We start from the raw sequence: 62,016 nt of genomic DNA on the forward strand, positions 1-62,016 counted from the left end.
AAATGTATTTGTGATGCACTGTTTCCTCTTGCCAGCACATTGGTGATGGCTTTTTGAAAGGTGAGTCTTTTGGGTCCTCTTGTGGAAGATAATCCTCTGGTGGATCTTCTGGCCTCACAAAACACCTCCATTCCGTATGTCCATTTCCTTCAGCTTCTTTATCCGATCCTTTACTGTGTTTCTACTGGGGCAACAAAGTCATGTCTACCTTGTTTTGAATTGGACATCAATTTTCCCAGTCTATGCAGAGCAACCTCAACAGTAAGATTACCACAAGCCCTGGGTACCTAGATGAACTCATGTCCTGAGAAAGTGCCCTCAGTGAATGCATTTTTCCTTACCCAGCCTGACAGTCTGACCCCTTGATGAAGCATCCTCAAAATCCAAGGCAGAGGTGCTGCTCATGCTCCTACATCTACATGCTGGTTAGTTCTTGCAAAGCTCCTGAGTGGATATCACTTGGATCCTAGGGGTGAGACTCCTGCATTATCTTCCATCACAGGAAGTGTTAACCATTACTAGATAAGGACAAGCCTCCTCTGCTTCTCGAGAGGGTCCTGAAGGGCATCCACTGGGATAACATCTGGGTTTAAGAATCTTAGGTTTTCTTCACCAGGACCTTGAATTTTACATCACAGGTTGCTGTGGCTGAGGGTCTACATGTCTCTGGAGTTCTGTGACTCTCACAATTATGTCTTCAGATGCCATTCAACTCTATCTGCCCTTCCTCTACAGGACATGAATGCCTCCATAAGATACGGCAGAGGGTCTCATGTTAGCCACTAACTGCCTGTTAACTGTCTTCAGATTCTTGTTACCTTTCTGTGAGGCATCAATACAGCTTAGCAATAACCTGCCAACTCCACTGTTTCTATAGGCACCACTCTCCCCATTGTTTTTCAAAGGTTCTATCATCACACCTGCCATAGCCTTCCCCCAACAAGGACATTTTCTCAGGTCACAGCCAGTAAAATCTGTAGTAGTTTAGTTGCCATTTGTGTCCCACCTACCAGCCTAGACAGTGTCTTCTTGGCTTGTCAGACAGTGGGTGAGCTAGTCCCAAATCCCCATCCTTTTGCCTGCATTGTCAGGCCATTCCTGACACGACTTGTGTAGTGTCCTGTGAGGAGCAGACACCAATACGGTATTACAATGTGAGTAATTTGTTAGGAGAAACCCTTGTAAGGAAAATGGAGAAGTAGCCAGAAAGGCTGGGAGTACACCAAATCCTGATGCAAGTCTGAATTCAAGGGAAGGAGAAAGAGAAGGAAGTTTGGCTGGAAGCATCCTAGACCCAGTGCAGAGTAAAGCGAGTTCATCAGAGTGTCAGGGAACCCTGGAGCCTAGGTCAGCTTCCAGAAGAGGAAGAGTCCTGCCTTCGTTTCCTTGCTGTTCACAAGCCTTGGCTGGGGGAATTCCACAGGAAGTATCATCTCAGAGCAAACATGGCATCAGATCTGAGTGCACAGAGCCAGGACCCTGGATCAGTTACTGCCCCTCAAGCTGAGGGTCAGGGATGTGTGTTCTCATGGCCACCACAATAGTCTGGTTGGGAACAAAGATTGATGATAAAAATGATAAAAGGAGAAGAACACTGGAGCAATACCTGTAAGTAGACAAGAAGGGGCGAGGTTGAGGGCCGCAGCAGGGGACTGGCTCTGACTGGCACAACCATGGATGGGCAACCTGTGCTACAGGACTGGACAGTCCATCATGTGGGTGCAGATGCCGACACATGAGTAGGTGGTGTAGAAATCAGCAAATACTGTCCTCTGATGTATTCAGTTTGCTCAGGGAATTAGGAAACAGGGTCATTAGGAGAAATAAGAATGAGAATGGGGGTTGGGTACAATGAATGAAGGCCCACCTTCCTCCTGGTCCAGAGGTGCAAGGACCATGGGAAGGAATCACCCCTTGGAAGAGGACTGCACAGGCAGCTGTGTCCTCAGGGAGACCCCGTTTCTGTCAGAGCTGTGACTTGAGGGAACATCCAGAAAGGACTCTGGACACTTGCTGATCATGGGCTGAGAATTCCAGGGGGTGCAGTGGAAGGTTCAGCAGCTGGGGAGGGGGCGTGGGAGGAGGCACAATAGGGGTGTGCAAAGCCTTGTCGAAAGAGAGTATAGAATGTCTGGGGGAGCATGTGTGATCGACACAAGTGAGGAAAAGGACTTAATGACATTAGTCCTGGTGGATTCCAGGCAGATGGTGGTGGTGATTGTGAGAGATGACTAGGGGAGGCACAAGGGTTTGGGGCTCTCACTTGGGCTCCATCAATGGGACAAGGAGGTTTGGAGTGACTGGGTTTCAGTTCTACTGTGTGGACCTTTTATCAACCCCCGGATAAATGGGAGCAATCCCATTTAGACTGGGTGTTAAATGAAGTGTGTGCGTTCACTCTTGACCCATGTAGGGCAGGGATGCACTCACACCAGGTGTCACTTGGGCCTCACATGCCTTGGGAGAGGGAGTTCTGGGCACCAGGTTGTTCCTCCACCTCAGGAACCCCTTTTATACTTTCTGGAAGGGGTTTTAGGGAAGCTGTCATCTTAGTCCTACAACCCCAGTGTGCACATCTACACTGTAGAGTATTATATAGACATTGAGATGCTATTTCCAAATAAGAGGGGATTTTTGTTTAACTGAATTTTGAAACATTTAGAACTAGGAGTCCAAGGAAATGGTTCTAGTTTTTGGTTTTCTCTGTTTTACCATCAAGAAGCTGGAGGGAGGAGGTGCACAAGGATACAGAAACTTAAGCAATGGAACTGGCTCCTGAGCGTGCCTCTCCTGCAATCCTGTCTCACCCCTGAGCCTGACCCCTGTGGAGTCCAGGGCTGCTCAGAAACTTCTTCGTCTCCCCACTGATGCCCAGGCTTCTGCTCAGACATCTCTACCTGACTTACAGTCCAGACCCTATTCAGGCTTCAAAGTCAGAATCCACCTGAGAGCAGAGCAGTGGGGGATGTCCCCTTACCATCCATCCTACATGAGGCCACAGGACTAAGGAGAGAAGACCCAGCTGCCTTTCTCCTCTTCAGCCAAGCCCTCCCTAGGGTCTCCTTCAACTCCCAGCACCTGGACACCAGGGGGCGCCCTTGTCCCAGATAATGTTCAGAATGTGAAGTTGTGTGTTTTTTTTTTTTTTTTTCAAAAGCCACACTGATACAACCTGTGTCCACCCATAGACAAATGGATAAGGAAGATGTGTGGCATATTCACACATATACATATACACACGATAGAATATTATGCAGCCACAAAACGATGAGATCTTGACACTTGTGACAACATGGATGGACAAATAGGGTAGTATGTATGCTAAGTGAAGTAAGTCAGACTGAGAAAGACAAATACCATATGATTTCACTCATATGTGGAATCTAAAAAACCCAAAAATGAATAAAGAAACAAACAGTGGAATCAGACCTATAAATACAGAGAATGAACTGATGATTGTCAGAAGGAAGGGAGTGGGAGGTTGGGAAAAATAGGTGAAGGGAGTGGGAGACACAGGCTCCAATTATGGAAGGAACAGGTCATAGGAATAAAAGGCACAGCATGGGGAATATCGCCAGTGAGACTGTAACATCATTGTGTGGTGACAGATGTCAGCTACACGGTGGTGAGCACAGCATGGTGTAGACAGAAGGTTAGTCACTGTGTTGTACACCTGAAACTAATGTAATCTTGTGTCAACTATATTCAAATTTGAAACATTTTTAAAAGAAATTAATTAGAAAAAATAAACTGTAAAAACACCAATTTTATTAATAGGTCATGGATATTCTGTCAATTTTTACATTCTTTGAAAAACTTAATTTCATAACTTAAAAAAACTACACATTTTGTGAAGTAAAATGGTTTAACAATCAAAAGCCAACAATTAATGCAGGGGAAAAGCCACACTGAAATAACAAGTATACATGAAAAAATTAGAAAACCAAGGTGACAAATTTGTAGGAACAGACAACCTATAAAGACTTAATAATGAAGAAACCTAACAAGACCCATAACCAGTAAGAGGATTGAATCAGTAATCAAAAAACAGACAAATTTGTAGGAACAGACAACCTATAAAGACTTAATAATGAAGAAACTTAACAAGACCCATAACCAGTAAGAGGATTGAATCAGTAATCAAAAAACAGACACATCCCAGATCAGATGGCTTCACTGGAGAATTATACCAAACATTCCAGGAAGAATAAACACCAGTATCCTCAAAGTCTTCCAAAATTGAAAAGGAGAGAACACTTCCTGACTCGTCTACATTGCCAGCATTACCAAGATCTCCAAAGCAGACAAAACGCTACAAGAAAAGAAAACCACTTTCTCTGCCCTCAGACCCATTTCCATATCACAGTCCATGCGCTCCAAGCCCTTACAGAAACCAACCCTGAATTGTGCCCTAAAATAATCTCACCCTAAACTCAGTCGCTTGCAGATACCACCGATGTGTGTGTGGTTCATTTTAATATTGTTTGAAAAAATTCTGACAAATCAGGAGTTGGGGGTTTAGAAGAGGTGGTGACACAAAATAGGGAAGCCATAGGGTGGAGGTTGGGGGTTGTCAGGGGTAGGTGGCAGTGGTGTCTCCTTCACCCCCATGCCCGTTGTCATCTCCTGAAGAAGGACAGACTGTCACCTTCCAACATGATGGGTGAGTCCTCAACCATGGCTGCAACTGCAGAGAAAACATGTACACTTACAATAAGGCATGGAAAGGCTATGTGAGACTGGCAGAAACACAGACCCCTATACATGCAGGTGTTTGGTGGGGTCAGAGGAGAGACTGGGGTGCAAAAGAGAAATAATGGATTGAGAGAGGATAGGCACCCTGCATAGAAATAAACAAAATATCCCAACATGGTATCAAGATGGGAGGAATAAACTTGTCAGGCACCCATTAGACATCAGGCACTCACTGCCTGAACTATATAGTTCAAGATAACGTCACTAAGGAACAAGGAAACTCTGAAGACTTGGAGGAGCCAGTTTCTTGAGATCAATACTCACTGGAGGAGTAAATGTCCATCTCATCAGGCAGCTCACTACTACTGACCTCAAAGTGATCCTGCACATCACTGAGGATCTTGGCATCATTTTCATCTGACACAAATGTGATGGCCAAACTCTTGTGGCCAAAGTGGCCTGCTCAGGCTTCCTGGAAGAAGACAGAGGGTGACATTAGAAGACCTCAAAGTAGGAAGACAGACAAAAGGAAGGATGAGGATGTAAGGTATGAAGGCATAGAAAATCAGGGGGTGGGAGGGGACACTGGGGTGCCTGTGTGGGTGTGCAGCTTACCTGATGCAGATAGGTGTGGGAATCTTCAGGCAGGTGGTAGTTGATGGCAGTGTTCACTTGCTTAATGTCCATGCCTCCACCAAATAGGTTGGTGGCCACAAGAATTCATCACTGAAGATCTTTAAACTACTGATACCAAGAAAGCTGTTGTCAAAAAGGAAATTAGAAAAATGTTCACAGTCCTTTCTCACAGTCATTTGCTACCAAAGACACAAGACCTCTTTCCATCTCTGATTCACCTCTCTCCCCAGGCATCCTATGATGGATGGCAATGGCTGGCAAGTTCTGCTCCACCAGGAGCTGGGCCAGGGCAATGCAACATTGCACAGACCTCACAAAAATCTCTGCCTGTGTGTGGAGAATAGGGGGATGCGGGTGCATGGGTGTGTGTGGAGGGGAGAGAAACAATGTGCCAGAGTGGGAGATTTCAGGAAGTATACCCTCTACATGAAGCCCGCTAAGTCCCTCTTACTGTCCACTACATGGTAACCTTTTTGGTCTCACTATAACTTACTCTTTCTCTCTCTCCTCTGGTTCTGATTTTCCTGAGCAAAATTGGCCTCTAAGAAGATACAAAGAACAGTAACAAATCTGGCAGATATGATAGGAGACAGGAATGAGGTACTCCATGAAAAAGGGCTAAATATTGGAAGTAGGGCCTAGAACGACCACGACCAATATTCCTGTTATGAATCATTAAACCTAAGAGGTACCCTAATCCTGGGAGTAGTTTTAGTATGACTATGTTACACAGTCAGTAAATTGAGAGAATTCTTCTCCTCAGGGAGTGATAGAAGAAAAAAATAAACACATTTAAGAACTCTAACAGAGCCAATGTAGATTGGGATTTTTAAGAATTTAAACCCCTTGAGGGCACCTGGGTGGTTCAGTTGTTAAGCATCTGACTTTGGCTTAGATCATGATATCATGGTTCGTGAGTTTGAATCCCACATTGGGTGAGCTCGAGTCTACTTTGGGTGAGCCCCACTTCTCTCTCTCTCTCCCTCTCTCTCTATCTCCCTCTCCCCCTCCTGGGAATCTCTCTCTCGCTCTCTCTGCCCTTCAGTTACTTGCACCCAATCTCCCTCTCTCTCTCTCAAAAATAAATAAATAAAAATGAAATGAAATGAAATGAAATGAAATAAAAATAAAAATAAAAGAATTTAAACCCTTTGAGTTAAAAGATTTTTTTTCAATGTTTATTTACTTTTGAGAGACAGAGCTTGAGTAGGGAAGGGACAGAGAGAGAGGGAGACAGAGAATCCAAAGTAAGCTCCAGGCTCTGAGCTGTCAGCATAGGGACCCAAACCCAAGAAATGTGAGATCATGACCCAAGCTGAAGTTGTATGCTTAACCGACTGAGTCACCCAGGTGCCTGAGGTTTTTAGATTTTGAGGTTTTCTTTACTTATTGGGATTTTAATTTATTGAATATCTGACCATGCCAGCAATGGAACGTCATAGCAACCCCCACCTCTCTCATGCTCAGCCCCTTGGTATCTATCAGAGACATTGCTAATTTGGCCAGAAAGCTCATTTATGGTCAATCCTCATCATTCACAGATTCTATATTTGCAAATCTGCCTAGTTGCTAAAAAATTTTTTAACCCCCAAATCAATACTCATGGCATTTTCACCATCATTCAGGGACACACCCAGAGCAGCAAAATATCTAGTCACCTGACATGCACATTCCCAGCTGAGGTCACACTTTTTTGTGAAACTTGGAAAAGTGCCCTCAAGCTTAAAAAGTTGCAAAGACACTATCAATGTCAGAACATAAAATTTATGGCCTTACTTTATCTAATGAAACACAAATTGTAGAGCTGGGATAATCAGCACAAAATTGCCACACCATGAAGAAAGAGATGAGTATATAAAACAATTCAATTAAAAGTGAATTGACTATTGGCTATTCATGAAGGAAAAAAAATGAATTAGAACATTTCTTCACAACATACACGTGCAAAAACAAATCAATTAAAATCTACCTATATATTTCAGAAAAGATTATAGAAAAATATCTTTATGACTATGACTTATGAAAGAATTTGTTAAACAGAACACAGAAGACATTTGCCATAGAGAAAAAATTCCTATATGTTATTAGCTTAAAAATAATGACACTGTTCATCATTTAAAAAAGTGATAAGACAAACCACATATTAGGAGAAATTATTGGTCACACATGTTATCACCAAGGATTAGTACACAGAATACGTAAACACTGCTCAGGTCAGTGAGCATAACATAGACTACTTAGTGAATAAATGACCTAATGCTTCCCATTTGCCAAACTCAAATGGAAGCCAGAAGGCAAGGGAACATTTGGAGATACAGGAGTCCATTCTATAAGTGGTCAGTAACACTGTGAGCATGGGAAAGTGGATGAATGGGAACGTTAACAAAGAAGAAATCTAATAAACATGGATATGGAAATGTGCTTTATCTTCTTCACTGTGGGAAATGCAAATTATCACCATAATAACAGCATGAATGCACCTGAAAACATGCTGTGTGGAAGAACTCAGTCACAAAAGACCATGTGTTGTATGAATCCAATATTAATAAATGTCCATAATAGGCAATTATACAGAGATAGAAAGTAGATTCATGGTTGCCTGGGGCAGGGGGAAAGGAGATGGGAGAAATGGGGGGTGACAGCTAATGAGTACTAGGTTTATTCTAGAGGTGATGAAAATGTTCTAAAATTGGTTGTTGTGATAGTTGCACAACTCTGTGAATATACTAAAAACGACTCAATTGTACACTTAAATCAGTGATTGGCATATGAATAAGATCTTAGTAAAGCTGTAATAAAAAAACCCGATAATAAGATATATGGTAAATCCACTAGAATCTCTAAGTCACACAGACTGAATGTGAAGAAGTGGTGTCAGGGCAGATGGTGGAGCAGGAGGCCCCAGTAATCCACATCTCCACCGGGATGACAGGTGCACTGGTGGAATCTGTCTGATGAGAACTATTCTGGAAATCTGGAGTTTATTGAAGGTTTGCAACTTGCGGGGGGTGGGGGAGGTGGAAGGCTTGGATGGTAAATTGCAGTTGATTTCAGTCATTTTCAGCCTGGCACCATAGATGAGGATACCATCCCCTGACCCTAGGCATGTTGCAGGCACCCAGAGTGATTCCTCAGCAGTTTGAACACAGCTTGTGGAAGCTAAGGTGAGCAATTAGGACAGTATCCTCCAAACATTAGGAATAAGTGTTCTTATTGCTGCTTGCTGCCTTTGGTCAAGGGGACGCAGCAAAGATGTAGGCAAACATGTTTGCAACTCCCACCACCAATATGACAAACCCTTTCTCCTCTGGTTGAAGCAACTTCAAGGGTATTTAATGACCTGGGGGCTATCCCCCGCTTCATTTTCCCTTTTTTCCATTTGGCAAGGGGAAGCATATAAGGACTAAGAACATCGAAAGGCAACTGCAAGTACAGGGACATTCAAGTTACACATGCCCAAGGAATGGTACAGTCTCATAAATGATCTGAGACATTCTTTTTTTTTCCCCCAGCTTCTCTGATTTCTTTTAATGAATTAATTAGTAAATTAATTAATTAATGTATGTTTTTAAAATTTACATCCAAGTTAGTTAGCATATAGTGCAATAATGATTTCAGGAGTAGAATCCAGTGATTCATCCCCTGCATATAACACCCAGTGCTCATCCCAACACGTGTCCTCTTTAATTCCCCTTTCCCATTTAGCCCATCCCTCCAACCACAACCACTCCAGCAACCCTAAGTTTGTTCTCTATATTTAAGAGTCTCTTTTGTTTTGTCTCCCTCCCTGTTTTTATATTATTTTTGCTTTCCTTCCCTTATGTTCATCTGTTTTGTATCTCAAATCCCACATCTGAGTGAGGTTATGTATTTGTCTTTCTCTGACCAACTAATCTCGCTTAGCATACTACACTTTAGTTCCATCCACATTGTTGGAAATGGCAAGATTTCATTCCTTTTGATTGCTGAGTAGTACTCCATTGTATATATCTATACCACATCTTCTTTATCCATTTATCTGCTGATAGACATTTGGGCTTTTTACATACTTTGGTTATTGTGGATAGCACTGCTATAAACATTGGGGTGCATGTGCCCCTTTGAAGCAGCACACCTGTATCCTTTGGATAAATAATTAGTAGTGTGGTTGCTGGGTTGTAGGGTACTTCTGTTTTTATTTTTTTAAGGAACCTCCATACTGTTTTCCAGAGTGGTTGCACCACTTTGCATTCCCACCAGCAATACAAAAGGGTTCCTCTTTCTCCACATCCTTGCCAGCATCTGTCATTGCCTGAGTTGTTAGTTTTAGGCATTCTGGCTGGTGTGAGGTGATATCTCATTGTGATATTGATTTTTATTTCTCTGATGACAAGTGATGTTGAGCAATTTTTCATATGCTGTTAGCTATCTGGATGTCTTCTTTGGAAAAGTGTCTATTCATGTTTTGTGCCCATTTCTTCACTAGATTATTTGTTTTTTGGGTGTTGAGCTTGATAAGTTTTTTATCAATTTTGGATTCTAGCCCTTTATCTGATATGTCATTTGCGAATATCTTCTCCCATTCTTTCAGTTGCTTTTTAGCTTTGCTGATTGTTTCCTTCACCATGCAGAAGCTTTTTATCTTGATGAGGTCCCAATGGTTCATTTTTGCTTTTGTTTCCCTTGCCTCTGGAGACGTGTTGTGTGAGAAGTTGCTGTGGGTGAGGTCAAAGACGTGTGGAGTGAGAATTTGCCTGCTTTCTCCTCTAGGATTTTGGTGGCTTCCTTTCTTACATTTAGGTCTTTCATCCATTTTGAGTTCATTTTTTGTGTATGGTGTAAGAAAGTGGTCCAGGTTTATTATTCTGCATGTCGTTGTCCAGTTTTCCCATTTGCCGAAGAGACTGTCTTTATTCCATTGGATATTCTTTCCTGCTTTGTCAAAGATTAGTTGGCCGTGTATTCGTGGGCCCAATTCTGAGTTCTCTATTCTATTCCATTGGTCTATGTGTCCGGTTTTGTGCCAGTACCATACTGTCTTGATGATTCAGCTTTGTAGTAGAGGCTAAAATCTGGGATTATGATGCCTCCTGTTTGGGTTTCTTTTTCAATATTACTTTGGCTTTTTGGGGTCTTTTGTGGTTCCATACAAATTTTGGAATTGTTGGCTCTAGCTCTGTGAAGAATCCTGGTGTTATTTTGATAGGGAATGCATTGAATATGTAGATTGCGTTGGGTAATATTGACATTTTGACAATATTTGTTCTTCCAATACAGGAGCGTGGGATATTTTTACACTTTTTGGTGCCTTCTTCCATTTCTTTCATAAACTTTTTATAGTTTTCGTGTGTAGGTTTTTCAACTCTTTGGTTAGGCTTATTCCTAGGTATTTTATGGGTTTGGGTGCAATTATAAATGAGATCAATTACTTGATTTCCCTTTCTTCTGTTTCTGTATTGGTGTATAGAAATGCAACCAATTTCTGTGCATTGATTTTATATCCTGTGACTTTGCTGAATTCATGAATCAGTTCTAGCAATTTGTTTGGTGGAATTTTTTGGGTTTTCCATATAGAGTATCATGTCATCTGCAAAGAGTGAAAGTTTGACTTTCTCCTTGCCAGTTTGGATGCCTTTTATTTCTTTGTGTTGTCTGATTGATGAAGCTAGGACTTCCAATACTATGTTGAATAATAGTGCTGAGAGTAGACATCCGTGTTGTGTTCCTCACCTCAGGGGGAAAGCTGTCAGTTTTTCCCCATTGAAGATGATATTAGAGGTGGGTCTTTCATATATGGCTTTTATGATCTTTGGGTATGATCCTTCTGTTCCTACTTTCAAGGGGTGTTTTATCATGAAAGAATGCTGTATTTTGTCAAATGCTTCCTCTGTGTCTATTAAGAGGATCATGTGGTTCTTGTCCTTTCTTTGTTAATGTGATGTATCACATTGATTGATTTGTGGATATTGAACCAGCCCTGCATCCCAGGTAGAAATCCCACTTGATCATGGTGAATAATTCTTTTAATGCATTGTTGGATCTAATTGGCTAGTTTATTTTTGAGAATTTTTGCATCTATGTTCATTAGGGAAATTGGTCTATAGTTCTCCTTTTTAGTGGGGTCTTTGAATGGTTTTGGGGTCAAGGTAATGCTGGCCTTATAAATGTATTTGGAAGTTTGCCTTTCATTTCTATTTTTTGTTTTTTGGAATAGATTCAAAAGAATAGGAACTAACTCTTCCTTAAATGTTTTGTAGAATTTCCCCTGGAAAGCCATCCAGCACTGGACTCTCATTTTTAGGAAGTTTTTGATTACGAATTCATTTTCTTTACTGTTTATGGGTCTGTTCAAATTTTCTATTTCTTCCTGTTTAAGTTTTGGTAGATTATATGTTTCTAGGAATTTGTCCATTTATTCCAGATTGCCCAACTTATTGGCATATAATTGCTCATAATATTCTCTTATAATTGTTTGCATTTCTGCAACGTTGGTTGTGATCTCTTCTCTTTCATTCTTGATTTTATTTATTTGGGTCCTTTCCTTTTTCTTTTTGTTCATTCTGGCTAGGAATTTATCAATTTTGTTAATTCTTTCAACAAACCATCTCCTGGTCTGTTCTACTGGGTTTTTTATTATTATTATTATTTTGATAGCATTGATTTGTGCTCTAATCTTTTTTTTTTAACATTTATTTATTTTTGAGACACAGAGAGGCAGAGGATGAACGGGGGAGGGTCAGAGAGAGAGGGAGACACAGAACTGGAAGCAGGCTCCAGGCTCTGGGTCATCATCAGCCCAGAGCCCGATGCGGGGCTCGAACTCACGGACCGTGAGATCGTGACCTGAGCTGAAGTCGGACGCTTAACCTACTGAGCCACCCAGGCGCCCCTCTAATCTTTATTATTTCCCTTCTTCTGCTGGTTTTTGGTTTATTTACTGTTCTTTTTCCAGCTCTTTAATGTGTAAGGTTAGGTTGTATATCTGAGACCTTTCTTCCTTAAGGAAGGCCTGTATTGCTATATACTTCCCTCTTATGACCACCTTTGCTGCATCCCAGAGGTTTTGGGCTGTGGTGTTATCATTTTCATTTCCTCCATGTACTTCTTAATTTCCTCTTTAATTTCTTGGTTAACCCATTCATTCCTTAGAGGATGTTCTTTAATCTCCAAGTGTTCATTGTCTTTCCAAATCTTATCTTGTGCTTGATTTCGAGTTTCATAGCATTGTGGTCTGAAAATATGCAAGATAATTTCTCGATCCTTTTGAACTTGTTCAGGGCTGATTTGTGACCCAGTATGTGATCTATTCTGGAGAATGTTCCATGTGCACTTGAGAAGAATGTGTATTCTGCTGCTTTAAGATGAAATGTTCTGAATATATCCGTTAAGTCCATCTGGTCCAGCGTGTCATTCAAAGCCATTGTTACCTTGTTGATTTTCTGCCTTGATGATCTATCAATTGTTGTAAGTGGGGTGTCGAAGTCCCCTAATATGATGGTATTATTATCAGTGAGTTTCTGTATGTTTGTGATTAATTGATTTATATATTTGGATGCTTCGTGTTGTGGTATAAATGTTTACAACCATTAGATATTCTTGGTGGATAGACCCCTTAATTTGATATGATGTCCTTCTTCATCTCTTATTACAGTCTTTATTTTAAAATCTAGATTGTCTGATATAAGTATGGCTATTCTGGCTTTCTTTTGGCGACCATCAGCATGATAGATAGTTCTCTATCTCTACTTTCAATTGGAAGGTGTCTTTAGGTCTAAAATGGGTCTCTTGTAGACAGTATATAGATGGATCTTGTTCTTAGCCATTCTGTTCCCTTATGTCTTTTGATTGGAGTGTTTAGTCCATTGACATTTAGAGTAGTCATGTTCTCTGATCCTTTCTAGTCTTTGTTGTTTTTGCTCTTTTTGTTTGTTTGTTTTGTCTTTTCTCCTCGCAGAGAGTCCCCCTAGAATTTCTCGCAGGGCTGGTTTAGTGGTCACAAACTCATTTAGTTTTGTTTGTCTGGGAAACTCTTTATTTTTCCTTTTATGTTGAATGACAGCCTTGCTGGATAAAGAATTCTTGGCTGCATATTTTCCCCATTCAGCACATTGAGTATATCCTGCCACTCCTTTCTTGCCTTCCAAGTTTCTGTGGATAGGTCTGCTGTGAACCTGAACTGGAATTTTTTCCCTTGCTGCTTTCATAATTCTTTCCTTGTCTGTGTATTTTGTGAATTTCACTATGATATGCCTTGTTGATAGTCAGTTTTTTGTTAAATCTAATGGGAACCCTCTGTGATTTTTGGATTTTGATGTCTGTGTCTTTCCCCAGGTTAGAAAAGTTTTCCACTATGATTTGCTCCCATAAACCTTCTACCTGTCTTTTTTTTTTTCATCTTCTGGGCCTCCTATGATTGGGATATTATTCCTTTTTAATGAGTCACTGAGTACTCTAATTCTTATATCATGATCTTTTGCCTTAGTTTCCCAGCTTCCCAGTCTCTAGCATCAGAACTCTGTGCTCTACCACACTGGGAATCAAGCACCCTTCCATTGTCTCTGGCTTCTTTCCACTCCCTGTTTCTACACTGTCGGTGTCTAAACCATCAGCATGCCAGGTGGCACCTCCTTCCTTAATTTTATTTCAGATGAGGCTGTTTCCAAACCCCTCACTTCTGAGGGCCCTGGAGCTTGGAACTGCTCTGACCCACTGGGGGAGGGTCTTGTGGAGCAATGGCCAGATGTCGGTTTGCCCCTTAGGAATGTTCTTGTGATCATGCTGCTATAGGGGCTCAGAGGTTGTGACTAGATGATGGCTTGCTCCAGGATAATTTCATGTGATGTCACAGCGGCAGCATTTCAGGGATTATGGTAGATCACAACACACAACCCATGTCAGGTTTCACCGCCCCTTGGAGTTTTTGTTCTGCTACCAGCAATTGTGTTCTCTGGGCTCTGCTGGGATCTTTGTCTGTAGGTTCTACAGTCTCTACCAAATGCCCTCCTAGCAGGGTATCAAGGAACCGCTTCTCCCTGTGTGGCCCTTGTACCCCTTGGATCTCACTGCCAGCTCCTGAGGATTCATCCTGCCCACCAGAGAACTTTCAGGTATTGGACTATGGAATTTCCGATGCTGTTCTGTCCTATTTATAGAGTCCTAATGATATTGAAACCCTCTCCTTTCTCCTTTCTCCATTTCTTGTTCAGGCAATTGTGGGTGCTTCCACTCTTTCTCTTTATCTCCAGCTACTTTTGGGAGGAGTGCCTTAGCTGTACTCTCCCCCCTTTCCCTGTCCTCTCTCCACAAATACCATTCCCTACACTCTGTGGCTTCTCTTTCCCCCAGTTCATCTCTCTGTGCCATGTACCTACAGAGTTCTGTGTTTCAAGTTATGCAGATTGTTGTGTTAATCCTCAGATCAATTTTCTAGGTGTACAAATTGATTTGATGCTTATTTAGCTGCATTTTAGGGATGAAAGAAGACGAGAACTTCCATGCTGCCCTGCTATCTTGGCCCCTCCCTGATCTGGGACTTTCTTAAGTTTACACCTTATGTTAATACCTGGCACAGAGACACTCTACACAACAGAATGACCAAAACACAAAAGCAAAAAACAGCAACCAAAAAACACTGCATACTCTGGGGAAAGAGAGAGTCTGATTTCCATAGTTATCACATAAGATCAAATGTCCAGTTTTCAGAAAAACCAAAATAACAAGGCATACAAAGAAACAGGAAAGTATGACCCATTGAAAGAAAAAAAATCAATCTTTGAGAAAGAACAGATGGCAAACCTACTAGACAAAGACGTTAAGGCAATGGTCATACAGATGTTTAAGCTGAAGTTGAGAGATGGAGACTTGGAGCTCCCAATGCTTGACTCTCCAGAAAAACAACAAAAACAAAAAATTAATGTAAAAATATGACAGTAAACAAACAAATAAGTAGGGTATACCCTTGCTTCTATAATTTTTTTAATTTTATTTTTGAGAGAGAGAGAGGGATAGACAGACCATGAGTGAGGGAGGAACAGAAACAGAGGGAGACACAGATTCTGAAGCACAGAATCTGTTAGCACAGAGCCTGACTTGGCGCCCAAACTCACGAATTGCGGAGATCATGACATGGGCTGAGTCAGGCGTTTAACCAACTGAGCCACATGGGCATCCCCATCCTTGTTTCTATAAAAGCATCAATGCAAAAATAAATAAATAACCACAAGTTGATGACAATGGCTTTGGGAAAGCTCTGGACTATCGCAAGGAAATAGAAGAACCCTGTGGAGCACAAAAATCAAGGACTGATGCATAGAAATGCACGGGGAGCATTTTTCCTGTGTCACCCCATACTTCAGTCTGGAGCAGCTCAGTACTAAGAAAAATGCTCCCTGGAAGATTTCACCTGCAGGGGGAAGAGAACATGAGGACTCCAGCCAGCCTGCTCACCTGTACATCTGCATCCTTTACTACCAAGGACCCCCACATTTTGACCAATTGCTAAACCCAGCTGATAGAGCTGCCCGGAGTCCCTGCCACTTCATCTCCTTCCCAGTACTGGAGCTCTCACTGTGGTGAGACCTGCCCCCAGGAGCCTAAGTCCTTGCTCTGCTCCAATTTCTGGGATTAGGATACCACAGAACCTCACTATCTACAAGGGCTAGAGATACAGCTGCACTGTGCTCTACTCCTTGCTCTAGAGTTGGAGGTTTGACCTACAAATTAACCAGGGCCATGCAGCTGCTATTCTACACCCCTCCCCCTGAGTCCTGAATGGGAGGATTGACCCATATAGGTGCTCTGTGCACCACTCCATGCACCCTAAATTGGGGATTTGACCCACCATCATTGTGTTGCTACTGCTCTGTGTCCTGCCTACTGGGTCTTGAGTCACAGCTTTGACCCACCATCACCAGGACCATAGTGTTAATGCTTTGTGTCCCACCTACAGGACCTAAGGTGAGGTTTTGACCCCCCCCCCCATCACTGAGGTATGCTCTTCTGGGCCATGTCCCTTGAGTCTCAGGCATTCCCATACCCTGTTAGCCCTGGGCCTTTTCCACTGCTGTGTCCTGCTCCTTCCCTAGAACTTGAGTCACTACTGTAAGCCACAGAGCATCTGGTTATGTGGGTGATCTTCTCATGCCCAGACTTCAGACCCTGGTGCCATTGCCACAGAAATAGCTCCTGGGTCCCAGGCTCCCAGTTCTCTCTTGGTTCTGTACACCTTCAAGACTGAGACCCCAGCTCCACTGCACTCTGAGTGTCAGCATACCAGACCTGGTACTGGAAGGAATCCCCTTGACTACAACTTCTCCCCACAGGCAATAAGAGGGGAAGACTCTAGCAGCCTTCTACTGAGGACCCCAATGGTCCCAGTTTCCACTGCCATCACAGACAGGTGACAGCCATACCAACAAAGGACCCCACTTGGTCTTTGTAGATGTTGATGTCAGCTGATGGAGCTGCACACAGACTAAACCATTGTCCCTTTCCCAGAACTGAAAGGCTGCATCCACTCAGACAGTATTCTTACACCACCTTCTCATGAAAGTCTTTCCCACTGATGCCAGTCTGAAAAGGCTGGAAGACATCACTACTCCTTGAACAGAACATGAACAGAAATCCCCAAAACACTAAAAACCAGGGAAGTAGGACACACCAAAGGAACACAGTCATTTTCCAGCATCTGATCCCAAAGGTATGGAGATCTGTGAGTTACCTTATTTTTTTTTTTCAACGTTTATTTATTTTTGGGACAGCGAGAGACAGAGCATGAACGGGGGAGGGGCAGAGAGAGAGGGAGACACAGAATCGGAAACAGGCTCCAGGCTCTGAGCCATCAGCCCAGAGCCCGACGCAGGGCTCGAACTCACGGAGTGCGAGATCGTGACCTGGCTGAAGTCGGACGCTTAACCGACTGCGCCACCCAGGCACCCCTGTGAGTTACCTTAAAAAGAATTCAAAATACTTATTTTAAGGAAGCTCACAAGATTGAAGATATTAACACAGAAACCTTACAGGCCATGAGAGTGGGTTTGATATATTGAAAGTGCTCAAATAAAAACTGCTAAACAAGAATATTTTACCCAGGAAAACTGTACTTCAGAAATGAAGGAGCGGTGAAATTTCCCAAACAAAATCCAAGGATGTTCATCTCCACTAGACCTGTCTTACAAGAAATGCTAAATGGATTTCTTCAAACACAAAGGAAAAGACACTAATGACATGATAACATATGAAAGTATTAATTCAATGGTAAAGGTAAATAAATACTCAAAGTCACAATACTCTAGTACTGTATGGTGGAGGGTAAATCATTTTAATTCTACTACAAAGGTTAAAAGACAAAAATGTTAAAAATAACTATGGCTATAATACTTGGTTAATGAGTACACCATAGCAAACCATGTAAATTATTCCATCAACAACATAAAATGTGGACGAAGGAATAAATATGTAGAGGTTTTTTATGCAACTGAAGTTAAGTTGATATCGGCTTAAGACAGAATATGAGGACTGAAGGATGGAGTATGAAAGCGTCATGGTAACCACAGAACAGAAACCTATAGTAGATACACAAGAGATAAAGAGAAAATAACCAAAGCATCATACTACAAAACATCAGCAATTCACAATGGAAGGCAGAAGGGAGGAAGAAAGCAACAAAGGAACTACAGAAAAAAATTAATAGTAGGTTCTTACCTATCAACACTGATTCTAAGTGTGAAAAGGCTCAATTCTCCCATGAAAAGATATAGAGTGACTGAGTAGATTAACAAAAGCCTGTTGCCTACAAGGGACTTACTTCAGTTTTAAGGACACTCATAACTCAGAGTGAAGGGACAGATAAAGTATTCCATGCAAGTGGAGAGCAAAAGAGTTCAGGAATAACTAAGATCACACAAAAGGTGTAAACAAAGAAGGGTTCTTATATAATCACAAAAAAGGTCAATTCACCAGGAGAGATAATAGTTGTAAATATGTATGTACCCAAAGTCAAATCACCTACATATATTAAGCAATCATGAACAGACTGCAAAAATAGACAGCAATGCAAAAATAGTGGGGCTTCAATACCTCGCTTTCAACAATGGATGATCATCCAGACATAAAATCATAAGGAAATATTATACTTGAACTAGAGCTCTAACAGACACATACAGAATATTATATTCAACAGAAGCAGAATACACATTCTCCCCAAGGGCAAACAGAACACTATTCTGGGTAGTTCATATTGTAGATCATGAAAGGAGTCTTGACATATTTATGAACATTGAAATCATATTAGTATCTTTTCCAACCACAATGGTATGATACTAGAAATCAGTAACAATAGCAGAACTGGAAAAGTAACAAATATTAAACAACACATACCTGAACAACCATGGGTCAAAGCCTAAATCAAAAAGGAAATTAAAAAGTATCATGAGATAAACAAAAATGGAAACAGAACATATCAAATTCCAAGAGATGTAGCAAAATCAGCCGTTAAGAGGAAAGTTTATAGCAATAAATGCCTATGTTAAGAAATATCACAAATAAACAACCTAACAATACACCTCAAGGAACAAAGAAAGGAAGAATAAACTAAGCCCAAAGTTAGTAGAAGGATGAAAATAATAAATATCTGAATGGAAATAAATGAAATATAAACTAAAATCACATTAGAAAAGGTCAGTGAAATGAAGAGTTGGTTTTTTGAGAAGATAAATAAAATTGACAAACCATTAGATGCACTAAGAAAAAAATGGAGGGGCGCCTGGGTGGCGCAGTCGGTTAAGCGTCCGACTTCAGCCAGGTCACGATCTCGCGGTCCATGAGTTCGAGCCCCGCGTCAGGCTCTGGGCTGATGGCTCAGAGCCTGGAGCCTGTTTCCGATTCTGTGTCTCCCTCTCTCTCTGCCCCCCCCCCCCCCGTTCATGCTCTGTCTCTCTCTGTCCCAAAAATAAATAAACGTTGAAAAAAAAATTAAAAAAAAAATGGAGGTGATTCAAGTGAGTAAAATTATAAACAAAAATACAGAACTGATTCCACAAAAGTACACATGATCATAAGACTATACCAAGACAATATATGGCAACAAATATTTTGGATCACCTAGACATAATAAAACATAAAAGTCAGAAAGACTGAATCATGAAAAAAAAATAGAGAATCTGAATAGACCAATTACTAGTAGGAGATTGAACCAAGAATAAAAAATCTCCCAACACAGGAAAGCCCCCAGGTGACTTCACTGGTGAATTCTATTAAACATAAAGGAGAATTAATACCATTTTTCTCAAAATCTTCTAAAATATTTTTTTAACTTTTTTTAACGTTTATGTTTATTTTTGAGACAGAGAAAGACAGAGCATGAACGGGGGAGGGGCAGAGAGAGAGAGGGAGACACAGAATTGGAAGTGGGCTCCAGGCTCTGAGCCATCAGCCCAGAGCCTGACGCAGGGCTCGAACTCATGGACCGCGAGATCGTGACCTGAGCCGAAGTCGGACGCTCAACCGACTGAGCCACCCAGGCGCCCCAAAATCTTCTAAAATATTAAAGAGGAGAAATACTTCCAAATTCACTCAATAAAGCCAACATGATCCCCGTAGCAAAGCCAGACAAATAGACTACAAGAAAAGAAAATTACAGCCAATACCACAGATGAATAAAGATGCCAAAATTCTCAACAAAATGCCAGCAATACAAATTCAAAAACTTTTTAAAAGGAATATACACCAAGATCAAGTGGGTTTTATGCCTGGGGTGATGAAAACTCTCAATGACTAGGATATAAAAGGAATGTACTTCAACATAATAAAGGCCATAATGCCAAGCCCACAACTAACATCATCTCAGTGAAAAGCAAAGGCCTTTGCTCCAAGATCAGGAACAAGACAAGGATGCTCATTCTCACCACTTCTATTCAACATCGTACCAGAAGTCCTAGCCAGAGCACATAGGCGAGGAAAAGAAATAAAAGGCATCCAAACTGGAAAGGAAGAAGGGAAATTGTCACTGTTTGCAGATGATATATATTTTTTTCTTTCAAGATTTACTCTCTTAGCAATATTCAAATATACAATACAGTATTGTTAACTATAGTCACCATGCTGTACATGACATCCCCACAGTTTCTTTTATAACAGGAAATTTGTACCTTTCGACCCCTTTCACCTGTTTCACTCATCCTTTCACTCCCACCTCTGGCGACCACAGATCTGTTCACTGTAATCATGAGCACAATATTTTGTTTCTTTTTTGAAGGGTGTTGTTTGTTGGTTGTTGTTGCTGTTTTTAGGTTCCATATGTAAGTGAGATCATGTGGCTATTCATCTTTTGCTGTCTGACTTATTTTACTTAGCATGATGTCCTCCGAGTCCCTCCATGTTGCAAATGGCAAGATTTCCTTCTTTTACATGGTTGACTAATATTCCATTTTAGATTGTTTCCATGTGTTGACTATGATATAATCTTATATATAGAAGATCCTAAAGTCTCCCAACAACACCAGCAACAACAAATGTTAGCACTAATAACAAATTCAGTGAAGTTGCAGGATTTGAAATCAATATATAAGTTATGTCTATATTCTAACAACAAAATATGTAAAAGAGAAATTCAAAAAGCAAACCATTTAGAGTAGCATCAAAAAACAATAAAATACTTAGGAATATATTAACCATTGAAAGATATGCACACAAAAAACTAGAAGACTCTGATGAAAAACATTTAAGAAGCGACAAATAAATGAAAACATACCCAATGTTAATGGATTGGAAGAATTAATAACTGTTAAATTATCCATAGTGTCAAAGTGATCTGCAGATTCGATGCAATCCCAAACAAAACCGCAATGGCAGCTTTCAAAGCAATAGAAAACACTATTCCCAATTTCATACGGAAGCACAAAAGACCCTGAATAGCCTAAATAATGTTGAGAAAGAACAACAGATCTAGAGGCATCACATTTCCTGATTTCAAACTACATTACAAAGCTGCAGCAATCAAAACAGTATGGTATTGGCATAAAAACAGGCATATAGAACAATGGAACACAACACAGAGCCCAGAAACAAACCCCACATGTATGGTAAACTCATCTTTGTCAAGGGTACCAACAACATGCAATGGGGAATGAATAGGCTCTTCAGTAAAAGGTGATGGAAAACTGGATATCTGCATGCAGATGAATGACACTGCATTTATATCATACATCACTGACAAAAATTAACCTGAATGGATTAAAGACTTACATATAGGAAGTGAAACTGTAAAACTCCTAGGGAAAAAATAGGGAAAAATGTCCATGTCATTGGTATTATCAATGATTGTGGGGATATGATACCAAAAACACAGGGCACAAAAGCTAAAGTAAACAAGTGGGACTGCATCAACTGAAAATCTTCTACACAGCAAATAAAATCACCAATAAAATGTTAAGGCAACTTACAGAATGGGAGAAAACAATTGCCACCCATTAGCTGATAAGAGGTAAATATACAAAATATATAAGTAACACATGGAAATCAAGGAGAAAAAGCAAGAAACAAAATTTTTTACTATTCAGCAGACCAGAATAGACATTTTTTTCCCTTCTCTATCAAATTTATTTATTTATTTATTTATTTATTCAATATATGACGTTTATTGTCAAATTGGTTTCCATACAACACTCAGTGCTCATCCCAAAAGGTGCCCTCCTCAATAGCCATCACCCACCCTCCACTCCCTCCCACCCCCCATCAACCCTCAGTTTGCTCTCAGTTTTTAAGAGTCTCTTATGCTTTGGCTGTCTTCCACTCTAACCTCTTTTTTTTTTTTCCTTCCCCTTCTCCATGGGTTTCTGTTAAGTTTCTCAGGATCCATATAAGAGTGAAACCATATGGTATCTGCCTTTCTCTGTATGGCTTATTTCACTTAGCATCACACTCTCCAGTTCCATCCATGTTGCTACAAAGGGCCATATTTCATTCTTTCTCATTGCCACGTAGTACTCCATTGTGTATATAAACCACAATTTTTTTAATCCATTCATCAGTTGATAGACATTTAGGTTCTTTCCATAATTTGGCTATTGTTGAGAGTGCTGCTGTAAACATTGGGGTACAGTTCTGGGGTTTCTATTCTATTCCATTGGTCTATGTGTCTGCTTTTGTGCCAATACCATGCTGTCTTGATGATTACAGCTTTGTAGTAGAGGCTAAAGTCTGGGATTGTGGATGCCTCCTGCTTTGGTCTTCTTCGAAATTACTTTGGCTATTCGGGGCCTTTTGTGGTTTCATATGAATTTTAGGATTGCTTGCTCTGGTTTCGAGAAGAATGCTGGTGCAATTTTGATTGGGATTGCATTGAATGTGTAGATAGCTTTGGGTAGTATTGACATTTTGACAATATTTATTCTTCCAATCCATGAGCACGGAGTGTTTTTCCATTTCTTTATATCTTCTTTAATTTCCTTCATAAGCTTTCTATAGTTTTCAGCATACCGATCTTTTACATCTTTGGTTAGATTTATCCCTAGGTATTTTATGCTTCTTGGTGCAATTCTGAATGGGATCAGTTTCTTTACTTGTCTTTCTGTTCCTTCATTATTAGTGTATAAGAATGCAACTGATTTCTGTACATTGATTTTGTATCCTGCAACTTTGCTAAATTCGTGTATCAGTTCTAGCAGACTTTTGGTGGAGTTTATCGGATTTTCCATGTATAATATCATGTCATCTGCAAAAAGTGAAAGCTTGACTTCATCTTTGCCAATTTTGATGCCTTTGATTTCCTTTTGTTGTCTGATTGCTGATGCTAGCACTTCCAACACTATGTTAAACAGCAGCGGTGAGAGTGGACATCCCTGTCATGTTCCTGATCTCAGGGGGAAAGCTCTCAGTGTTTCCCCATTGAGGATGATGTTAGCTGTGGGCTTTTCATAAATGGCTTTTATGATCTTTAAGTATGTTCCTTCTATCCCGACTTTCTTGAGGGTTTTTATTAAAAAACGTTGCTGAATTTTGTCAAATGCCTTTTCTGCATCGATTGACAGGATCATATGGTTCTTATCTTTTCTTTTATTAATGTTCTTATCTTTTCTTTTATTATTATTGATTTATTTGCGAATGTTGAACCAGCCCTGCATCCCAGGAATGAATCCCACTTGATCATGGTGAATAATTCTTTTTATATGCTGTTGAATTCGATTTGCTAGTATTTTATTGAGAATTTTGCATCCATATTCATCAGGGATATTGGCCTGTAGTTCTCTTTTTTTACTGGGTCTCTGTCTGGTTTGGGAATCAAAGTCATACTGGCTTCATAGAATGAGTCTGGAAGTTTTCCTTCCCTTTCTATTTTTTTTGGAATAGCTTGAGAAGGATAGGTATTATCTCTGCTTTAAACGTCTGGTAGAACTCCCCTGGGAAGCCATCTGGTCCTGGACTCTTATTTGTTGGGAGATTTTTGATAACTGATTCAATTTCTTCGCTGGTTATGGGTCTGTTCAAGCTTTCTATTTCCTCCTGATTGAGTTTTGGAAGTATGTGGGTGTTTAGGAATTTGTCCATTTCTTCCAGGTTGTCCAGTTTGTTGGCATACAATTTTTCATAGTATTCCCTGATAATTGCTTGTATCTCTGAGGCATTGGTTGTGATAATTCCCTTTTCATTCATGATTTTATCTATTTGGGTCATCTCCCTTTTCTTTTTGAGAAGCCTGACTAGAGGTTTATCAATTTTGTTTATTTTTTCAAAAAGCTGACTCTTGGTTTCGTTGATCTGCTCTACAGTTTTTTTAGATTCTATATTGTTTATTTCTGCTCTGATCTTTATTATTTCTCTTTTTCTGTCTTCTTCTAGTTCCTTTAGGTGTGCTGTTAGCTTTTGTATTTGGGATTTTTCTTGTTTCTTGAGATAGGCCTGGTTGCAATGTATTTTCCTCTCAGGACTGCCTTTGCTGCATCCCAAAGCATTTGGATTGTTGTATTTTCATTTTCGTTTGTTTCCATATATTTTTAAATTTCTTCTCTAATTGCCTGGTTGATCCACTCATTCTTTAGTAGGGTGTTCTTTAACCTCCATGCTTTTGGAGGTTTTCCAGACTTTTTTCTGTGGTTGATTTCAAGCTTTATAACATTGTGGTCTGAAAGTATGCATGGTATGATCTCAATTCTTGTATACTTATGAAGGGCTGTTTTGTGACCCAGTATGTGATCTATTTTGGAGAATGTTCCATGTGCACTAGAGAAGAAAGTATATTCTCATGTTTTGGGATGCAGAGTTCTAAATATATCTGTCAAGTCCATCTGATCCAATGTAGCATTCAGGGCCCTTGTTTATTGACCATGTGTCTAGATGATCTATCCGCTTCTGTAAGTGGAGTGTTAAAGTCCCCTGCAATTACCACATTCTTATCAATAAGGTTGCTTATGTTTGTGGGTAATTGTATATATTTGGGGGCTCTCGTATTCAGTGCATAGACATATATAATTGTTAGCTCTTCCTGATGGATAGACCCTGTAATTATTATATAATGCCCTTCTTCATCTTTTGTTACAGCCTTTAATTTAATGTCTAGTTTGTCTGATAGAAGTATGGCTACTCCAGCTTTCTTTTGACTTCCAGTAGCATGATAAATAGTTCTCCATCCCCTCACTTTCAATCGGAAGGTGTCCTCAGGTCTAAAATGAGCCTCTTGTAGACAGCAAATAGATGGGTCTTGATTTTTTATCCATTCTGATACCCTGTGTCTTTTGGTTGGCACATTTAGTCCATTTACGTTCAGTGTTATTTTAGAAAGATATGGGTTTAGAGTCATTGTGATGTCTGTAGGGTTCATGCTTGTAGTGATGTCTCTGGTACTTTGTCTCACAGGATCCCCCTTAGGATCTTTTGTAGGGCTGGTTTAGTGGTGACGAATTCCTTCAGTTTTTGTTTGTGTGGGAAGACCTTCATCTCTTCTTCTATTCTAAATGACAGACTTGCTGGATAAAGGATTCTCAGCTGCATATTTTTTCTGTTCATCACATTGAAGATCCCTTGCCATTCCTTTCTGGCCTGCCACGTTTCAGTAGAGAGATCCGTCATGAGTCTTATGGGTCTCCCTTTATAAGTTAGAGTGTGTTTATCCCTAGCTGCTTTCAGAATTTTCTCTTTATCCTTGTATTTTGCCAGTTTCACTATGATATGTCATGCAGAAGATCGATTCAAGTTACGTCTGAAGGGAGTTCTCTGTGCCTCTTGGATTTCAATGCCTTTTTCCTTCCCCAGGTCAGGGAAGTTCTCAGCTATTATTTCTTCAAGTACACATTCAGCACCTTTCCCTCTCTCTTCCTCCTCTGGCATACCAATTATGCATAGATTATTTCTCTTTAGTGCATCACTTAGTTCTCTAATTTTCCCCTCATACTCCTGGTTTTTTTTTTTAATCTCTCTTTTTCTCAGCTTCCTCTTTTTCCATAATTTTATCTTTTAGTTCACCTATTCTCTCCTCTGCCTCTTCAATCTGAGCTGTGGTCGTCTCCATTTTATTTTGCAGTTCATTCATAGCATTTTTTAGCTCCTCCTGACTGTTCCTTAATCCCTTGGTCTCTAGCAATAGATTCTCTGCTGTCCTCTATACTGTTTTCAAGCCCAGGGATTAATTTTATGACTATTATCCTAAATTCACTTTCTGTTATATTGTTTAAATTCTTTTTGATCAGTTCATTAGCTGTTGTATTTCCTGGAGATTCTTTTGAGGGGAATTCTTCCGTTTCGTCATTTTGGGTAGTCCCTGGAGGGGGGTGGAACTGCAGGGCACTTCCCCTGTGCTGTCTTTTTTTTTTTTCTTTCCAATATATGAAATTTATTGTCAAATTGGTTTCCATACAACACCCAGTGCTCATCCCAAAAGGTGCCCTCCTCAATACCCATCACCCACCCTCCACTCCCTCCCACCCCCCATCAACCCTCAGTTTGTTCTTAGTTTTTAAGAGTCTCTTATGCTTGGCTCTCTCCCACTCTAACTTCTTTTTTTTTTTCCTTCCCCTCCCCCATGGGTTTCTGTTAAGTTTCTCAGGATCCACATAAGAGTGAAACCATATGGTATCTGTCTTTCTCGGTATGGCTTATTTCACTTAGCATCACACTCTCCAGTTCCATCCACGTTGCTACAAAGGGCCATATTTCATTCTTTCTCATTGCCACCTAGTACTCCATTGTGTATATAAACCACAATTTCTTTATCCATTCATCAGTTGATGTGTGCTGTCTTGAATAACTTGAGTTGGTGGGCGAGGCCGCAGTCAGACCTGATGTCTGCCCCCAGCCCACCGCTGGGGCCACCGTCAGACTGGTGTGTACCTTCTCTTCCCCTCTCCTAGGGACGAGATTCACTGTGGGGTGGGGTGGCTCCTGTCTAGGTACTGGCACACTGCCAGGCTTGCGGTGCTGGGGATCTGGCATATTATCTGGGGAGAATCGGCAAGGTGCACAGGGATGGGAGGGGCAGGCTCAGCTCACTTATCCTTCAGAGATCCACTTCAGGAGGGGCCCTGTGGCAGGGGAGGGAGTCAGACCCGCCACCAGAGGGATGGATCCGCAGAAGCACAGCGTTGTGTGTTTGCGCGGTGCAAGCAAGTTCCCTGGCAGGAACTGGTTCCCTTTGGGATTTCGTCTGGGAGATGGGCGAGGGAGATGGCGCTGGTGAGCGCCTTTGTTCCCTCGCCAAGCTGCACTCTGTTGTTGGGGGCTCAACAACTCTCCCTCCCGTTGTCCTCCAGCCCTACCGCTCTCCGCTCTCCGAGCAGAGCTGTTAGCTTATAACCTTCCAGATGTTAAGTCCCGCTTGCTGTCAGAACACACTCCGTCCTGCCCCCTCGGCTTTTGCAAGCCAGACTCTGCTTGGCGGGCGGGCCGCCCCTCCGCCCTGGCTCCCTCCCACCAGTCCATGGAGCGCGCACCTCCTCGCCCCCTTCCTACCCTCTTCCATGGGCCTCTCGCCTGTTTTTGGTTCCAGAGACTCTGTTCTGCTAGTCTTCTAGCGGTTTTCTGGGTTATTTAGGTAGGTGTAGGTGGAATCTGAGTGATCTGCAGGACACGGTGAGCCCAGCGTCCCCTACCCCGCTGTCTTCCCAAAAACCTCTTAACGTTTATTTTTGAGAGAGAGAGAGAGAGAGAGAGAGAGAGAGAGAGAGAGAGAATGAGCAGGGAAGGTGCAGAGAGAGAGGGAGACACAGAACTTGCGGTGGGCCCCAGGCTCTAGGCTTTCAGCACAGAGCCCGATGCAGGGATGGAAGTCATGAACTGCGTGATCGTGACTGAGCAGAAGTTGGATGCTTCACTGACTGAGCCACCCAGGGACCCCTCTACATTTTCAATTTTGTGATTTTTTTTAATGTCACACATATATATAATATTTATTCAAATTACATATATTTATATCATATATTGGTCATGTTATATTTTATGTCTTATGATTGCAATATTGAAGTTTTATGAGCTTCTCTTTACTACCTATTCTTTCTAAAGTTAACTCTTTTTTCCATTTGTACTTTACATTTTGTGCTATCAGTTGCTCTTTTTCTTTGTGCAATTCTTTGTGTACATTTTTTGACACATAAGTTAAATGTAGATTCCTCTAGAAAAATTTGTTTCTTTTACTAAATTTTGAGTCATTATCAATCCAGGACAATTATTAACTAAACTGATGACTAGAAGGTATTTTGGCCCAAGATAAGAAAGCAAATTTGGCTTACAAATCATAGAAAGATTAGTCTATAATTGCAAATTCTTTGAAATAGCTCTTTGCTCACTTTGTGTTAGATCAGAACAAATCTCCTTAGAATACTCTTGTACTTGAAGATACAGCTGATTTGATTTGATCCTTTTTTCTGAGGATATGAATGTATGAATCTTAGGTTCCCATATTTTCAGGGAGGGGATGTTTCTAATGCTCCTCACATGAATAAGCTCTGGGCATTATTTCCTGTCTATTAAGTTCGTGAGCTTGAGAAGGTAAGCTAAGATTTTCTAGATTTGAAATATACCCTAAGGTTCAGAACAACTATAATCCCTGGCTTATTGCCAATATTTATATTTTGGCCTAAATGATTATTCTGTTGATTCTTCTTTTGGGTGCTTAATATATGTATTTTACATTTTTAGTTGTTTTTATAGGAAGAGGCAGCCTTAAAACTTAGTGTACTGTGTTAATGGAAAAGGATCCCCATTCACAATGGTTTCATTTCTGCTATTTATCCAGCACCAGAGTAGGTGGTAGAATACAGGTTCACCTAAACCAATGGTGATCTGTGTCTTCTGTGAGCCAGCGCTGGTCTGTGAATGTGCATCAGCCCACAAACAGATAGAGACAGAAATTGAAAGTGAAACCTTATCCTGACTCAGACTGGTAATCACCAAGACAAAAATGAGCCTGTATATCAAGTCATTGGATCTGCTAAAAACAGTTTGATTATTAGCTGTTCGTGGACCAGAGGTAGAGGAGCACAGTGTCTAAACTGGAATGAGATTTTAGACTTTTGTGGGGGGTGTCACATAAAACCTGGTAACATATTGGATGCTCTTCCCAGAAATATGGACATGTACAATGAAATATAAAGTATCAGTGTATACGTAAGGATCATCTGAAGTGTTACAGGTCTGGGTTACTTAATCCTAGGAAGAGACAAAGGCTGGAGAAGACATTTTGAATAATCACTTCATCACCCAACAATGGTACTCTGCTTATTTGTGAGCAGAACAGAAGTAGACAAAAGCTGGACCCCATAACAACTATCAAGGGAAAACATTGAAATATTTCAATCGTCCAATCCAACCCGATACCTACAATGTACCAGATCAAGTTCTAGTCTCAGATCACTGCTCCAAATGTTGAAATTTGTCATTCTGTCCCATTCCTGACCCTCAATTTCCATGCTCAGAACTTGTACCTGTCTTCCCACATAGATTTCCACAATTTAAAAGTCTTGATGGAGGGCAGAGACCAGCTCCATCCACAGTGAAGAGAACCCACTTTACCAAACAGTCTTGCATTGGACATTCAGACTCTGACTCAGGACATGACAGATAGGCTGGGACAGCACTCCATGCATTTGACACAGGTGTTTGAGTGATAGTGGTGTCATGCAGTTGCACGGGCAGCAGCAATTGCAGTCCTAGCCTCAGGGTCCAGTGTCCTACATCAGGGGACTCCGTTGTGTGAACAGTTGTATCTATACCCAGTGGCAGGGCCCTCATTGTATGTGGGTCTCCACCTAGGGTCCATTGTGGATTCTGTTCCTGCCTGTTTTGTGACTTTCCTTGAAATAGAAAAAGGCCCCATATTCTCTCTCTCCCATCCCTAAGTCTCTGTAACTATACATATATATAATGAAAAGTCAGAAATCTATGTAGGGAATAGCTTCAGAGAGCATGATTTCAGACATGTTTTTCCAGCTTCACTGAGGTATAATTGACATACACCATTGTGTAAGCTCAAGGGTACAACCCTTGATTGATACATTTCTATACTGCAAAATGATTACAACCATAATATTAACTAAGAGCTGCATGGTGTTACATTTCCTTTTGTGTGGTACATTTAAGATCTACACTCAGTATCTCAGAGGTTTTATGTTGAACCACTTCCTCAATCTGCCACCTGGCTGTGCCCCTTGGGAGAGAAAATATGTATCTCCCAGCAGATCTTGCATTTTTCTTCCTAGAAAAAACAACAACATTGAAATGTGGATGTAAGACCCCTTCCCACAATGAGGGCTCTCATCAATGACTTTACTGTTTACCTATCTGGTGGAAGCCCAGGATTACTTGTGGGTTTGTTACAAAATACTCAGGCCTCTCCCCAGACCTGCCATCTTAGAGTGTTGGGCTTGGGCTCAGGAATCACTTACTTAATAAGCCCCACAGGAAAGGCTGATGCACAGCCATGTGAGAATCCTGCTTTATGTGCTTGCTGCTCAATGTATGATCTGAAGACCAGCAATAGCAGCAACAACCTTGTTATAAACCCAGAATCTCACGCTTTAGTCCAGACTGTTTAGATGTTTCTAAGACCAGGAAATTCCTATGCACACTAAAGTCTGGGCCTCCTGATCTACATGACGCAGAACCATAACGTGCAGTATGCTCTGGGTGTGCTCTGATCAGCTTGCTTAGCACTGAGGAGTCCAGAATTTGGTCCTGTTCCTTTCTCTTCTATGGCCATCACCCCCTTGGTGCTCTCATCTATGCTGAAGGCTTTAAACATCATTTATGTGGTGTCACCTCCTACATGTATCTCTCCAACCTAGATATTTCTCCCACCCTGTACTCTGTATCCATCTTCTAACTTCAAGTGCATTTCTAATAATCTCAGATTTGACATTCCTAAATTGGATGCCTATGATGCAGCTTCCCTAAATGTCCTACTTCCAAAGTCCTCCCTGTTTCCATATAAGGCACTCCTCATTTCTACCTGCAGTCTGAAGTATTGGATGGCATCCTTGATTCCTCCTTCTCCCAACCTAGAATTAATACATTAGGAAATGCTGCAAAGTCCATCTTTAAGTGTATCCAGAATACACACACACACACACACACACACACACACTAAGTAGAATGCAGTCACTAGCTATTATTTTCCCTCCTCATACCTCAGATGTAAAACTGTCATCCCCCTCCTGGAACACTGCGCTAGCTTCCCACAGTTGTCCTACTGGTCACTTGCCCTTCACCTCTCAATTCTGCACAGCAGCAAACAGATGCTGCTAAAGAGAAGTAGTACCCAGCGGATCATCTGTTCTAAACCATCTGGTGACTCACATCTCACTCAGAAAACCGAACCCTTCTAATCCTCAGGCATAAACATCTGACCACATTTCACATGCTCTCTGCTCCAGCCACAGAGGCCTCTCACTCTTCCTTGAACACAGGACACACTCCTGACCTAGTGCATGTGCACTGGAGGTCCCCCTGCGTGGAAAGAACTCCTTGAGACATGCTCTTCAACAATTCCTTGTGTCCTGCACATCTCTCCTGAGGTCACTTTCCCAGTGAGGCTCCCTCTGATAGGCTTTACCCAGTGAGGATTTACTCTGATAGTAAATTGGCCACCTTCCCCATCCCAGCACAGGTAACTCTCTGGGTCACCTTCCTCAAAGCACCAACCAGCCTCCAATTTGTGTGTGTGTGTGTGTGTGTGTATAGTTTATTTTTAATTAATTAATTAATTTTTAATTTACATCCAGGTTAGGTAGCATGTAGTACAACGGTGATTTCAGAAGTAGATTCCTTAATGTCTTTTACCCATTTAGCCCATCCCCCCTTCACAAACCATCTAGCAACCCTCTGTTCTCTACATTTAAGAGACTTTTATGTTTTGTCCCCCTCCCTGTTTTTATATTATTTTTTGCTTCCTTTCCTTTATGTTCACCTGTTTTCTACCTTAAATTCCTCATATCAGTTAAGTCATGATATTTGTCTTTGACTGACTAATTTCACTTAGCATAATACCCTCCAGTTCCCTCCACATAGTTGCAGATGGCAAGATTTCATTCTTTTTGGTTGCCGAGTAATACTCCATTGTGTGTGTATATATATACATATATATATACACACACATATATATATACCACATCTTCTTTATCCGTTCATCCATCGATGGACATTTGGGCTCTTTCCATACCTTGGCTATTGTTGATAGTGCTGCTATAAACATTGGGGTGCATGTGCCCCTTTGAAACAGCACTCCTGTATCCCTTGGATAAAAATACCTAGTAGTGCAATTGCTGGGTCATAGCATAGTTCCATTTTTAGTTTTTGAGGAACCTCCATACTGTTTTCCAGAGTGACTGCACCAGTTTGCATTCCCACCAGCAGTGCAAAAGAGATCCTCTTTCTCTGCGTCCTCGCCAACATCTGTTGCCTGAGTTGTTAATGTTTCTGACAGGTGTGAGGTGGTATTTCATTGTGGTTTTGATTTGTATTTCCCTGATGATGAGTGATGTTGAGCATTTTTTCATGTGTCGGTTGGCCATCTGGATGTCTTCTTTGGAGAAGTGTTTATTCATGTCTTTTGCTCATTTCTTCACTGGATTATTTGCTTTTGGGTGTTGAGTTTGATAAGTTCTTTATAGATTTTGGATACTAACACTTTATCTGATATGTCATTTGCAAATATCTTCTCCCATTCTGTTGGTTGCCTTTTAGTTTTGCTGATTGTTTCCTTCACTGTGCAGAAGCTTTTTATTTTGATGAAGTCCCAATAGTTCATTTTTGCTTTTGTTTCCCTTTCTTCCAGAGACATGTTAAGAAGTTTCTGTGGCTGAGGTCAAAGGGATTTTTGCTTGTTTTTTCCTCTAGGATTTTGATGGCTTCCTGTCTTACATTTAGGTCTTTCATCCATTTTGAGATTATTTTTGTGTATGGTGTAAGAAAATGGTCCAAGTTCATTTTTCTGCATGTCGCTGTCCAGTTTTCTCAGCACCATTTGCTGAAGAGACTGTATTTATTCCATTGGATATTCTTTCCTGTTTTGTCAAAGATTAGTTGACTGTATGTTTTTGGGTCCATTTCTGGGTTCTCTATTCCGTTCCATTGATCTGAGTGTCTGTTTTTGTGCCAGTACAATACTGTCTTGATGATTACAGTTTTGAAATACATCTTGAAGTCCGGGATTGTGATACCTCCAGTTTTGGTTTTCATTTTCAAGATTACTTTGGCTATTTGGGGTCTTTTCTGGTTCCATATAAATTTTACGATTGTAGGTTCTAGCTCTGTGAAGAATGCTGGTGTTATTTTGATAGGGATTGCATTGAATATGTAGATTGCTTTGGGTAGTATCAACATTTTAACAATATTTCTTCTTTGAATCCAGGAGCATGGAATAGTTTTACATTTTTGTGTCTTCTTCAATTTCTTTGTAAGCTTTTCTATAGTTTTTAATCTATAGATTTTTCACCTTTTTGCTAACCTCCAATGTAAACCCTTCCCTTTTTTACCACATTAATACAGTATACAGTTGGCTCTGAATTACACCAGTTTGAACTGCTCATGTCCTCCGATATGTGGACTTTTTAACACTTACTTTTACACTTACGTGGACTTGCTGCACTTTTTCTTATGTTTTCTTACTATTTTCTCCAGCTTAATTTATTGTAAGAATACAGTACATACTGCATGTAACATACAAACTATACGTTACACAACTGTTTGTGTTTTCAGGAAGACTTCCTATCAATAGCAGTACTTAGGTTTCAGGGGAGTCAAAAGTTATACTTGGATTTCTGACTGCACAATGGGGTCATTGTCCTCAATCCACACATTGTTTCAGGGTCAAGTAGAGTCTGCCCCTCACCCCTAGGACATATTCTCCACAAGACCAGCACGTTTGCCTCTTCTTAGTTACGGAGGTGTCTTAGATGAAAAAATAGCGGGTCCTGCATGTGGCACACGACATTATCAGTGGAACAAGTGGTCAGCGGAGAGGATCTCTGTCTTCTGGATGAGCCTCAGCACAGCCAGTCCGTGGCAGCTCCCACAAAAAGTGCCCCCACCTCACCATCAGTGCCGCCTCTACTTTTCCCCCGGGGCTGCTCCCCCCTTCCTCTCTCTGCTCAGCTCTCCCCTCCCACAGCGTTTCCCCTGCACAGCACAGCACAGAGTTACAGTCCTGTCTTCAGAATCATTGTACTTAGGCTCCATGGGGTCTTTTCTCCAACCAAATAGAAATCTATTTGAGACTGTGCTTTAAAACTCCATGAATTTGGATGGGAGCCAGCACCAGCATCACTAGAACTAAGGGCAGGGAGAGGGGGCAGAGAGGCAGAGAAGGTAGAAACTAACTGAAGTTGAAAAAGGATGAGAAACTCTCAGATTCCTCTCTGTCTACCTCAAGATGTAAAGAATAATCCAGAAGACAGCTCTAGAGGGAGGAGATGGATGAATCTGATAATTCATCTCTCCAAACCACAGAGACTCCTGTGTACAGGGGCTACCTAGGCCTATGGGAACGACAGCCCAACGGACTCCTGGTGCTGTAACCACTGGGATCACCCGGGAAGAAGAGGAACTCGGACACAAGGGCAAGAACAGGCCTGATGCTCCACAGAAACAAAGAAGAAAATACACCCAAAAGATGGGGCTGAGGTCATGACCCAGGATGGAGCCTGGGCTGACCCAGTCACAGGAAGCTCTTGCTGCACAAGGTCCTGGTGACAGGTGTTGTCCAAGTCTCTATGATCACAGGTCCAGGTGAGACAAGGTTCCACAGAAGGGGCAAGGACAAGGAGCAGAGACATGACCCAGCTGAGGAGGGAGCACGACACTCCAAGGATGCACTGAGCACCGACTGGACCCAGGCCCCATCCCCGCTCGGCTCCTCCAGCCCTCTCCTGTCCCCACCTGCAACAGACACGGCACAGGAAATATGCGGGTTCTGTAAGGTTCTCAGTGCTTTCATTTATTTTCTGTTCCAACCATACAAATCCTCTCTTTTATTACCTCATCATGCCCACATACCAAGAATTACAAAACATAAATTCATATCTGGATTCTCATTTTCAATAGGAAAGTAAAGCATCAGTACTCAGTCCAACATGAAAAAAAGACGGGATGGAGATGGCTCACCCCTCCTCGGCTGGAACAGGAAAGCAGGTCAGAAAGGGAACACGAATCAGTACGGGGAGGGGTCATGGAGGGCGGGGGGGGGGAGCAGTCTCCTGTGTCCTCACAATATGCTAATAGGAATGCAGACACATTCTGACACCATCTGCAGAAAGTCAGGGGTTCTCGATGGAACAGATCCTGTATTAGTCCCTGAGGGGCAGCGGGTCTCACACTGTGAAAAAATTAATCATGAACAGATTTAGATCAGTCACGTAAGTGCCACATTCTCAACAGCCCCCCACATGTCAACATGTCCCTAGTTCCCCCACCCCTTCCCACTTCAGGTCCTCTGGAGTCTTACCTTTAGGAGCCATTAGAGATGAATCAGAGCCCTGAATACTGTCATTGCCTGGGGTAGAACAAACAGGATGTGATCAGAGCCACAGGAGTTGAGACTAAAGGAGCAGCTATGGGGGGTGGGGGAGGGTAGGGGGAGTGAGCTCCCCATTGGGGTCCTGTCTACACTATCCCAGGGTTTCAAGGATCACCCTCTCCATACTTACGTGCAGCATGAGAGTAGCTCGGTCCTTTTTCTGCTGTGGGAAGAAAATATCATGTTACAAACCTGGGACAGCTGGGCCATGGGATCCTAGAGCAACCTCTTAGTCCTGGTCCACAATGAAGTTTCCAGAGTTCTGACTAAACACCCAGGACAGGATTGGGACACATGAAGAAAGAGGTGGGGGGGGGGGCACAGGACCGCCTGACTTTCTGGAGGTCTGTCCTGAGCAGGGACCTTTCTCTCTGTCCTGTCACTGGTGGGAATCAGGTCCCCATCACCAGAAATACCAAGTGAAAATCTGTCCTTCATTTTCACAAGTGCTTTGCTACAGAGTGATTGTTAGTAACAGTTCCAGAGTGAGCAGCTACATGTGTGTGGATGGAACTTCCCAGGAACCAGGCAGGACAATGTGTTACCTAGGAAGCCCTCCAGCGGGACAAGTGAACTCAGATCCCCCCACTCTGTTCCTACCTGAGAACTTCTTCCTCCAGATCACAGCTCCAACCACCACAATGACCACAAGGACAACCACAGCAACAATGATGCCCAGGATGGGGATGGAGGGCTGAGAGGATGGCTCTGGAAAGGGAAGGAAGGTGAGAGGCCCAGATATCTGGCTTCAGTCCTGACTTTGTGAAATTCTCCAGAAGGGCCCTGTGTTCCCTGACAGGGGCTCGACCCCAAACCCTCCTTACCCCATCTCAAGGTGATGGGCTCGGGCAGCCCCTCGTGCTGCACATGGCACGTGTATCTCTGCTCCTCTCCAGAAGACACCACCACAGCCGCCCACTTCTGGAAGGTCCCATCTCCTGCAGGTCTCGTCTCCACAAGTTCTGTGTCCTGGGTGTGGTCCTGCCCATCATGCTGCCAGGTCAGGGTGATCTCCGCAGGGTAGAAGCCCAAGGCCCAGCACCTCAGGGTCACCTCATGGTCAGAGATCCGGTGGCGGGTCACGTGTGTTTTGGGAGACTCTGAGGAAGAAGAAACAGAGAAACCACACTGTGGTTTAGCTTTATGGGCCACTGAAACTGCATCCACGTGATCATCCTGAGGTGGACGGGACAACTGGTCTGGATGGAAGAAGCACAAAACCCAGACAGCAGTCTAGCCTTTGGGATCTCCTGATCCTTGTTATGTTCTGGAATCTGGGAGAGAAGCCCGGGTAGGAAGCTGCAGGTCTAAGGGAGGAACACACTTTGGTCCTGACTGTGGTGGAGGGTGAATGACTCAGCAAACGCAGACTCAGATCTCCAAACATGTTCTCAGATGGAGAACAAGATCTTGAGAGGGAAGGTCATGGTTCATAAGGTGGCTGCCAGGGTCAAAGGGAACTGCTGATGGGTTATTTCAGGGATGGTCTCAACCTGAGTCCCTGCTGGGGAGAGTGGATTCCTGTCTGTCCTTGAGAGAAAAGCTCCCTCTAGGTGAGTCACTCTCTAGCAGGAATATGAACAAGGAGGCGGATGTCCCTCTTCCCACCCGGGGAGGAGAGCTGTTCTGAAACGGAGTCCAAAATTTTCCCTTCCTTATGGGAAGCCAGCCCCGGTGAAGAGGAGATCGGGGAGGCCCCGCAGCCCCTGTACCTGCACGCAGCAGCGTCTCCTTCCCCATCTCCAGGTACCTGCGGAGCCCCGCCAAGCACGTGTCCTCCAGGTACTTCGTATAGCGCGCCGCCTCACCGGCCACCTCCCACTTGCGGCGTGTGATCTGCGCAGCGGTGTCCGCCGCGGTCCAGGAGCGCAGGTCCTCGTTCAGGGCGATGTAATCCGCGCCGTCGTAGGCCAACTGACTGTACCCGCGGAGGAGGCGTCCGTCAGGCCCGATGTCACAGCCATGCATTCTCTGGATGCTGTGTGACCCTGTCCTCGCCCCGCCCCCAGAGCAGCAGTGATTAAGGTGAAACCGAAAGCTAAATCCCCTAAAAGCTCCCGCGGGCTCTTCCCCGGTCGGGGGACTTGGGAGTCTCGCGGCTTCGAGGCTGCGCTCAGACACCGAGACTGGGGCGACCCCGGCCCGTCCGTGGGGATGGGGGTCGTGCCCTGGACCCGGACCCGCGTCGCTCACCGGACTCGCTCTGGTTGTAGTAGCGGAGGGCGGTCTGCAGGTTCGGTCGGGCAATCTCTGCGTGCACCTTGGCGATCCGCGTCTCCCGGTCCCAATACTCTGGCCCCACCTGCTCCATCCACGGCGCCCGCGGCTCCATCCTCGGATTTGGGGCGTCGGTGTCGAACCGCACGAACTGCGTGTCGTCCACGTAGCCCACGGCGATGAAGCGGGGTTCCCCGAGGCCGGGCCGGGACATCGCGGTGTGGAAATACCTCAAGGAGTGGGAGCCTGCGGGCGCGGAGGGGCTGAGACCCCGCCCGACCCTCCTCCCCGAGAGGGGCCCGGGTCCCAGGGGGAGCCGGCCGGGAGGGCAGGGGGAGGAGGACCAGAGTAGGGGAGAGCAGGACGGGGTCCGGGAGGGACGGGAGAGGGGAGCCCGGGGGGAGGCCCGGGTGGAGGTCTGGGTCCGGGCGGTGGACAGTCGGCTTCCCCGGGGGTTCCACTTCCCCGCCGGGCGGTTTCTTCGCTCCTGCCCCTCAGAGTCCCTTTCCTCCCGAACCCGTACTCACCTGCCCAGGTCTGGGTCACGGCCAGGGCCCCCGACAGCAGCAGGAGGAGCGTTCGGGGCATAACAACCCGCATCCTCCGGGTCTGGGGAGAATGTGAGTCGCAGCTGGAACCGGAGGCCAGTGCAGAGACTATACCCCGGAACCGCGGAGCACTGGATTGGCTTCTTGGTAAACCCGTCGCCAATAGGAGTACAAATCGAGGCCGCATCATCAGTATCCAGGCAAAAAGACCTGACACAAGTTGTGGCAGGGAGGTGAAACCAGGGCAGATGGGAATTCCCCAACACTGGGCTTCCCAGAACGCGACACCGCCTTGGGGCCTGAGACCCTGGGAGGCAGGCCCAGGGACCTGGGGCTTTGCCCCTAGGCCTCATCTACTGCACAGAGGGCTCCTTGTCACGCTGTCTCTCTGAGTCGTGGCCTAGGAGCTGTGTGAGTCATTGATTCTCCAATAGTTTGTTCTCTGGATATCTATACAATCTTACAAATTAGTGAGGATCCCAGGGATAAGTTTGTGTCTGTGGGTATATCTATCAATATTTACCATAGTAGGAATAAAACAGGTTTAAATATTTTTAAATTCATTTGTAATCATATGAAAACTGAAATACGGTTTTTATTAAAAATAACAATTTTCCCAATAAAAGGGGCAGTGAGAACACTGGTTTTGTTTCATTTTCCAGTTTGCAAGTCTCTTTCTTGTCTGTCTCGTTAGTAGACCACTAGACGTTAAGATTTGCCTCTGCATCTGTTGTGTTGTTTTGGTTGAAGTATATGAAAAAAATTTACATCCTTGACCATAGGAGAATAGTATGTATCATAACCTTTTCAGATAATTATGGATATTCATCTTTGATATTATATTAAAACCACACAAGTTGTACCTCCTCTGAGGTTATTTGCAAACTGGATCTTGAAGCAGCATCATTGACTGTCGCCTGTGTTACATTCAATCCATAGGCCCATCTACATATGGAATGGATGCTGTACTAATGCATGATTGTTGCATTAGTGGCTCATGTCCCACAGGAGAATAATATGGCCCAGTGGTGGCATCAGCCAGCTTCTAACCACACTGAGGCCCAGCTGTCATTGTCAGATCAGTTCCTGATGTGCGGGCTGCTGTTTTTTCTGTCTTCAATTCCATATTTTAAAATAGTTATATTTTAAAAATAATTGGTGTTTTTGGGAGCCTGGGTGGCTCAGTTGGTTAAGTGTCTGACTCTTGATCTCATGGTTTATGAGATGGAGCCCTGTGTCAGGCTCTGCATTGACAGGGTGGAGTCTGCTTGGGATTCTCTCTGTCTCTGCCTCTCCCCTGCTCATACTCACTCTATCCTTCTCTGTCTCATTATAAATAAATAAACTTAAAACAATTTTTTTAATATATATTTTTTAACGTTTATTTATTTTTGAGACAGAGAGAGACAGAGCATGAATGGAGGAGGGTCAGAGAGAGAGGGAGACACAGAATCGGAAACAGGCTCCAGGCTCCAGGCTCTGAGCTGTCAGCACAGAGCCCGATGTGGGGCTCGAACTCACGGACTGCGAGATCATGACCTGAGCTGAAGTCGGACGCTTAACTGACTGAGCCACCCAGGTGCCCCAATAAATAAATAAACTTTTAAAACCATCTGGAAGGACTTTTAAATTCTTAAAATTCCCAATATACATTGGCCCTGTTAGGGTTCTTAAGTGTTTATTTCTTCTTGTATCACTCCCTAAGGAGAAGCATTCTCTCAGCTTATCGATTGTGTAACTTATTCACACTAAAACTAGATTTAGGGTAGGTCTTAGGTTTAATGTTTTATAAGGAGGAATATTGGTCATGGTCTTTCCAGACCCTACTTCCAATATTTATCCTTTTGTCATGGAGTACCTCATTCCTGTCTCCTAACATGTCTGCCAAATTTGGTTACTGTTCTCTGTATCTCCTCAGAGGCCGATCTACTCAGGAAAATCAGAACCAGAGGAGAGAAAGGAAAGGTAAGTTATACTGCGAGCAAAAAAAGAAGGAATCATGTAGTGATTCCATAATCACCAGTAATCATGTAGTAATTCCATAAGAGGGAATTAGTGGGATTCGTGTAGAGGGTGTATTTCCTGATCTCCCACTCTGGCACATTGTCTCTCTCCTCTACACACACACACCCGTGGGCCCACATCCCCCTACTCTCCACACACAGGCAGAGATTTTTGTGAAGTCTGTGCAGTGTTACATGGCCCTGGCCCAGCTCCTGGTGGAGCAGAACTTCCCAGCCATTGCTATCCACTGTGGGACATCCTGGGAGGAGAGGTGAGTCAGAGATGGAAAGATGTTTTGTGTCCTTGGGATGACATGAGACCCCTGAGAGAAAGGACTGTGAACATTTTTCTAATTTTCATTCTGACAAAGCCTTTCTTGGTGTCCATAGTTTAAAGACCTTTCATGATGAATTCTTGTGGCCACCAACTTATTTGGCTGAGGCATGGACATTGAGCAGGTAAACACTGCCATCAACTGCCACCTGCCTGAGGAATCCCACACCTACCTGGATCAGGTAAGCTGCACACCCACACAGGCATCCCAGTTTCCCCTCCCACCCCCTGATTTCCTATGTCTTCGTACATTACATCCTTGTCCCTCCTTTTGGGTGTCTTCCTACTTTGGGGTCTTCCAGTGCTACCCTCTGTCTCCTTGCAGGAGGCCTGAGCAGGCCAGTTCGCCCAAGGGCTTGGCCATTACATTTGTGTCAAATGAAAACAATGCCAAGATCCTCAATGAGGTGCAGGGTCACATTGAGGTCAGTCGTAGTGAGCTGCCTGATGAGATGGATATTTCCTCCTCCTGTGAGTATTGATCTCATGAAACTGGTTCCTCCAAGTCTTCAGAGTCTCCTCATTCCTCAGTGACTTTGTCTTGAAACAAAGTGCAGGCAGTGGTGCCTGATGCCTAATGGGTGCCTGACAAGTTTATGCCCTGATCTTGATGCCATGTTGGGATATTTTGTTTATTTCTATGTGGGATCTCTTTCCTCTTTCGTCCAATTAATTTTCTTTTTTGCACCTCAGTCTTTCCCCTGACCCCACACCCCACATGAACATCTGCATGTATAGGGGTCTGTGTTTCTGCCAGTCTAACTTATCCTTTCCATGCCTTATTGTAACTGTTCTCTGCAGTTGCAGCCATGGGAGAGGACGCACCCATTCGAAGAGCCTGATGGAGGTCTCACACCCACAAACCATGAGATCATGCATGACCTCAGCTGAAATCAAGAGTCGGATGCCCACCCGACTGACCCACCCAGGCACTCCTAGAGTTTCTTCTTCCTAATTAATTTTTAAAGATATTTTAAATTTGAATATAGTTGACACACAAGATTACATTAGTTTTGGGTGTACAACCCAGTGACTCAGCTTCTGTATACATTTTCTTTTTTTGAGAGAGAGGCAGCCAGAGCAGGGAAGAGAGGCAGAGGGAGAGAGAGAGAGAGAGAGAGAGAGAGAGAAAGACAGAAAATCTCAAGCCGGTTCAGTCCCGTGGGGCTTGATTCTATGACCTGGGATCATGACTGGAGAGCCACCCAGAGGCCCTTCACTTTCTGTCTACACCATGCTGTGCTCACCAGAGTGTAGCTGCCATCTGTCACCACACACCATAGTCTCACTGACGATATCCCTGTGCTGTGCCTTTTATTCCTATGACCTGTTCCTTCCATAACTGGAGCCTGTGTCTCCCACTCCCCTCACCCACTGTGCCCATCCTCCCAACCCCTTCCCTCTGGCAGTCATCAGTTTGTTCTCTGTATTTATAGGTCTGATTCTGCTGTTTGTTTCTTTACTCATTTGTTTTGTTTTTTTAGATTACACATATGAGTGAAATCATATGGTACTTGTCTATCTCAGTCTGATTCATTTCACTTAGCAGACCTACTGCCCTGTTTGTCCACCCATGTTGTCACAAGTGGCAGCACATATTTATATGTATGTGTACATACCACACATCTTCCTTATCCATTTGTCTATGGGTGGACACAGGTTCTATCAGTATGGCTTCTGAAAAAAAAAAACAAAAAAACTTCACACTCTTAACATCATCTGGGATGAAGGCGCCCCCTGGTGTCTGGGTCCCTGTCCAGGTGCTGGAGCTGAGGGAGACCCTAGGGAGGGCCTGGCTGAGGAGGAGAAAGGCAGCTGGGTCTTCTCTCCTTAGTCCTGTGGCCGCACGTGGGGTGGAAGGTAAGGGGACACCCCCTCCCTCACCCCACTGCTCTGCTCTCAGGTGGATTCTGACTGAGAAGCCTGAGTGGGGTCTGGACTGTAAGTCAGGTAGACATGTCTGAGCAGAAGCCTGGGCGTCAGTGGGAAGAGGAAGAAGCTTCTGAGCAGCCCTGGACTCCACAGGGGTCAGGCTCAGGGGTGAGGCAGGATTGCAGGAGAAGAGAGCTCAGGAGCCGGTGCCATTGCTGAGGTTTCTGTGTCCCTGTGCACCTCCTCCTCCAGTCCCTTGATGGAAATAACAGGGAAAATCTCTCAGACCTTCCTTTCCTTGTGTACTCTCTGTCTTTCAAATAAATAAACTAAAAAAAAAAAAAAAAAGAATTGGTGTTTTCATCTTCTTTGAGTACATACTCAAGAGTGCAATTATTGGATTATATGACAAGTCACTATGTTGTAAACCTGAAAGGAATGGAAGAGTGTGTGTAAGCTGCACTCAAATAATAAGAAAAGAAAAAAGAAAAAGATAATTATAAATATTAGAGAACAATTTGGAAAGGAAGACACAAAATGTCACACACTATATTGATAATAAGTAAATACAAACAAAAATGAGAATGTGGAATAAAAAATGGGAATAAACCTTGGTATCTTCAACTTGGCAAAGATGAAAGTAGGTTAGTTATGAGAGTGTCCAGCAGAGGGTGGGGAAAATATACCATCATAAAGAGCAATGGGAGTGAATACTGGTTTAAAATTTCTAAAGAGTTCTTCTGAAATGTGTCTCCACAATTTAAATATGCTTATACTATGACATGGACATTCTCTTTGAGGGCTTTATCCTTTTTTAAAAAAATGTTTATTTATTCTGAGAAAAGGTGAGAGAGAGTGGATGCAGAAGTAGGGAGAGGGGCAGAGAAAGAGGAGAGAGAGAATCCCAAGCAGCCCCACACCAGGCTGGACCTCAGGAATCCAGAGATCACGACCTGAGCTGAAATCAAGAGTCTGATGTTTAACAGAGTGAGCTACCCAGGTGCCCCTCCTTTACGAGTTTATCAGAAGGAGATAATCATATATGTTGTCAAAAGTATATTTTCCCGGGAGCGCCTGGATGGCTCAGTTGGTTAAGTGTCCAGTCCTAGCTCAGGTCATGATCTCATGGTTGGTGAGTTCGAGCCCCGCATGAGCTCTGTGCTGAGAGTCAGAGCCTGGAGCATACAACAGATTCTGTGTCTCCCTCTCTCTGTCTCTCTCTACCCCTCTCCTGCTCGTTCTCTATCTCTTTGTCTTTCTCACTCTCTCCCTCCCTCTAAAAAATAAACATTAAAAAATTTTCAAAATATATTTCAAGGATGTTTCTTGAATTGTGGTTTATAAAAACAGAGAAAGAAACTTATCTAAGTCTTATAGCCAATATGATAATGGGAAGTATAAATAGTAGAATATCACCATGTGATGTACACAGAAGATAAAAGATAATCATCAAAGCAAACCCATGGGGCATCCCAGAGGGGATCCCTTTGCACAGAGAGGGAAAGGGAGACTCAGAGAGGATAAGGAGGTACTGGAACCAGAATTCAACCCACAAAGTTTGCAGAGGCCTTGTTGACTGTCTTTCCTTGGTTCCCTGTCCATCAGGAGGTGGGTATGACTGTGCACTCCATGCAAATGGATGGTTGCAATGTTCCAGAATGTTCTGCGATGGGAGGCTGGTAGGCTTAGAGTCTAGGAGGACGTTACAAGGCAGTGTGATTTACCTGCTCAAATCAAACTAAAGCCCATCATCCTGTGTACATCATACATCTCGAGGCTTCCAGTGGCTCAATGTCAGCTGACTCCAGATGTAAGATGAAGAACAAGTGTGAGCCCCTGGTGACACAACACTGGCACTGTCCTGTGGGAGGTGGGCATTAGCAGAAATGACAGAGACAAAAGTAAGTCACTCCTGAGATGAATGCTGCATGGAGAAAGTTCAGGATGTCTTGAGGAGAGATCACAGGAGATCTAGAGACCTAACAGGGCCCTTACTACTATAATCAATCATGTCTACAGACTGTAAGAGGCATATGGCATATGGAACAGAATCTGAACCACACACACTGGTGAACAACCCTAGAACAAGAAAGAGCTCTTGGGAGTTAAAACGATGACTCTAGAAATGAATAATTTATTCAGTAAAGTGGATGATTACAGTTGTACTTCCCTAAAGTAGTACAGTCGGGAGGTAAAGGCAAGAGGAGAGAAGACCTGTTTGGTTCTTAAAATTTGTTTCGAAAAATTTCAAGAATATTTCTCAGAGTTGACAGGGAGCAACGCATATGTTGAAAGTCCTACCCAAGCTCTTAACTAGAGTGGATGACAAGAGAACCACATGAAGACACATCACAATGAAATGTCAGGAGGAGGGTAGAGGAGCAGACACCTTGGAAACTCCAGACACAACACAGAACTGGCAGCGGGTAGACATGACCCACGGTCCCCAAATCCCGAAGACAACTGTGTCCAGGACAGAGTCTCTATCCCATCACCGTGGGAATCAAGGTGAGAGTAGCCCAAAGGCACGTCAGATGTTTAGAGTGTCAGTGTCTACTTTCCGTGTTCCCTCCATGGGATACCACTAGGCAAAGGGGAAAATGATGGAGAAAACCAAAAGGGAGCACATGGGATCCAGGCAACAGGGGGCCAGAAGGAGAGAGGCAGAGGGCACCCAGGCTGAGCTGAGGGGGTCCGGCTGTTGGCCCTGCCCCAGGTGTGCAGGCATCCCGTCCACATGGGGCAGGACTGAGGGCTGCAGGACAGGCATCTGCACAGACATGAGGTAGAATAGTGGATGGGCTCGAATAGATTCATGAAGATTTACCCGGGAGGAGCTTGGGAAGGATTTAAATGAGAAAAACAGAAACTAAGCAAATGGATAAGATATGTATTTATTTCGGGAAAATAATAAGGTGAGTCAGGAAAGGTAAAGTAATCATAGTCTACTAAATGCTCAGTTGTGAGTAGCACTTTACGGTCATACAAATGCAAACAGTGCACATTGAGCTAATCAAAATTATACAATAATTATACGGGGCATAGTGGGATATGTGTGGGATGGGATCACACATGGGATAGTGTGAAAGAGCAAATTCAGTAAAGATGATGCATAAATCTGAAAACCAGAGAATGGGTGCAAGAAGCAGGCTATTTAGAGGCACAGAAGCAATAATCAGAGAATCGGCTGAAAGAACTAGTGCAGGTGATCTTGGAGATTCAGGAAAGGGGGACATAGAAGATTGGGGACACCTGACTTGACCTCAAGCACTGCAGAAGTATTAGACTTTTTAAAACTCCGTGTCTATCCATTTGCTAAAGACAACATGGTGGGTGAGAAATGGAGTCAGGAAAGTTCTGCACGGAGGCCATAGAGATGGGGCAGGAGTTGTGAGAGTCATGGAAACAAGTGTTGGATTTTTATGGGAGGATTTTGTTTGGATTTCTTTAGTTGTGTTTCATGTTTTTGCATAGGAGTCAGGACAGCATGTTTGTATGGGGAACGGCTGAGCCAGCAGAGGGGGGAAATGGATGATGCAGGTGCCCAAATGGAGGCGCAGCCTGAAACAGGAGGGGCACCTCCACCATCACTTAGTAGGTGAGGACACAGGTGCACATGTGGGGGAGGGGAGGGAGGACTGTGCAGTTCTCAGTTGAGTCCTTCTTTCAGAGTGAGAAACAAAGGAGCTCATCGTCTCAGGAAGGGGGGCAGGGAGGGGTGCAGGAGACTGAAGAGGGGGGAGGAAGTGCAAAGCAGCCCTTTCAGGAAGGGGACAGTGAGCTGACTGGGGAAATGGCATCTGGAGAGAGCAGGGCTAGGGCCCCTGAGCTCTGTGCTCATCACCTTAGAGAGAGAGAGTTCCAGCACCAGGAGCATCTATAATAGACTAGGAGACAATGCAACAAAGTAGCTCAGGTGTGAGAATTACCATTCTTTTTACTTTGGCGTCATTAGCCTTTCTCATTTTATAATTTTTCTACCGGGAATATACATTACATCATATATATTGTACACCATACATACACATCATAATCAGTTTATACATGTTTCTTTACACTTTAAAGAGGAAGGAGATGGTAGGAAAGTCAGCACCTCAGGCCACAGAGCTGGAAAGGCCGAGCCTGCCTGTCCATGCCCTGGGTAGGGGACTCACAGAGACTTTGCTCCATTTCTCAGAACCCTGTTGTATAGGGGGTTATGGGAAGTAGGGTGGGGGCAAGCAGGGTCTTTTTCTTCCTTTAGGGGTGTTCTCCTTTATTTTTTTATTACTATCTTGTCAGTTTTAATGCTTACTAGATGATGGTTTTTATATGTTACATGGCATTTTAAGCTATTCTCATAGGAGGACCTGTCCATACAATCAAGCCCACCTGTTTCATAAATGGAAATTCAAAGGCAAAATAGTTCAGTGAAAAGATGATTGGTCCTAAAGTAGAAGATCAGAACCTGAGTCTTAATTAATGGTCTGAGGATAATCTGCCAAGTGTTAAGGATTTAAACTAGTTTATTTTTTGAAAACATCACTCCAGCACATACGAGAGAATCCAGTAGATAATCACAAACATCTAAAAATAAAGAAGTCACATGGTAACCCCTCTTCCGCCATCACCCAAGTTCTCTACCCAAAATCCATCACAGTGAGCCATTTCTCCTTTCTCCTCTCCCCCAAAACACATCTGTGCATATGTGTCCACTGTTAGATCAGTGAAAAAGCTCAGGCCAGAGAGTGGGAGAAGATATTTGCAAATCACATATCTGGTAAAGGACTTGTTTTAGAATACCCATAAAATTCTTAAAAAGCAACAATAAGAAAAAAGTCATTAAAAAAATGAGCAAAAGCCTGAGCAGACAGCTCACCAAGAAGATATACTCATGGTGAATAAGCACTTGGGAAGGTGCTCATAGCAGGTGTCATTAGGGAAATGCAAAGGGAACAACAGTAATCTGCCCTCACACTCCCCTCAGAATGGTGGGAATCCAAACACTGATAATATTGAGTGCTGACCAGGACTTGGAGCACAGAAGGCCTCAATCAGTTGAAAGAGCAGACCTAGGCTGGCCGACTCCATTTTGTTCTGTGTCCTCCATCTTGTTCTGTGTCTCCATCTTGTTCTGTGTCCTCCATCTTGAGTGACTATGTCCTGGACATGGCCCCCTTTCTGGGAAAACCGCAGAAAGAAATTCCCGCTCAAACCTCAGACCACGCCTCCTCCCCTTGAGTAACTTCCCATTCAAACCAGGCCAGGCGACCTGTGCAACAGGCCTCTGACCCTTCCCCAGCCAATTGGCTAAGGCCATGACCATTACCCCACCAACCGCCCCTAGATCCCTATAAAATCTTTGTGCTTTTGAAACTCACTCTCTCTCTCTGATATCTCACCTCTGTGTTGGTGCAGGTAGGGGATTGAGCTCGAGCTAGCTCAAATAAAGGCTCTTTGCTTTTGCATCGGACTAGGCTCCCTGGTGGTCTTTGGGGATCACGAATTCTGGGTATAACACAGTAATGGCAGGAATACAAAATAGCACAGTCACTGTGGGAGTCAGCAGTTTCTTATAAAACCATACATAGACTAAGCATGCAAGGTACTGATCCCTCTCTCAGGTGGTTACCCAACTCATTAGAAAACTCATGTCTGCACAACAACTTTCATGCACATTTGCATAGTGGGATAGCCCTTAACTGTGGGCTGTACATCCTGACTTCCTTCCAGAGACTACTTTATGGAAAGGGACAAAGCATAAAAAGGAACTTCACAGGGAGAATCTGGGTAAGACGACCTTAGCCAGTGGGTGAAGGGTAACTTCATCAGTGATGACCAAGTGATCACTGTATGCTCTTGATATGTTGGGTTGAGAATGGCCTGTCCAGTTGTGGTCTTCCCAACCCCATAGCCTCGGGCAGCCTAATTCACAATGAGGGATAGTCTATAATGTACCAGGAAGTTCTCCTCAAACATCAAAAAAAAAAAAAAAAAAAAAAAGGAAAGTCTGAGAAATGGTGACATCCAGAGGAGCCTGAAGGAGACATGATTGGGACTTAACTCAGTATGGAATCTTGGGTGGGATCTTGGAAGAGAAAACAAACCAATAAAACAAATCCTGTGTGGAGTTCGGTAGTAGGAATGATGAGTATTGCGTCATCATCTGTGGTAAATGCATGAGGTTGAGGGTGGTGTTCACAGAGCAACCGAGTGTGGGGCGAAGAGGGACTTTGCGCTAGCTTTGTAATTCTCTGTAAATCTCAAACTATTCTAAAATAAAACAGTTTCTTTTTTACAGTAGCCCTCAGACAAGTACTAGGTCCAGGAGGAAAAACTGTCTACTTTTCAGGTTTCCTGGGGTTGTTCAAGGGCCTGGAGAGAGGGGTCGTGGGGAGGACAGAGGGAAACTACAGACACAGGACAGGGCTCAAGGATCTCCTCTCCTCTGCTCCCTGCCCCACCCCTGCACCTGCCGCCAGGGCTGCTAAGAAGGCACCTTCCTCCCCCCTTTCCCTCCCTGCTCAGCCTCAGGTCAGCCCAGTCCTCTCTCCTGGCGGTGCAGAACCGGAGAGCGGCAGTGGCCCCGTGTGGCCACAGGAATGATGACAGAAAACCTGAGTGCCCTTTGGTCTTCTCCCCAGGGGCCTAATGGGACCTTGACCCTGGAGTCCCTGTCACTTGTTTCTGCTGCTGCTTCCAGTACTACAGGATCCTCCTCCAGGGAACCAAGTATGGATTGTCCATTCCTAAGATGTGGTCAAAGAAGGGGAGAAGGAGGAGGCGGAGCTCTGCTGAGTAATGACCTGAATCTGGGGAGGCTCCTGGAGAAGTGACCAGAGGTAGGAAATAGTGACATTAGGGGATGGAGGCCAACAAGAGTGCAGAAAGAGGAACCAGGACCAGAGGTCAGGGGAAGGGTCATCGTAGAGGACCCTTGGGGGAGGAGGAGTTCTGTTTTGAAGAGGCACGGGGGCATCCGGGTGGGGCCCTGGTGGATGTCTCTGTTTTGCACCTGATGGTCATTACACAGGAGTTAGCTCTGTAATTGATCAGGAAACTGTACTTAAGTTTAGGCATTTTTCCATACTTACAGTATGAATAGTTCAAACATCCCGGAATGAAGGGGAAAGAAGAGAGACGGAAGGTGGTTAAGGGGCTCCCTTTCTTCCAGAGCAAGACCCCCTTTTTCTGGGAAGGCAAGGAGGGTCAGGGAACTGAGAGGAGGGGCAGCAAGGTCTGTGCACCCTGAAGGGACCAGGTTCTAATTCTGGAGTTTCCAGATCCCACTCCCTGGGCTAAGATTTCACAGCCACCTGCCATTCACACCTGTGTCATAGCCCCTGTCACCTGGAGACATTTTCTATTTGTGAAGATGGGGAACCACTGCTCCAGGAGGACAAGCCCCAGGGCCTCCGACAGGGAGGTGTGGGGCAGCTGGAGCTAGGAGACAGGACGTGTGATGGAGGCTAGACGCTGCAGGGGCTACAAGGAGATGAGCCAAGAGTCAGGCCCAGGCTTCTTCCTAACATTTTCCCCCGGGACCCAAATGTGTCCCATCCCCGCTCCTCAGGCCTGTAGGACCCAGGCATCTCAACACCATGCCCAAGATAGACATGGGGAGGAAGCTCCTGTGTGTGTGTGGGGGGGGGCAGGGGGGTCAGACCCCACACAGTTGGAACCTGGAGGGTGGCCCCCTACTCCCCAGGACCCTGGTGTGCTGCCTCTTCTACCCCTTGGTGCACCCTCAAAACAGGGACCTGCTGTCTGGGTCCCTCAGGCCTGGTTTCTCTCCCTGCAATCTGTGAAGTCACAACCTCTGTTTCTGTTGCGTCTATAGACCTCACATTGTCATTTCTGTACATTGTCACTCAGGTACAGAGAATTCTAACATCCCTGTGATTGCTTCTCTAAGCCATGACAACCCAGGGAGGTTGACATGTGTTCTAATTTCCAATTATTTGTGGATTTCCCAGAGATCCTCATGTTACAGATTTCTAATTTAATGTCACTGCAGTTACAGAGTGTACTCTATAATTTCCCTGCCTTCACATTTATTTAAGGTCAGTCTGTGATCTATTTTGGCTCATGGAATGGTTGAAGTCCTCTAATCGTTACCTGTTCTAATAACGAGAGAAGAGTATTGATCTCTAAATATAATAGTTAATTTCTCCATTTCTTTACATTTCTTCCACTTTATGTCACCTGTTTAAGAGCCCTGTACTGAGGGTCTTCTCCATTCATTACTTTGTCTTGCTGTGAAGCTGACCTATTATTCTTATAGAACATCCTTATCTGTGTCTAGCAATGCTCCCTCCCTGTGTGACAGCCTATTTTGCTTCAGATTAATGCAACAGTCCAGACTTCTTATGCTTTTTGTTCCCATGGGATATTCATTCCTTTGCCCTTTAAGTTTTAACTTATTTTTGGTTTTGTAGTTCAAGTGTTTCTATTCTACATAGTGTATAGTCCATCTTGATATTTATGCAGTCTGATAATGTCAACTTTTTGAGTAGAATTTTAGTTGGTTTATATTTAATGATTCCTGACATGGTGGGATTTGGGTCTATCATTTTGCTCTTTGCTTCTGAAGTATCTCATGTCTTTTCCATTATTGTACCTTCTTTGCTAGCTTCCTTTGTTTCAAGCAAATAGTTTTTGTTTATGATTTGATTCTTCTAGTGGCCCTTTAGCTATACTTATTTCCATTAATTTTAATTGAAGTTGTAGGAATTGAAATCTGCATCTTTAACTTTTCACAATCTACTTAAGGTAACATTGAACTCCATCCAGTAAATACAGGAATAGAGTTTCATTTGGCCCCCTCTGTGCTAGTATTGTTACATGTGTCACCAGCATACATTGTAAGCAAGATAATATTATGTACTACTTAGGGTTTGGAACAGTCATATGTCTTTTAAATAAGTTAAGAAGAAAATGTACATATACAGAATAACACCATTTCTGGTGTTAATTAGTCCATTCTGTTTATGAGTTAACATCTAGTGTCATTTCTTTTTGGCCTGCAGGACTTCCTTTAAAAGTAGTTCGTGGTGGGGAGCTCTCAATGAATTCTCCTAGCTTATATTTCTGTAAAATTTACTCCTCATTTATACTTAACCTATTTCATATTTATCTTCACTTTGCCATTTTGTCCCTACTTTTGGTTTTGTTTCTTAAGGTTTTCATATGAGATAAAATTCTCCAGATGTAAATGCACAGTTAGAGGGATGTCAACAATGGTTTAGACTCATGGAACTGGTAAGATGAGGAGGATAGTAAACAGGTCCCTTATCCTAAAGTTTTCTGTTGCCCCTTGGCATCTGGTCGTCTCCCCCTGGACCCTACCTTGGGCAACCACTGGTCTCCTTTCTGCCTGTCATTGTGACATTTCTCATTCTATTAGGTTTATCACCAGGGAGGCTCTCTTTATCTCCTGCCATGCTTTCTCTTTTCAGATCTCTTTTATTCCTGATATTAATATTGTAGCCTCCTCATGTCACAGTTTGCATGGCACAGCTGTTCCAGCAGCTTATATTCCACCTGTGTCTTCACAGTGAGCATGCACGTCTTGTACACAGCACCCAGTCAGCTTGTGTATTAGCCTCTCTGCACACTGGTGACCTATCTTTCCCAGACATGTGGCTGTATCTGCAGTGGTGTCACGTCTTCAGCCTGCTTCTCCCCAGTAGAATTGTAGGATTCTAGAGGCCTCTTTTCCTTTTCTATGTCTCTGCCTCTTTTCTTAAAAATTTCCAGCATTCCTGCTGATCTCTTTCTCCTAAAATCTCACCTCAAAGTGAGATGAGACCAGAGTCACAGTGATGCGAAGGCGAGACGTGGGCTGGAGGATCGACGTGTGGCTACTGGCAGGTAGCTTCAGTGTCCGCGGGCTTTTAGGGGGAAGCCTCAGCTCCTCACTCATGAGTCTCTCTGCAAATGAGGATCTTTCTCACAGGGAACCTGGCTTCTTCCAAAATCAGAATCCAAGAGAGAGAAAGAAAGAGAAGAGAGAGAGAAAACCATGGTACCTTTGACACCCAATCTCTGAAGTCACACACCATCACGTCCCCCTTATTCTGTCCATGAGAAGTGAGTCACTGAGTCCAGTTTGCACACAAGAGGAGGAGAATTAGTTTTACCTCTTCATGGGGGGAGTATCAGTGAATCTATGAACATTTTAAAACCACCACGTCCTGTGTGGAAGGTGTTGCTAACCTCTGTTGCTTTGAAGATTTGTCTTCTTTTTGTCTCTTCTCATGTGGACATGGATGAGCCTCGGTGTGGTTTTCTTTGGCTTCTCTTGTCTGGTGGGTTACAAGCTTCTTGGATCTATATTCTCAAGGATTTTGCACTAAATCAGAGGAATTGTCAAACATGATTTCTCCAAATCTTTTTCTGCTCTTTTTTCTCCTCATTTTTGAACTGTGATCATCTATTTGTCTTTTTTATATTCTCCTGTGGATTTCTGAGGTTTTGTTTCTCTCCAATCTTTTCTCTGTGTTTTTGGATTAGGTAATTTCTATTGATGTATATTTGACCTCATTGATGCTTTATTCTGCCTTCCCAGGTCTTCTGTGGAGTTTACCTGTTGAACTTTCATTACATTTTTTTTCTTTTCACTTGTTGAATTTCTATTTGGTCTTCTGTGTACATTTGTATTTCATTGTTTAAATGTTCTTTCTGTTCACTCTGTAAGAACAAGATTTTATTAAATTCCTTTAATATTTATTCCATTCTTTGAACACATTTCCTGAAGCTGCATGGGAGCCTTCAGTGCTGATTCTAATATCTGGGCACACGGGGAATACATTTATGTTGACTTTCTCATAGTCACACATTTCCATTTCTTTGCATGTCTGGGAATATGTCCTTTAAAAGTGGACTATGAGTTTTAAGTTTTAGCAAATGGGCAATCTATTCTATTATGATTTTGAAGATTTTTTTTCCTGCAAGGGTTTCAATTGCATGGACTCCACTATGACCTGAACCTTGCAGTGTTGATCAAGATCAAGCGTTGCAAGGTCTACTGACTGAGCCAGCCAGGTGTCCCCAGTATGATTTTTCTTGCTGCTACCTGAGCCTTGTGCTGATTGGAGAATTCATAAGTCAATGGCGCAGATGCACAGATTGGATCAGGACAGTTGTGTCTTTAAAGCTAGACCTCCCTCTGGTTCCTTCTGCATTATCAGCAGTGTCTCCTGAGTGTCCTCCAGCCATGCAGAGTGTGGTGCTCATCCGGGGATTTTGACCGAGATTCGATTCAGATTTCAGATCTCAACCCTCTGCTGCTCCTTCACTTTCAAATTTCCCCTTTAAGTGTCCAGTTCCTTGGCACTGTGACTGCTGTCATCTGTGCCGTGAGCCACTGGGTTACAGTTATGCTAGGGGAGGGGAGCACCCAGAGGGGAGAAGTCTCTGAGCTTGCATCATAGTGATGGTTATTTAAGATTAAAGTTCTCATGTTTCTGCCTGCCTGCATTTACTTTTCAGTAACTTCAAATGTTTATTTTTGATGTTTTTCTTCAGTTTTGATCATTGTCTTCTGGGGAGGAACTAACTCCACCCCCTCCTCCTGTCATTACCAGAGAAGTCTCGCCTGAGAGAGGATTTGGGGTAAAAAGGTCCCAGCCCATGATCTGATCTTGTGAGAACAAGGTGAATTCAGTCACCTGTGGTTCTGTATTTAGGCTTCTCCAGCTGAAATACGGGGAGGCCCGGGATCTGGGCACAAGCTGACTGCATATAGCCCATAGTGACAGAGGAGGACGGCCCTGCACCACCTCTCTTCCACTGCTTCTATAGTATTAGCTAAAAAACGCGGGGGCGCCTGGGTGGCGCAGTCGGTTAAGCGTCCGACTTCAGCCAGGTCACGATTTCGCGGTCCGTGAGTTTGAGCCCCGCCTCAGGCTCTGGGCTGATGGCTCAGAGCCTGGAGCCTGCTTCCGATTCTGTGTCTCCCTCTCTCTCTGCCCCTCCCCCGTCCATGCTGTGTCTCTCTCTGTCTCAAAAATAAACGTTAAAAAAAATTAAAAAAAAAACGCTCTGTACATGAGAATTTTCTTACATTATCTGCACTGAGTCACCAAAAGGCAGCAAAGTTTGAATGGAGGCCTTGGAAGTGGTTGAGTTAAATCTGAAACAAGCTCCGCCTTGTCCTCCTTCGTCCTCAGAAGCTGCAATGACCATAACTCTTCCCATATAATGGCTGCTTGTAGCCTTCATCAGGGAGATGCCCATATTCTTCCCTGTGCTCTGGGCATTTGTGCTGGAGGCTTCTCTCCAGTTCTGAGGAACACCAGCCCTCGGAGATGTAAGTGCATTGGCGTCATCAGATCCTCCTGAGTAATAATTGTTATCCCCCCAAAGAACAACGGAGGATTTCTCATCTCACACGGGTTCTTCTCACATCACAAAGGTATAAAAGTGTACCAAATCCTCCTTGGGAAGTGGACATGGCACAATTTTTTGAGGGCCAAGCTTGTACTCGGAGGCCTCAGCAAACTACACCAATCATTGTTTGGCAGAAGATGTGTTCATTAGCAGCTCTACCCAAACCTCTGGGCTCTGAGGGACTTGACTGCAGATCTGCCACCTGCTAGTGAAGCATACTTCACTGATGGGACAGCTCAGTGTTCCTGTGTGGCAAATGCAAAAAAGCACTGTGGCCACCCACCAATGATGGGAAGCTGCTACCAGCACCCAGCAATGGAGACTCGGTGCAGTTACGGTGACATGATTGCCCAAAGGTCACACAGGTGACATTAACTGAAACACTGACTGAAGCACATAGATTCATGTGCTTTCATGAATGGAAATGGCCATTTGGTTTTTGAACACTGGATTTTGAAGGGCACATCACATGGTGAAACTCCTTACAAAGAAGGGGAAGGAATCTAACACTGAATCTTTATGTTCCACATTTCATGCCCAGGACAATGGATTTCAGGAACAGCACCAGATTTACAGGAGCAGGATCTGCATTTTTAACAAGATCTTCACAGAATTTGCTTATGTGCTGGAACGTCAGAAGCACGGCTCCAGGACCATGTTCCTCAAGGTGTGATCTCCAAGCACCTGGGGCACCACTCAAAGAGCAAATTCTCAAGCTCTGCTCCAGAGGTGGTGCATCTGGATCTCTGTGGGTAGATGAACCCAGGAAGGTGCATTGCCAACAAGCACCTAGGTTCTTGTGCACTTGAAGTTTCAGGACTGCACTGTAGATGGTGGAAATCTGGTCAGGGCTGGGCTGTGGGCTGTGGATGGGATGATGATGTGCAGCACCTGGAACACACACACCGAGTCTTCTCCCAGCAGCCAGTGCGGCAGAGATGTCTGATACGTGGAGAACACAGATGTCATGCTGTCCTTGAGAGTCACCTGATGTGATGGCAAGGAGTCTGTCACATTCGTTTCCCATGGATGCCCAGTATGGGTGCAATGTGGCTCTGGTAATGAACACACTTCTGTGCAGGTGTCATGAGAGGCCATGGGGAAGCATGTTTAGTTCAGGGATACAGGGTCAGCTGATCCTTGGTCCACTGAAAATAAAGAATGGGAGTATTTTCCCTGTCAAGAATCCTGACAAGTAAAAATGGTGACCTCTTGGGGAGACTGGGTGGCTTAGTCCATTGAACTTCTGACTCTTTATTTTGGCTCAGGTCATAATCCCACAGTTCATGGGTACTAGCCCCACATTGGGCTCTGCACCAGATTTCTGGGATTCTCTCCCTCCCTCTCTCTCTGCCCCTCCCTTTCTCTCATGTGTGGGAATATGCTCTCCCTCTCCCAAAATAAATAAATACATAAAACTAAAAAAAAAATAGTGACCTGGTTATCTTTTAAGGATGTCACCTGCTCTTTCTAGTTATTCCAGGACACTTCTTCCATCCAGGGATTTTCATCCAGGGTTAGCTTGGTTTCTGGGATGGTGAGTGCCCAGAACCATCACCTGGTGATCCCCACAGACCAGTACCCTCCTTATGGTGGAGAAATCCTCCCTTGTCTTCTCACCAACTCTCAAGCCACCTTAGAATGCAGGGCCCCCAGATGACTGTGCCACCATCCATTGGGGGATCCCAAGGAAGTAGCCCTCCTGAACCAACACACAGGGACTGGTGTTGACTCTGGGGATGAGCAGATGGCCCCAGCAGAGGGCTTTTCAGAGCCCCATGTTCCTTCTCAGAGACAAGGAGATTGTGGCGAGCAGTGCTCATGGTCCAGAACCACTTCTACTGCTAGAGGAAGAGACAGAAGGTCAGAGCTCCACTGGATGGAAATCAGAGGCCCAGACCCTACCCCTGGTTGGACTTGGAGCAGAGCACTTCAGCAATGTGTTCCTCAGTGTCCTTGTTCACAAGGTGGGGGAGGTCATTGTTATTAATGAGTACTGTAAGAGTGGCTTGTTTTTTAAACATCTGACCATTCACAAAGACCACATTTCAGGCTCAGGACAATTGTGGGAGGCAAAGACAGAAAGTGTCACTTCTCCTTCATGGGAGAGAAGCTGAGTCTCGGAAAGGTGAAGTGGTTTGTGTCCTGTTGCTTGGCCACCTCAGATGGAAGAGCAGCTATACTATGACCAGTGCAAGGTGACCTGACTTTCTCAGTTTCCTGAATTACCTACAAGAGGGAAGGGGACTTTTGTAGGTATTCCTATCTTTGAACCTTTTAATGAGTCTCCAGCTCTTCTCCTGGACCTTCAGCCCCAGTCCTTCCTTGTGGCACAATGGAAAGTGAGCTGGACCAGGAGTCAGCAGGCCTGGGTTTGCATCCACAATTTGCCACTTAATCTGAATGGCCTTTAAAATTGTTACCTTCATACTTACAGTAAGAATGGTTTGTAAGATCTTTACTTGCTCTTAATCCTACATTGTCTGGTGGTCTTGACTTTCTGTAGCTTTACCTGCCTGATTTAGTGTGAATTTCTCAGGCTGACAGAGCAGAAAGGCATCAGGTGTCCTGGGCCACCATCTCTCAGTGGGGGGAGTCACCATTAACAATGTCTAGTCTTGTGGCTGCAATAAGAAAGACTTGTGCCCACAGTCTCCCCCAAGAGTGGCCATGGAGCAGCTGTGTTTGGGATCAGGCTCAGCCCCTGTGTGGGACACCGCTTAGCATCAGGCCATGGGGTCAGGGAAGCAGCCACTTTGACTCTTTTTCCCTCTGGTTAGCTTGGTGTGGGCTGCACTGTCTTATAGCCATTCTGTGGTGAAACCCCCTCCCCACTTCTCCCTCAGTCCTGTGTCCATTCCCACTGTGCTCTCTTATTTACCATCAGCCCTGAGCACAGCATGCAATTCTGGTCACCAGGAACTACACCCTGGACTCCCTGTGGCTATGGTGCCCCTGCTTGGTCCCTTCTGGAGACGACTCTCAGCCCTCATCCTGTGCCTCATCTGTATGACTTCTGTCACACGACAATGCCAGTGGACCTGGGCCCTCAGGGAGGGAAAGCACAGCATGGGCCCATCCCCTTTCTGGAAGTCCTCTCTCCCCAGGCCTGGTGCTGCGGTGCCTGCTCTGATTCTGGGAGACCCATGTGTCCCCTGGGCCCCCAACTGGAAGGGCTGGACAGGCAGCAGGATGGGCTGGGAAAGCAGATCCCATAAGCAAAGGGCAGCTGTAGCCAGGATGGGTTCTGGCTAAACAGTCTACAGGCTGTGTAATCTGAACATGTGAATTATTATGCATGAATATCTGCTTCCTAATCAGGAGTTGTGTGTTCCAGAATCTGCCTTGAGTGCATCATCGTTAAGGGGATGTGCAATCATGCCTGGAAGGACCCAGGTCCCAGAGACTCCCAGAATAATGTCATCATTCTCACCTGGCCACATGGAAGAGTACTATAGCTGTCCTTCCTTGTCCCTGGTGTGGCTGTCTGTGCTTTCTATTGCCCAGGGTCACATGTGCCCTGGAAGCTTATGATCCTCCTTCTGACATAAGGTTGAAGGTCAATAGTAGCCTAACGCTACATCCCAATGTCGACTTCACTCACCTTCCTTATCTCTTCATGTAGGCCTTCAATCATCTCATGTCATCACAAGAAGTATGAGTGCAGTATACTCAGAGTAGTTGAGAGAGAGAGAGGCAGTGCATAACTTTGATTACAAGACATTGTTATATGTGTTTTCTTTATTATTAGTGATTGTAGTTAATTTATTACTGTGCCTAGTTCGTGAGTTAAACTTGATTGTGGGTGTGAACATATAGGAAACCTCATAGTACATTTAGGGTCAGGTACTATCCGCCATGTCAGGCAGGCCCTGGGGGTCTAGGAACGTATTTCCTGCAAAGAAGGGGGACTACTGTAGTTCGATACTGCTGTGATCTCCCCCAAACCTCTACATATTCTCCTTTCTTGGGACACCTGAGTGGCTCATTTGGTTGAGCCTCTTGATTTTGGCTCAGGTCAGGATCCCAGATTGGTGGGATTGAGCCCTGTGTTGGGCTCTATGCTGAACGTGGAGCCTGCTTGAGATTCTCTCTTTTTCCCTCTGCCTCTCCCTCTCTCTTTCCCTCTCAAATAAATAAATAAATAAATAAATAAATATTCTCCTTTCGGTTCATCTTTGACTTTGGTCACATTATTAGACTTAGAAATGTCCCTGGATCTATTTGTCCCCAGGTGTTTCTTTGTTAGTCTGTCAGGTTGGAGTCCTCATATTATGGTTGGAAAACCACAAAGTGGGGAGGAGAGGAAGGTGCTGAAGAGCTGGCCATCTCTCTTACACAGAGTGGGAAGGAAAGGCACCTTCCTCATTCATAATAAGAGGTGTAAACTCCCTCTCTTTGGTGCCACCATGGACTTCACCTTGGCCTGTCCTGGATGCATCTTCCCAGTGCTGTGATGGATCCCAGATCCCAAGTGCTGCTCCAAGTCAGCTGACAAAGGCTCTGGAAGAAGAAATGAAAGACGAGTTGTTCACCATGGAGCCAAGTTCATTCAAAAGAGGAAGAAGGGACACAAAATCTTGTTTTGAGCTGGTCCTGCCATGAGGTGAACTCATTCAGGGCACATCTTCCTCAGAAGCTCAGGAACTTGACGGATGTGTGTTGTTTGTTGGGTCACTTTTAAAAGCTGTGGAGGGAGCTGTACCAAATAACAAGGTCTTTCAAATAAAGGGACATTGGGTTTGATCCTGATTCTGTGTCCAAGTTATGCAACATGAAGAGGTTATAGAAATTCTCTAGGCTCAATTTTATCATGAGTAAAAGAAGGGATCATAACTGATGTGAGTAGAAAAGGTGCTCTTTTAGTTTCTCTATAATTTTTCCACATTAGAATTTTTTTAATGTTTATTCATGTTTGAAAGACAGACAGAGACAAAGCACAAGCAGGGGTGGGGCAGAGAGAGAGGGGGACACAGAATCCAAAGCAAGCTCCAGGCTTTGAGCTGTCAGCACAGAGACCGATGTGGGGCTCGAAACCCATGAACCGCAAGATCATGACCTGAGCCAAAGTCAGACACTCAACTGACTAAGCCACACAGGCACCCCTTATTTTCCCACATTTTAATGACCATAAATGACATATCCATGAGTTTGATTTCCAGTGTAGAATATGCTCTTTTCCTTTTCCTGTATGGTGATGACCCATAAACTCACCTTCATTATAAACTCTGCACTCTTACAAGGTAGAAGGGACAACAAGAGTCTACATCAAATTCCCTTCTGAACTCTGAAATGTTCCAGACTCTACAGCATGTCCATCTTCCTTGTGATTTCAGGAAGCCCATTATCAAGGGCTGGGGACCCAACTATGGGGGATGGAAGCTGCACCCATTTCCTCCTGGAGGGAAGGAAAGGACCATGGTCCCATGACCCCAGATATCTCTCTGAGAGTGAGAGGTTCCTCCAGCCTGAGAGACCAGCACTATTGTCATCTGTGAGGGGCCTCGGATAAATGGCCTCTCTCCTCACTAACAACTAGAGAGAGCAGAATAAGGTAGCCAGAGATCCAGTGATCCTTTGTGGCCTGAGAACATGGAAGTTGACAGGCACAGGTTAGTGTGAGAGCCACATGGCTTCTTCACAGGGAAACCTGGATCAGTCACACCCTCACTCCATGGCTGTTTCACCCCTTCCAGTAGAGAGGGGGGAGTCCAGTCAGGCTGTGGGGTGGGCTCACTGCTCCCCTGCATTCCTATAGTTTTCACTAAGACAACCAACCCCCACTTCACAAGCTTGAGTTACATTTGCTATTTTCAGCCAAAAAATAGTTGATGAATATATGAAAGTTAAAAGTTTTTAGAAAGAACATAGTCCTTTTATTTGTCCAAATAGTATAACCCATTCTAATAAAAGCCAGTACTCAGGCCATTGATTCAAAATTCCATCCTAGAATTTTTCTCTTGCAGACCAGACAGGATCTCCATCTTTCTTTGTTGGCAAGATGAGACGTGTGGATCCAGAAAGCATTACAAATACAGCTTGTACATGTGATTGCTCTGAAAAATGATCCAATACAGAGAAAAGAGGAAATAAGAGATGGGGAGGTTTCAACTGTATTTCAACCTTGGTTCTAGTCACACCTGACGTTCAGTAGCATCCTTGCAAGTTTTAGTTTGTTCACTGAGACACTGAACCCTCATTTTGACAGCCTGAGTTCCTCTCTACGTCTTTCAGCCGAAATATAGGTAGCGGACACATGAAGATTGTGCTTCTCAGGCAATAACGTGGGGTTTTCCTTTGTGCAAATAGTACAGCCCACCTCCAGTAACAGCCCTGTTCATGTAGACCTGGTTTGCTTTACAACTTTGTGTCCAATGAGGCTTCTTCACACTCAGAAACGTCAAGGGATTTGGGAGGGTGTGTGAAATCTTCGAGCAACACTGAAGATTTCATATTCAAGAAGACAAATTGTAATGCTTTTTGGTGCCAGAGAATTCTAGAAGAGAAGTAGTACGTATTCACAAGTGATCTTCACCTGCTCCGTCTTCCTCATGCTCCATCTTTCCTCACAAATAGTTGTAAGTTTCCCATCTTTTTTATCAATATGTATATAATCTCAACTCCCGTGATTATAAAAAATTTGTTCTCTCCTTTCAGGGACACACATTTGAGGCTTGCCCTCCCATCTCCTTTTGACTCCTTTCCTTGCTGTATCCTGATGTCTCAACGATTGGCTTTCAGGAAGATGCTGGGTAGGGGACAAAACTTGCTGTGCAGGATTCCCACTCCTGGGCTTTAGTGTTAGAAGGCTGACACCACACTGGCAAGTGTCCAGTTGGGCCTGATGTCCCCTCTGAAATGGCTTTGTTCAGGATGGACAGCCCATGGCTCTTTGGTGGCTCTGAGAGTGACACAGCATGTGGTGATGTGGGCCTGGAGAAACCGTGGCCACAGAAGATGCTCCTAGGGTCCTTCCAGTTCACCAGGTAGACACTACAGGTCACCTCTTCCAGAAGGTTCCATGTAGCTGGACTGGTCACCATCACTGCTGCCCAAGGTGTGCTCAATAATTCTCACCTGAGGCTGACCTGTGATGGGAGGATGATGAGGTGAGGAGTGTGAAAAGGAGTAGAGATGGCACAGGGATGGTTTAGGAGGGACAGGGCTGACATGTGCCACTAGTGTGGCTCCCACATATCCTAACAGGTCCCCGTATGTCCTCTCCTCCTCTCCATCTCTTCCCTACACAGCACCCAAGTAGCCTTCTTCCACATGGACTTTCACCCTCACTGTGTTTCCCACGCCAGGGAGGGAGGGCTCCAGGGCCCAGCCTCTGTCCTCAGCCTCCCCTCCCTCCACCTTGTTTCC

At 43.9% G+C, this 62,016-nt stretch overlaps 1 protein-coding gene and 1 long non-coding RNA gene across 5 annotated transcripts; one reads left to right on the forward strand and one right to left on the reverse strand.

The window, feature by feature from the left end:
- Positions 1 to 34,702: 34,702 nt before the first annotated feature.
- On the reverse strand, positions 34,703 to 38,204 carry LOC105260551 (class I histocompatibility antigen, Gogo-B*0101 alpha chain). Of its 2 annotated transcripts, none has more exons than XM_045057248.1 (8): positions 38,047 to 38,204; positions 37,496 to 37,765; positions 37,015 to 37,290; positions 36,127 to 36,402; positions 35,903 to 36,010; positions 35,433 to 35,462; positions 35,231 to 35,278; positions 34,703 to 35,101 (listed from the first exon to the last, which is right to left on the reverse strand). In XM_045057248.1, exons 1-8 carry the CDS (start codon positions 38,117 to 38,119, stop codon positions 35,097 to 35,099), a joined length of 1,086 nt encoding a protein of 361 aa, XP_044913183.1. In that variant the 5' UTR covers positions 38,120 to 38,204; the 3' UTR covers positions 34,703 to 35,096. The 2 variants fall into 2 exon arrangements, with proteins under 2 accessions (XP_044913183.1, XP_011280416.3); XM_011282114.4 differs by having other exon boundaries at positions 35,433 to 35,465.
- On the forward strand, positions 38,205 to 41,356 carry LOC101081045. Of its 3 annotated transcripts, none has more exons than XR_002156842.3 (5): positions 38,205 to 38,478; positions 39,986 to 40,032; positions 40,233 to 40,342; positions 40,461 to 40,586; positions 40,730 to 41,356. It is a non-coding gene; the product is annotated as an uncharacterized LOC101081045 (long non-coding RNA). The 3 variants fall into 3 exon arrangements; XR_006597647.1 differs by lacking the exon at positions 38,205 to 38,478 and having other exon boundaries at positions 39,605 to 40,032; positions 40,730 to 40,875; positions 41,206 to 41,356; XR_440279.4 differs by lacking the exon at positions 38,205 to 38,478 and having other exon boundaries at positions 39,606 to 40,032.
- Positions 41,357 to 62,016: the final 20,660 nt, after the last annotated feature.

Source organism: Felis catus, chromosome B2 (assembly GCF_018350175.1).
Source record: "Felis catus isolate Fca126 chromosome B2, F.catus_Fca126_mat1.0, whole genome shotgun sequence".
In the NCBI taxonomy this organism is placed as follows: domain Eukaryota; kingdom Metazoa; phylum Chordata; class Mammalia; order Carnivora; family Felidae; genus Felis; species Felis catus.

What these genes read in the sequence shown, in the direction of transcription:
- LOC105260551 (XM_011282114.4), bottom strand. Translation starts at nt 38,119, where the DNA reads ATGCGGGTTGTTATGCCCCGAACGCTCCTCCTGCTGCTGTCGGGGGCC. An exon ending in CTACAACCAGAGCGAGTCCG is followed by an intron (nt 37,291 to 37,495) that starts GTGAGCGACGCG and finishes GGGCGAGGACAG; the next exon opens with GGTCACACAGCATCCAGAGA. An exon ending in GCCCATCACCTTGAGATGGG is followed by an intron (nt 36,011 to 36,126) that starts GTAAGGAGGGTT and finishes TTCCCTTTCCAG; the next exon opens with AGCCATCCTCTCAGCCCTCC.